Raw genomic sequence first — 72089 nt, 5'->3', positions numbered from 1 at the left:
TTGCCGGTCGGTGAGGTTACTGTGATATTGGAAGATGTCGCTCATATATTTGGCTTACCCATTGATGGAGAGCCTGTGAGCAGATAGACAGATAGTAGTAGCGACTTCCTACAGAGCCAGAGCATTGTAATATTCGGTCGCGAACCGGCTGTCAGTAGTTCTTCGAAATCTTATATAAAGTTGGGTTGTGTTCAGACTATTAAAGACGCAGAGCCATTGGACACCGAGGAGTCTATTAAGAGATATGTCAGATGCCAGAATTTTCGTTGTTGGGTTCGATCCTACTCACGGATAAGTCGACCGCATATGCCCACATGAAGTATCTACCATTGCTACGCAATTTCGAGCGAATCCATACTTATAGTTGGGGTCAACATGTCTCGCGCATCTTTACAGAGCACTATGTTGTGCATAACGGTATGATACTAAGGAGATTGATGACCCTCTCAATTTGTTTTTTGTTTGGGCATGGGAGCGACTGCCGTGTATTGCGCCCGTACCCAGACAGTCCCTTCCACCGGCTGAGATACCAGTTGACATGAGGTAAGAGTTTCTATTTTAGTCCTGCATTATATTGAGAATGCATATTTGATTGACGGGAGATGTTTTTTAATTTTTTTGATGAACCATGTTTCAGGTGGAGTCATTCATATCGGAGCAAAGCTTAGTTATCGAAGACCGTAGAGGTATTTAGGCAGGAGATAGACAACATGGACGAAGTAAATATTTATGGTTCGTATAATTATCGTATCCAAACATTAATATTAGAGTTTTAATATTCTAATATTATCTGGCAGTTTATATGGCGGCCGTACGAAGAATTGATCATACCCGACGAGTTACATGAACACCTTGAGGTGTGTGACATCATTGCTCCATTATTGTTGTTCGAGTGTGTCGAATGGCACCCTGGGAACCGAATGATGCGTCAGTTTGGGTATGCACAACCCCTCCCCCGGTAGTAGTAAGAGAAATTCCACTGAGAGAGCATTGCATCACTCTTTACTGAGTGCAGCTTTATGACTGGACAGCTTTACATGGGGATGGATAGAGGAATGGGGCAACCGCCGTAACACTCGGTTGCGGGATCTGCACCCCCTTCCGACTTTGGACTTTAGACCGTTGGTGGAGTACCGAGATTGGTACGTGGGTTCGTACGGACATCTGCTGAGATTGTCAGAGCACGTTCCTCAGCATCCATACCAGCCACCAGTCCACAGCCACCAGCACCATAGCCAGCACCTTAGGGACCACCTTAGTATGCAGTGTTTGAGCCGTTTCTTTATTGTATACCACAGCCACCAGACCACAGTCATGGTAGCCATGACAGTCACCACAGCCAGTACAACCACTATAGTAAGTCCAGCGACCATGGCGAGGCCAGTCATCACAGTCGGCATAGCCAGCATAGCGGGCACAGTCAGCACAGTCGACACTCTTAGTAGGGTCAGTCTAGTCGGCACTCTCAGCACAGCCAGTAGTGTCAGTCCAGCCGGCACTCTCAGCACAGCCAGCAGGATCAATCCAGCCGGCACTCTCATAACTTCTGATTGTAGTCGACTCTTCTAGAGATAGTGTAACTTCTGATTACTGCGACGACAGACTTTCTAGAACTATACTCCATTCCTATCATGAACTCTCCATCCTCAGGATCAGCAACACCTATAAAAAGCAGAAATCATCATTCATTTTAATCCATCCGAAATATAAATTTACAAAAATATATTATTCACTCATCACGTACCTATGTTTGGATATTCCGGAAATTTCGGTGCATTCATGGCGTCAAGATCCAAATTACACATAAAAGGTGGGACGTTCATCGATTGGCTGACTGCGGGGTGAACCACTTAGGGATGTCAACGGGACAGGACGGGGGCGAGGGATGCCTCCCTGGTCCCCATCCCCGCCCTCAGATTTGCTCCTCATCCCCGTCCCCATTTCCCGCCGTGGGGAATATTGCTCTCCATCACCATTCTCCACACTATTCCCCGCGGGGACCACATTCTCCATCTACATAATAGTTCTAACTAATTATTAATTTCCATATGAATAGAGTTGCAAGTATCTATCTTATACAAAAACTGCAAGATTTTATACAAAAAGTCTAAATGACACGATGGTGACTTCTTTCGAAATGACGCAATGGGGAATGCAACAACGAGACTACAAAAAAAGCAATATTTGTAACAAAAAAATTGTTACAAAAATTGAAATTTTGAAACAAAAAGATTTTGTAACAAAAAAAGGGGGCCGTTGCAGTATGTCCCGTTACAAAAAGTTTTTGTAATAAAAAACAGAACTGTTACAATTCAAAGTGATATTTTGTAACAAATTTTTCTGATACAAAAAACCAGAAGTCGTTACAAAAGTGGTAACAAATTTTGATATTCAAGCTATTTTTGGTGACAATCTATTTTTTCCTATCATAAAATTTTGTTACAAAATGTAACTTGATTTTGTAACATTTTTTTTTTAGTTACAAAAGTAAAATAATTATTTTGTAACAATTTTTTTAGAGTAAAGTATCGATTTTGTCCCCAACGTTTGGGGTAAGTCCTATTTGTGTCCCTAACGTTTAACTCGTCCTATTTGTATCCTTTACGTTTATAAAAGTGATTCAATGTTATCCTACTATGAATTATACTAACAAATCAGATTATATTTTTCAATTATTCTCACTTGGATGTATTCATTCTCAATCAGGTCTCACTTGGATGTGTTTGATTTTAATATTATATCCACTATTTGTGTTTAGATTCAATTATGTCCCTAAAAAAGTGAATTATGTAAATATTGTAGGAATTAGTTTCAACATTTGATGAGCTAGTTTTCGGAGTAGATCATCGATTTTATCCCAGACATTTGTATTCTAACTTCAAGAAGAGATTTTTAAAACTCAAACTAAAGCACTCATGATGTGTAATTGATGGCAGGATAACATTGAATCACTTTTACAAATGTTAGGGATACAAATAGGACGATTTAAACGTTAGGGACACAAATAGGATTTACCCCAAACGTTGGGAACAAAAAAGATACTTTACTCATTTTTTTAATTAACTAATATATTAACTATTTTACTAAACAAGTCTACATTTATATAATATGTAAAACATACATAATTCAAACATGCCTTATTTATCTAACATTGTTTTAAAACAAAATAACATTAGTGAGTACATTGATTAGTTCTACAAGTTAGATGTCTTGCACAAGTTCAACCAAAAGTTAAAAGTTCTAACATAGATTAGTGTCTCTATGAATCAAAATATTTTTGAGCCCTCAAGGTAGCATGTGGTCACCATTTCAGCACTCTTGTAAATAAGAAAAACCGAAACAAAAAGTTAGGTGCATAGTCAAAAGTTCCTTAAGTTCAAAAAGTTTCTAAATTTTCAAAACAAGCAAGTTTGTATTTACTTCTCAACAATTCAAAATGCCACAACAAGTGATACACATGTATGTGTAGAGCACATAATTAAGTAAATATCAATTACAAGTAAGTGGCATAAATTAAAACAATTTGGTATTGACTAAGTTAGAAACATAAAGAAACATGTAAGTCAAAGAACATTCAAACACCAAATTCCAATGAAGCATAAAAGTCACAAGGTTGAGACAAGACTTGAAAAATTCATGCCCTATATAACTTAAGGTAAGTTAGGCATGAATAAAATAAATCAAATTAGCCACATTGGTAGAAAGAAATCTTCAACCTTGTGAGAGCATGCAAAAGAGACTCTTTTTTTAAAAGAATTTTAAGTTCGTGGTCAATTTGAAAATTCACTTAAACTATTCAATGCATAGGAGTAATTTAGTATGAAAAAAATGGCAAAGAATGTTAAAGGCATGACCACAACTTGCAAAGAAATCAGAAATTATGTAGCAAACAAGGGTCTATTTTGACACAGAAATTCGTCAAATAGAACTTGTTTGCTCAAACAACACAATGCAGTTTAATTGATCAATCAAATAGGACAACAACCAAATAGTAAATAACAAAACTCGAAACTTCTAGCTTCCAACAACCAAAACAGTGAAGCACTTAGCCGGATAATCAATCAATTGAGCTTAGCAACAGTTGAAAACTAAAAGCAATTAAATATCAACTCAATCAATTAATTGAATCAAAGATGAATATTGAAAATAGATTAAGATAAATTCTGGCGGCATTTCAGCAGTAAATTTACCTATTTCACAATTTCAATCAATCAATTCAAATTTCATATGAATTCTTTGACAGTTAAAAACACAAAAAATCATAATGAATTCATAAGAAGCAAGTAAATAAGCAAATTCCAGCAAGAAAACATGAGGAAACAATTAAAATCAATCCAACCAGCAAGAAGCAGAGCAGCACTCAGCAGAACAGCAACCAATGGCCCATCATACAGCACCCAAAACAGTAAAATGAACAAAGGTAATGGATTCAGGCAACATTTTATTCATTGAAGTCAATAACCATTACACTTGCAAGCAGTAGGGACACAGCAGTTTATCCATTAATTCAACAAAAAATCAATCAAACCAAACTAAACGATTTCAGCAATAGATTTATCAATAAAACCAATCTCGGTTTAGCAACCATCATCTATTCCAACACAAACAACAATAACTCAGCAGCATTTTCTTTCTCATTGAATTTAAGAATCATTTAACAAGCAAACAATGAGGGGGGAAAATCAACAACAACCAACAGCAAGTATAGAGCAGCAATAACAACTTAATGTGAGAAATTATTCAACAACAAATGCACACACAATGCAATCACTATAAACACAAGTAACTATTCGAAAGGTATTTATGTCATTTCCAACAACATATTACACCAATTGAAACTATGATAACATTAAATGAATTCAACGACTGAAGCCATAAACAATTAACTTTAGAATCAGAAGTTCAGATCTTAACACCATAATCAAATTATTTACCCCAAAAACAGGCACTATTGAGAAGGATTTGCAGCTGTGTTTGACACAATCACATCTATATTTCCACACTTATGTAATGTTCAACAGCATATTCAACAGCATTTAAACAAATTTTAATAAAGGATAATGCACTCGATAAAAATGAATAGAAAAGGGTGCCCTGTGCGATTTTTTGAATCAAATTCTTTCTCTGTTGATCGTTGGAGACATGGCAAACAAGGGCCAAAACTTCAATTCCTTTAGCCCTAAGTTTCTCTGCAGCCTCTTCAACATTTTGCTGAAGAAACAAGGAAATTGAGTAACGAATATAATTAATTGGAGGCAAAGAGGAAGAGAAAGGGAAAAGGACCTGCTTGCGAGAAGATATGACGATGGAAGCACCTTCCAAGCCCAGCCTTTCAGCTATGGCGAAGCCGGTTCCAGAGGGCAGAGGCGATATGGAGCACTGGGGGGTTCAACCAGCAGCAGCGGTGGCTCCCCGTCTTCCCTTCTGTTCTCATTCCCTCACCCTCAGACCAGATCGGCGGTGACTGGGCTCATCAATGATGGCGGCAACGAAGGGAATCGGCGACAACGAAGATGGCCTGGACAACGGCAGCGACGCGACGCTTCTCCTCACGACGGCTTCCTCCTCGCGCGGTTCTGACAGCAGCTCGTGGACAGACCGAACGGCGGCAGCAACAGTACGGCCTTCTCCTCCTTCTCCTTCCTCGACTTGAACCTCTCTCTTCTCTGCGCGACACGACGGCGCGGCGGCAGTGACGTCCGTCGGCGCCGTCCTCACTCTCCCCTCCCCTTCTTCCTGTGAATCCCTCTCCTCTCTACCCTTTCTGTTTCTTGAGTTCGGTGCTGTTGTGTGTGAATGTTTCAAGCTTGATGAGTTTGCTGAAGGCGTTTAGGTTTGGGAGATGAGTGAGGGTAGATTAGGGTTTTGAGTAAAAATAGGTCTAGGGGTAGTTTTGTAATTTCAAATAAAAGTGGGGATAATATAGTAATTAAGAATAAATTTTACTCCAACAATAATAATGTATAAAAATACTATTTGTTCATCAATTTAACAAATTACTTTCAATAAAATATTCAAATCCAAAAATTAGAAATAAATAATTAATTTTTCTATTTTCCAAAGCAGTAATATTAATATTTTAAATATTAATTATTTAGTCCAAATCATATAAAATTCTTATTATTTTATAATTATCAACTTTATAATTTAAATATAGAAAATAATCCAATAATTATAAAATTGGATAATAATTCTAATTTATTTTAAATTCAATTAATCAAAACTTGCTCTAATTATCTTTAATAATATAATTTCTGAAATTAAGACTATAAATAACTATATGATTTGAGACTTGATCATAATAAGATTTTTCAAAAGTTCTGGGTCTTACAGATATGGTGGTGGTGATGGGGGCGGAGATGGAGGCAGCGACGGCTGCGAGCTTTAGGGTTGAAGCTAGCCTCTTGCACATTTTCACGAGATCTTTTCTCTCACACTGCAACAGCTGAGAGCTTTAAGATTTGTTTGGAGGGGGTTGAGAATTTTAATTATGTGTAATAGTGGGGTATTTTTAAAATTATGCAGGGAAGTTTTATAATTTGCCACAAATAAAATATTTTGTGTAAGTTTTTAAATATTTCCACTAGAAAATCTCCACTAATTATTAAAAAATTTGTAGTGTAAAAATCTAATTATTAATAAAAATTATATATTAATTATTTAGAAGAATATAAAATAATATTTATAATTTTTAAAAATTAATAAATACATACATTATATAAAAATTTTCATTTTTGAAATAAATTAGAATTATTTTGAAAAAAATATATACACAATTTTTTTACTCTTAAAGTGTTTAACATTTTGAAAAAAAATGTTATAAAATATGCTTATATTTTGTGACAAATAATTAACTTGTTACAAATAATATTGAATTTTGTGACAAATAAATTTTTTGTTACAAAACAACTGGAGTTTTTGAAACAAAAAGTGATTTTGTTACAAAACAATTGGAGTTTTTGAAACAAAAAAAAAATGTTACAAAATATTTTGAATTTTTACAACTTATTTTTTTTTGTTACAAAATATTACAATATTTTGTAACAAAATACTATATCGTCACAAAAACTAACATAATTTGTAACAATAAAAAATTATTATTACAAAATATTATTTTTTTGTAACAATTTTAAATTTGATACAAATTTTTTGTTATAAATGTTCCATTTTCTTGTAGCGAGCCAAAGGACAAAGCAGTGGACGAGGTGGAAACGCGGCAACGGCAGTGGACGAGGTGGGAGACGCGGCAATAGAGAGGAGAATGGATACGACGGCAGAGTTACGAAAAGGAACGCCGCAAATAGAAATTACGACACGGTAAGGGTGATGGCACGGTGAGGTGTGACGATGCGGTGAGAAGGGTGGCGAGGGGGTGGTTACAGAGGGGTTGGATGGAGTATGGACAACGTTAGGGATCTCTGAATTGAAAAAGGGTTATGCAAATAAAGATTAGGAGTTTTGAGTTTCTATATATATATGTGTGTGTGAGAAATGACTAAAAAATATATATGAGAAATAAACTATTAAGGATAATTCAGGAAATTCATAAATTTCGAGGAATAGCGGGGACGGGGCGAGGATCCCCGCTCGGGTCCCCGCGCCTGCTTCGGGGGAATTTTGTCCCCCATCCCCATCCCCGCGGAAAAAATTCCCCACAATCGGATCTCCATTCGGGGCAGTCCCCGCAGGGATTCTCACGTCTCGAGGAGTTTTGCCATCCCTAGAACCACTACATTTTCCGCTGTTGCTTCGACTCCCACATCACCATCCTTGTTTTCATCGCCAGCTTCATAAGTGGCTTCGAAGTAGGGATGGCAAAACTCTCCGAGACGTGGGGATCCTTGTGGGGACTACCCCGAATGGAGATCCGATTGTGGGGAATTTTCCCCGCGGGGATGGGGATGAGGGACAAAATTCCCCCGAAGCAGGCGCGGGGACCCGAGCGGGGATCCTCGCCCCGTCCCTGCTATTCCCCGAAATTTATGAATTTCCTGAATTATCCTTAATAGTTTATTTCTCATATATGTTTTTTAGTCATTTCTCACACACACATGTATATAGAAACTGAAAACTCCTAATCTTTATTTGCATAACCCTTCTTCAATTCAGAGATCCCTAACGTTGTCCATACTCCATCCAACCCCTCTGTAACCACCCCCTTGCCACCCTTCTCACCGCATCGTCACACCTCACCGTGCCACCACCCTTACCGTGTCGTAATTTCTATTTGAGGCGTTCCTTTTCGTAACTCTGTCGTCGTATCCATTCTCCTCTCTATTGCCACATCTCCCACCTCGTCCACTGCTGTTGCCGCGTTTCCCACCTCGTCCACTGCTTTGTCCTTTGGCTCGCTACAAGAAAATGGAAATTTGTAACAAAAAATTTGTATCAAATTTAAAATTGTTACAAAAAAATAATATTTTGTAATAATAATTTTTTATTGTTACAAAAGAATAATATTTTGTAACAACATTACAAGTTGTTACAAAACATGATAATATTTTGTAACAGCCTGTTTTATTTTGTTATAAATTATGTTAGTTTTTGTAACGATATAGTGTTTTGTTACAAAATATTGTAATATTTTGTAACAAAAAAAATAAGTTGTAAAAATTCAAAATATTTTGTAACAATTTTTTTTGTTTCAAAAACTCCAATTGTTTTGTAACAAAATAACTTTTGTTTCAAAAACTCCAGTTGTTTTGTAACAAAAAGTTAATTTGTCACAAAATTTAATATTGTTTGTAATAAGTTAATTATTTATCACAAAATATAAGCATATTTTATAACATTTTTTTTCAAAATGTTAAACACTTTAAGAGTAAAAAAAATTGTGTATATATTTTTTTCAAAATAATTCTATTTTATTTTAAAAAATTAAAATTTTTTATATAATGTATGTATTCATTAATTTTTAAAAATTATAAATATTATTTTATATTCTTCTAAATAATTAATATATAATTTTTATTAATAATTAGATTTTTACACTACAAATTTTTAATAATTAGTGGAGATTTTTTAGTAAAAATTTTTAAAAACTTACACAAAATATTTTATTTATGGCAAATTATAAAACTTACCTGCATAATTTTAAAAATTCCCTCACTATTACACATAATTAAAATTGTCAACCCCCTCCAAACAAATTCTAAAGCTCTCAGCTGTTGCAGTGTGAGAGAAAAGATCTCGTGGGAATATGCAAGAGACTAGCTTCAACCCTAAAACTCGTAGCCGTCGCTGCCTCCATCGCCGCCGCCATCACCACCACCATATCTGTAAGACCCGGAACTTTTGAAAAATCTTATTATGATCAAGTCTCAAATCATATAGTTATTTATAGTCTTAATTTCAGAAATTATTTTCTTAAAGATAATTAGAGCAAGTTTTGATTAATTGAATTTAAAATAAATTAGAATTATTATCCAATTTTACAATTATTGGATTATTTTCTATATTTAAATTATAAATTTGATAATTATGAAATAATAAGAATTTTATATGATTTGGACTAAATAATTAATATTTAAAATATTAATATTGCTGCTTTGGAAAATAGAAAAATTAATTATTTATTTTTAATTTTTGGATTTGAATATTTTATTGAAAGTAATTTGTTAAATTGATGAACAAATAGTATTTTTATACATTATTATTGTTGGAGTAAAGTTTATTCTTAATTACTATATTATCCCCACTTTTATTTGAAATTACAAAACTACCCCTGACCTATTTTTACTCCAAACCCTAATCCACCCTCACTCATCTCCCAAACTTAAACGCCCTCAACAAACTCATCAAGCTTGAAACATTCACACACAATAGCACCGAACTCAAGAAACAGAAAGGGTAGAGAGGAGAGGGATTCACAGGAAGAAGGGGAAGGGAGAGTGAGGACGGCGCCGGCGGGCGTCACTGCCGCCGCGCCGTCGTGTCGCGCAGAGAAGAGAGAGGTTCAAGCCAAGGAAGGAGAAGGAGGAGAAGGCCGCGCTGTTGCCGCCATCCCTGTGCCGCCGCCGTTCGGTCCGTCCACGAGCTGCTGTCAGAATCGCGCGAGGAGGAAGCCGTCGTGAGGAGAAGCGTCGCGTCACTGCCGCGGTCCGGGCCGTCTTCGTCATCGCCGATTCCCTTCGTTGACGCCGTCGTTGATGAACCCAGTCGCCGCCGATATGGTCTGAGGGTGAGGGAATGCGAACAGAGGGGAAGACGAGGAGCCACCGCCGCTGCTGGCTGAACCCCCCAGTGCTCCATATCGCCTCTGCCGTCTGGAACCGGCTTCGCCATAGCTGAAAGGCTGGGCTTGAAAGGTGCTTCCGTCGTCATCTCTTCTCGAAAGCAGGTCCTTTTCCCTTTCTCTTCCTCTTTGTCTCCAATTAATTATATTCATTACTCAATTTTCTTGTTTATACAGCAAAATGTTGAAGAGGCTGCAGAGAAACTTAGGGCTAAAGGAACTGAAGTTTTGGCCCTTATTTGCCATGTCTCCAACGATCAACAGAGAAAGGATTTGATTCAAAAAACCGCACAGGTCACCCTTTTTTATTCATTTTTATCGAATGCATTATCCTTTATTAAAATTTGTTTGAATGCTGTTGAATATGCTGTTGAACATTACATAAGTGTGGAAATATAGATGTGATTGTGTCAAACGCAGCTGCAAATCCTTCTCAATAGTGCCTGTTTTTAGGGTAAATAATTTAATTATGGTGTTAAGATCTGAACTTCTGATTCTAAAGTTAATTGTTTATGGCTTCAGTCCTTGAATTCATTTAATGTTATTATAGTTTCAATTGATGTAATATGTTGTTGGAAATGACATAAATACCTTTCGAATAGTTACTTGTGTTTATAGTGATTGCATTATGTGTGCATTTGTTGTTGAATAATTTCTCACATTAATTTGTTATTACTGCTCTATACTTGCTGTTGGTTGTTGTTGATTTTCTCCCCTCATTGTTTGCTTGTTAAATGATTCTTAAATTCAATGAGAAAGGAAATGTTGCTGAGTTATTGTTGTTTGTGTTGGAATAGATGATGGTTGCTGAATCGAGATTGGTTTTATTGATAAATCTGTTGCTGAAATCGTTTAGTTTGGCTTGATTGATTTTTTGTTGAATTAATGGATAAACTGCTGTGCCCCTGCTGCTTGCAAGTGTAATGGTTATTGACTTCAATGAATAGAATGTTGCCTGAATCCATTACCTTTGTTCATTTTAATGTTTTGGGTACTGTATGATGGGCCATTGATTGCTGTTCTGCTGAGTGCTGCTCTGCTTCTTGCTGGTTGGATTGGTTTTAATTGTTTCCTCATGTTTTCTTGCTGGAATTTGCTTATTTACTTGCTTCTTATGAATTCATTATGATTTTTTGTATTTTTAACTGTCAAAGAATTCATATGAAATTTGAATTGATTGATTGAAATTGGGAAATAGGTAAATTTACTGCTGAAATGCTGCCAAAATTTATTTTAATCTATTTTCAATATTCATCTTTGATTCAATTAATTGATTGAGTTGATATTTAATTGTTTTTAGTTTTCAACTGTTGCTAAGCTCAATTGATTGATTATCCGGCTAAGTGCTTCACTGTTTTGGTTGTTGGAAGCTAGAAGTTTCGAGTTTTGTTATTTACTATTTGGTTGTTGTCCTATTTGGTTGATCAATTAAACTGCATTGTGTTGTTTGAGCAAACAAGTTCTATTTGACGAATTTCTGTGTCAAAATAGACCCTTGTTTGCTACATAATTTCTGATTTCTTTGCAAGTTGTGGTCATGCCTTTAACATTTTTTTCATACTAAATTACTCCTATGCATTGAATAGTTTAAGTGAATTTTCAAATTGACCACGAACTTAAAATTCTTTTTAAAAAAGAGCCTCTTTTGCATGCTCTCACAAGGTTGAAGATTTCTTTCTACTAATGTGGCTAATTTGATTTATTTTATTCATGCCTAACTTACCTTAAGTTATATAGGGCATGAATTTTTCAAGTCTTGTCTCAACCTTATGGCTTTTATGCTTCATTGGAATTTGGTGTTTGAATGTTCTTTGGCTTACATGTTTCTTTATGTTTTTAACTTAGTCAACACCAAATTGTTTTAATTTATTCCATTTACTTGTGATTGATATTTACTTAGTTATGTGCTCTATACATACATGTGTATCACTTATTTTGGCATTTTGAATTGTTGAGAAGTAAATACAAACTTGCTTGTTTTAAAAATTTGGAAACTTTTTGAACTTAAGGAACTTTTGACTATGCACCTAACTTTTTGTTTCGGTTTTTCTTATTTATAAGAGTGCTGAAATGGTGACCATATGCTACCTTGAGGGCTTAAGAATATTTTGATTCATAGAGACACTAATCTACGTTAGAACTTTTAACTTTTGGTTGAACTTGTGCAAGACATATAACTTGTAGAACTAATCAATATACTCACTAATGTTATTTTGTTTTAAAACAATGTTAGATAAATAAGGCATGTTTGAATTATGTATGTTTTTACATATTATATAAATGTAGACTTGCTTAGTAAAATAGTTAATATATTAGTTAATTAAAAAAATAATTTAGTAAATTATGCATGCAATTTGTATTAAAAAAATTATTACAAAATAATTATTTTACTTTTGTAACTAAAGAAAAAAATGTTACAAAATCAAGTTACGTTTTGTAACAAAATTTTATGATAGGAAAAAATAGATTGTCACCAAAAATAGCTTGAATATCAAAATTTGTTACCACTTTTGTAACGACTTCTGGTTTTTTTGTATTAGAAAAATTTGTTACGAAATATCACTTTGAATTGTAACAGTTTCATTTTTTGTTACAAAAACTTTTTGTAACGGGACATACTGCAACGGCCCCCTTTTTTTGTTACAAAATCTTTTTGTTTCAAAATTTCGATTTTTTGTAACAATTTTTTTTGTTACAACTATTACTTTTTCTTGTAGTCTCGTCGTTGCGTCCCCCCATTGTGTCATTTCGAAAGAAGTCACCATCGTGTCATTTAGACTTTTTGTATAAAATCTTGCAGTTTTTGTATAAGATAGATACTTGCAACTCTATTCATATGAAAATTAATAATTAGTTAGAACTATTATGTAGATAGGGAATGGGGTCCCCGCGGAGAATGGAGCCCTGTGGGGAATGGGGATGGAGAGCAATATTCCCCCACAGCAGGGAATGGAGACAGGGATGGAGAGCAAATCTGAGGGCGGGGATGGGGAGCAGGGAGGCATCCCCCGCCGCCGCCCTGCCCCGTTGACATCCCTACTTCGAAGTCCTCTTCGATGTCACTGTTCATTCCTTCGTACACTGTAGCTCTATCATCCTCTATATCTAAATCATTTTGAATCTCATCTGTCTCTACGTCTTCAAACTCAACATACAGCTCAATCTGTGGCTGTCGCATTTGAGTCTGCCGGTGAATTTGGAATATATTCTGCATACTCTCTTCATCAATGATCGGCATGATATCAAACTGTATTAGACCACCAAAAATTATAATCGGATTCCGGTACAATATACTGCTCACTCTCATCAATATACTGTTCTCCATGCTTTGACAGAGACCGTTTTGAAGCTCGATGAACATCATGGTGCATGGAACCACAAACGAAAATGGATTCTGACACACAAACCTCACTCCTTCATGAGTATTTCGTATAATCTCGCCATTGCGATACACTATCACGTTTGCGGTACCCTCCATTACACTAGCAACACACTCAAAGAACACTCTTCCTCGCAATGAAAATGGTACCTGACTTTGCCTTATATAGATGAAGCACTCAGCACACCCACCCCCGTGTTGCATCACCAACCAACCAGCCTTCGACACGTATAACACGCCCTCCCCCCGTGCTGACTCAGCACGCCCCCATGTGTTGCAGACTCATGCAACCAGACTTCACGCCCACCCATATGCTAACTCAGCACGCCCCCTCATGTGTTGCAGTCTCGTGCAACCAGACTTCATCAAGTGGTATTCACGTCCACCCATGTGCTGACTCAGCACGCTCCCCATGTGTTGCAGTCTGCATGCAACACGTCCCCCGCATGTTGAAAGTGCATTCTGATACCCACCAATCTGTAAATACACACTGCACCCATTTTAAACTCAAACACTAAATTTAAACTCATAACCAAATTATTTTGCTTTTACAATTTTACATATATTTTGAACGAAAAAATAATATTATCAAATAAGTTTTTAAAATTGTAATAATAGAATTAATTATGTATAATATTACAACTTTCCATTGGTCTAAAAAATACAATATTTCAAATTTTTAGGAATTTATATGGCATCTTTTTTTCTTAGGATTTATATTTTAATTATAAATTTTTTTTAACAACTTAATACTATTTTTTCTTAAGACCCTATAAATCCGTAGTAAATTTTTTTAACTACTTGTCTTATTACTCTTGTGTCAATTCTCAACTACTTAGCGTTAAGTTTCAAATAAAAGTATGATTATGTAAGTTTCACTTAAATTAATCTATTATAAATTATTAATTTTACAATTAAAATGTCTCACATGTTATTTTTTATTACATTTGAAATTAATTTTTTTTCTCAAAATTAAAAAGTTCTCCCTTTTTTTTTTACCAAAGATAGGATACTCGAACCCGCAACCTCTTAAATGAGTATGGAGAGATTATGTCATTTGAGCTATAATTCATTGGCAAGATTCTCCCTTCTTTCCTTTTCCTTTTTCTATCTCTCTTATTCCTTCACCCACTCTATCGTTCGTAAATATCATTATCAATGAGTAATTATAAATTTGACCATCAAAATATATATTATGACGTTTTTTAATTACATTTAAATTAAATTAAAATATTAAAATTGAAATTAAAATATAACTATATTATATCTTATATATTACTAACTAATTTAATAAACAAAATGTGTTATATGACACTTTTTTATTAAAATTAAAAAAAATATTTTCCTCCACAATTAATAAACTCTCTTTTTACAGTCTTTTATCTACCTCTTTCTTTTTTCCTATTTCTCTCTACTCTTTCTACTCTATATATAATTTATAATTTATATTTTATATTAATAATTTGATAAACCAAAATGTGTCATTAGATATTTTTTATTACAATTAAAATAAAATTCTTCTTTCCAAAATTAACAAACTTCCTCTCTTATTCTTCTTATTTATCTTTCTCTTGCTTTTCTCTTATTCTCTATTTTCTCTATATTTCTGTTCTACAAAAAATAAAATTAATAAGATAATATAATTCAAATTAAAAATATTATTATTATATGTATATTTTATTTAGTTTTAAATTTTTACTACTTAGCTTTTTAATCTATATTTTCACTTCTCTTCTTTTAAATATTTATTACATATAATTTAAAAAGAATACTAATATTGTGATTAAAAGTTAGAATCAAGATTTAATTATTTTTAAAAAAATAATTTTTAAGTTAATTTTATAACTATCAATATAAATTTTTTTATGCTAATATCTAATTATATTTTTATATACATACAGAGAAAAAATATTATTTTTAAATAGCAAATATAAAAATTAATTATTTCTATTTATACAACAGACTTAACACTTAATCAAATGTAAAAATATACATATTAAATTCTTTTAAATTTTAGATAATGAATCTTAAAATTAATTATTAATAAAAAATCAAACTCTTTTACATAAAAATAATAACTTAAAATCTCATTATTTGATTTTTTTTTATCTATACGAAGACTCTGGTCTTCTTAACCGATGGAAACTTTTGTCCTTTACGATAAATTTTTGTAAAAATAATTTGATTTTATAAATTTTTTGTGCCATAATCTATAATGTCATGACAAAACTGACATAATTTAAAAGATCTATATTTTCGTAATGTTGTTACAGATAAAAATACTAATTTATCCGTAAAAAGGAAAAAAAAATACATAAGCCTCATTAATTAAAAAAAAAAAGATTCCTAACATTTTAATTCGAAAAAATATAAGTCTCTTATCATTAAAAATATAAAAATATCCTTAATTTTTTAAAATATAAGATATTTAAGTCTTTTTGTCCAAAATATATAAGAATAAATCGATTCTCCAAAAAAAACTTAAATATCTCGTGTTTTAAAAAATAAAAAATATTTTATATTTTTAATTAATCGAACACTTATTTGTATAAAGAATCAGAAGCTATTTAACGTTTACTCTAATATAAATGTTGATACTTTGTTCCTATGCTCCCAAGGAATTGGATTAGCAAGTTATTGAGGATTAGAGAAGCCACATAGTTGAAGAGTACAATATCCTTATTAATGAGTATACACGTGGAGTGAGGCAACGGTTATTACGGTTATAGTATAGTTGCCCTGTTTCTGTTTGAAGGCATAAGTAACAAGTAACAAGTAACAAAGCAGCCACCTTCACATTAAAATAGGCTTCGAATAAATATCAAACTTTTCAGATGACGATATCTGTGGCTCCTGCATAGGATCAAGATTCAAGTTGTTAACTACAAGAGAAAGGCATAAATAAATAGGTAGATGAGAGTTGATTATATTACATGAGCATATTGCAGGCGAGATTCCATGGCGGCATAATCTTGGTAGTTAGGACCAAACTGTCCTTCCTTAGCGTCACGGATGGTGGAGCGCATAGCATTCAGCAAGCGGCCATAAGTGAGTTTAGCTTCATCTTGCATGGCTTGAATGAAACTGTAAGTCAACGCTCCACTACTTTCCATGCCGCTAAATGCCTAATCAACTTCTCTTTTAGTTTTTAACGGTAATTAAAAAGTGAACAACTGTTAAAACTCGATAGTTTAATATGTTTGACTAAATTGTTATCTAACAATCTCTAAACTATCAACTTTATGTAAAGACAAAAACAACTGCATGTGACTATTTATCTTGTTTATTACATACTAACCGATGTATCTGCCGCACTTCCATCATCATCACAAGCCGAAATGCAAACAGCTACTCCTCCATTTGTGCCTTTGTATGCACCTCTCCGGCTTCTGTGATCTTCCCATCCATAATAACCTTTTCTGTTTAAATAATACAAATTAATCTCAACTTTCTGTTTTTTTTTTTTTTTTTTTTTTTTTATGCTGATGTAAAAGTGTAACTTACTAACTAACCGGTTCATCCTGCACATGAAGGGTAAATCAAGAACAGTGCCGCTAAAGCATGTATCAACAAGGGCGTGGAGCTTGGCGCCACGTGGCAGAGGGCGGACGATTGTTGCATTGATCTCATCATCAATTATCTTGCCCTCATGCTCATAATCAACAGGGCAGATTGCTTCATCATACCCATCAACCTCATCCATGTTACGGTCCACTACCCTCGATCCGTGTCCGGAGTAGTAGAACACCAATGAGTCCCCTGCCCGGCAGCCTTCCACCAACCACCTCATCGCCATTCTCATGTTGTGCATTGTTGGAATTCTTAGAGGGTTTCTCTCTTCTGGATCATCTGCACAACAGCACATGAATAATTATATCTCTAACAATAAATAAGCTTACTAAGTTCAAATCACCCTTCTTGTAAGTGTTTAGTAAATTAAGCTTGATCCCTAAAAAGCTAGGCTCAATTGTTAATAAGCCGATTTCACATCCAACCATATATCATGCTTATTGGATTTAGGCCTTATTTATATTGCCTAGTTTGAACTATAATCATCAAACCAGAGGACATAACATAAAACATGTAAAAATCATAACAAATTAACAAGATCAGCAGCAGCCTTTTAAGATATGAAACATTTGACATGTCTAAAGTGCATTTATCTAGTTTACAACAGTGGCATGCTATTATTGTAGTAGGTACCTGTGAGCATGCGAATGGAATCAGTAGGGAAACCCAACTTGTCAATGAGAAAGTACTTCATGCAGTGAGCATCATTCACAGCGCCTTTGATCCTGTTATTTTGCTTAGCATAGCTAATACCAAACAACACAGCTCTCTTGTTACCATATGCAGAAGCAGGAGAAGGCGGCAGCGGGTAAGGCCTCGAAAATCCAGGAGCAAAATTGATGAAGGAAGGAGTGCTGTTGAGTAAAGGGTAGTTGGGTTGGACTTGTGGATAGCCTTGGCAGCCAGAACACAGAATGTAAACATTATAGGCTTGCATTGGCACCACCACAGGCCTTCCACACTGCATGCATCTTGCTCTTCTACTTGCCATCGAGATGATAATGATTTTGAGATTTGCACAATGTTAAGAACTTGACAAGAAAGAAGACATACAATATGACCTCAAATTGGATGTGACATTGTTAAATTAAATGCAGTGTGGTGCTATATGTATTGCATTGTATTCCTTTTATGGGATGAGACATATCTAGAATCAGATTCTACTTTCAATTTTTTTTTAATCTCTAGTGGACTACGAATATATCAACACACCAACATATTAATAAATCCATAAAATGAAATCTATGGATATAATTTCAAGAATCAAGTCTAATTGCTTGTGTGGACTTTCCTTTGCACAACGATAAGTAAATGCGTAGGATATATATATTCCTTTTTGACCAAAGTCTCTGTGACAATGGACGGTCCAAAATGAAAATTCGATTTTGGGATTCAATGTATTTGCTCCACAGGAAAAAAGGAGCCTAATTTCACAGTCTAACATGAAGTGGTAACCAAATGACTGGAAGCTCTTGGTTGTTTATTTATGTTGATTCTATCATGTTCTCAATGAAGGCGATCATTGGAATTTTGGCTTAGCATCAACTTAAGTAATATATACAAGTTTAACATATCATCTTTTGGTTTACCCAGATTGTTAGTGAAATCTATAATAGATTAATAGTTAATGATATTTGAGTATCAATGCTTGGTACTTAGTTCCCCCAAGTTTGGAGTACGAGACTCTCGTAGCTTGGTTCCTCTGTTTAGAATGAGATATTATTGATCCACATTCATGGATAATTTAACAAGTGATTTCCTCAACAAATAGGAAGTTACAAGAATCATTAAAGAGGGATAAAACATTAATCTAAAATAATAAAATGTTAATATACAATAGTCATAATAACAAAATAAAAAGTTACATTAGTCACTAGTTATCTTTTGGTTTTTATATTTTGAAAGTATCTGCTTTTATTTCATACTTTAAAAATATTAAATAATTTTTTTTTCAATGTCACCATGATCTATATATATATATAATCATTCAGCTATTCGTCTCCTATTTGATTATATACACATCTACATAATTTTTAAACGGATATATATATATATATATATATATATATATATATATATATATATATATAGAGGATGGTAGCATGAATTTTAATGGTTAAGGGTGGTCAATTGTTAACCCACCAGTAAATGTATGACACCTGACAAATGAAGTTATGAATCATACAATACTTAATTAACGCTAAATATGTACAACTTGTGGTAAGTCATCCATTGTTATGTGAGAGCAAAATTGGAAAGTGACACCAAAAGATAAGTGATGATGGTTGGCCGGCCGCTGTTCCTATGGCGATCACACATCTCTATCTACGACAATGGTCAGTCGTTGCACCTCTTATTGACACGCGTTCTGCGCAGAGTCCCATCGTAATTGTTCTTCTCATTACAAAAAAAATGTTGAGTACTGTTGAATTTACTATTAGATTTATTCTGTCCGATGGTAATTATCGTCGGCAACCGACTACCAGCTCAAAAAATCAATTGGTTCCTAGCGAATTTTTTCGACGATAATGTTGGCGCCAAAACATGTTGTTTTGCACCATGTTATCGTTGGATTATTTCTACGATAATTCCGACAGTAATGTCAATTTTTTTTTGAATTTGAAATAAATAGTTAATTTTAATTTTAAATTTAAATTTTTTCACACGATTAGTTGATAATTCATAAATAATACAATGTGCAAATTAAATAAAAATCAAGTACACCAAATGAAGTGCAGCTACAACAAAGAAATTTTAAATTTAAGTAAACAAGATAGATGATATAAACTACCTAAAAAGGTTTAAAATAGAAACAATGAAACTAATTACCGCTCATTTCTCAAACCAGCGTTGCCTGGTCTCAGCGGGGATCTTCGTGTAGCTGGGCCAGGACTGGTCGTAGATCAACTTGATGACATCTCCTGAGTACACGCGTTCGAGTTCGACAAAAATCTAACAACAACCCACAAATAAGAATCAACCCTAATCATTAAATCTAGAAAACAGGAATGAGGAATCATAATTATGAAAACTAGAAAATAATAATCAGCAATCCAAATCAACCTAAATCTACAAAACAGAAATCAGGTTTCAGGAACTTTCAGCAATAACAGAAATCATAATCATGAAAACTAAAAAACAATAAATAACAATTAACACTTAAATTAACTAAACTAGAAACAACTCAGGCACTTTCAGCGATAACTATAAATAAAAAATACATGAGCATTGAACGTGTTACTTATCCTATGTCGTTATCTGGCCAAATGCGCAACCGTGTGGTGAAAAGAAGACAGAAGGTAGTTGACTTGCTTACTTGTTAGAGTAAGGAAGAAAGAAGGCTTACAGGCAGGGACTTAGAAGAGGGCTTCTTCCTTATTAGCTAGCTTCGCCGGACTGACTTCAGGTTATAAAGGAAGGGTTATGACTACCTTGAACTCACTCATTTGGGCGCAACTTTTACATTTATTTTGGGGAACAAAAGACTCCCCCATGATCTGCTCACCATACATAACTTTTCACTATAGAACCTATAGGCAGCCAAGAGTCATACCAGAGAGACCTGAAGTCTTCTTCCAGCGCTTCATAGTCTTTATCGTACATTAGTAGGGCTGCTCATCAAAAAGGTTTCCCAAGTCGTGTTGCAACCAGATGACTCCATCTCTCTCTTGTATTGTGTCTTGAATCCTCAGAATCGATGTCTGATGGTCTTCATCTCCGCTGGAATATTAACTTAACGTTTTTTTTTTTTTTTTTTGCTTCCTCCCTGGTACTGTATGGGCAGGTGATAGAGGGGAAACATCTGCCACCTCACTTCTGTGACTGGACTCCGAGGCCGCGACATTTGTTGCTCGAGTTGGCGTCACCATGGATGCAAGCTGCTGAGCGATCGGAGGCGGCGATGGACAGAGGCACGTAGTTGGGGTTAAGGACCATGATGAATGCCTGCTCCGCTAAACCCGTAACCTGTGGCGTCACCGGCGTGGTCGGAGTAGAGGGAGAGGATCCAGAAGTTCCGGGGGTACCCGAAGAAATCTTCTCTCTACCCCAATGTTAGACAAAATATAATTTTTATAGGAAAATTATAAAAAGAAATAATTAGTTGTTTGGTAATATTCCTATATATAATATTTATATCTATTTTAAATTAAGTTAGATCATTTGATAGTTGGTTATTTATTTAAATTTTGAAATTAACAGCAAGCAAGAAGTGCGGGAACAGCTACAAGAAATTCAAATTTCCTGCAAGTGGTGTACAAAGAGTAACTGCCCATTGAGATTAGGCTAGTCTATAAATAGAGCTTTAGGAACACGTTATAATGAGTTCAGTTCTTCTTGGAAAACACTTAGAGACCCAAAACGCTCTCAGCCCCTTGGCATCACAGAGTAAAATTGGGAATCTTAAGTAATTCCTCTAAACTCAAACACTTGTACTTTGCTTTTTTCCAGTTTTTATTAATAAAATTTCTTTACTTTTACGTCTTTTTCTCTGTTACGTTCATGTTTCTTCCTTTATCTTCTTTTTAATTTCCTATTTCTTTTAATTTCTGCATTTTACTTTGCCTCCGACACCTTGTATGTTTTCCTTTTTATCTTTAATCTTACTTTCGAAACTACAATTGAGACTTTGAGACACCCATAAAAGGAGTCGTTTCCGCTCCTTGAATTAAGATTGTGAAACAAAACTCGAAAATTGTTGATTTATTTGTTGTTAACAATGGAACAAAAATTTGAGTAAAACACCCAACTACGTCTATGACCACGACCAGCAACTTGATCCGCAGCATCTCTGCCTGTCGACATGTCTGCAAATAACAATCATCAACGCACAATTAACACAGTTAGACAATTTCAAACACTTCAACAATTCAAGACCTAATGTATTTAATTTAACCTAACTTAATCAACCCAAATCTATTAAGATTAGAAAACTAACACTGAACTGATTCAAAATTGAAAGTGAAATTTTAATCAAACTTAAACTAAATAGAACTAAAATTAAACAATTATCAAACAATCTCAACAACAATTTTTTAGCAAAACAGTCATCAACGCAGCAATTAACACAATTAGATAATTCCAAACACTTCAACAATTCAAGACCTAATGTATTGAATCTAATTTAACTTAATCAACCTAAATCCATTAAGATTAGAAAACTAATCCTAAACTAACTTTGAAACTGATTGAAAATTGAAATTGAAATTCTAACCAAACCTAAATTAAATTAAACTAAAAACAATTAGCAAACAATCTCAGCAACAATTTCTCAACAAAATAGTCATTAACGCAGGAAATAATAAAATTAATGAATTCCAAACACTTCAACAATTCAAAACGTAATGTATTGAATCTAATCTAAATTAATCAAACTAAATTATAAACTCTAAACAAATTCAAATTACAAATCCAAAAATCACAATAGCATGCTTAATTATCTATGAACCAAGAGAAATCTTAATAAAAAAATTTCTAATTTTACTCTAAATCAACCTAACAACAAAAAGTAGTTTAACTAAACCAAATTACTAACGAAAAATTAAAATCTAATTAAACCATAATAAATTTAAAATAGAGAAGATTAAATTGGAAATTAACAAAATCTCAAAACCAACCTCAGAGTAAGAAGAGTGGAGCAACGGTGGAAGTTGCGGCGGTGAAATGGCTCACTGGAGTGCGCCTCGGTGGGGAGAGTGACGAACGTTGCGGTGGTGGAGGCTTGGATTGCAGTGGAGGTTCTGCTTCCCCAAATCCACGTTGAGCGCAGCCGGCAGCAGAAGTTTTGGCTCGCTGAGAACAGTGGAGCGGCGGCGGAGGCAACGGGAGGCGGCAGAGAACCAGCAGCGAAGGTGGAGACAATAATGAGAGAGAGGGTGGTGATGAAAAAAGAGAAGGGAAAATTCAAAATGGGAGAGACAAAAGTTCGCGCTATCATCTAGAGCACGGTCACCGTCGATTCCGCATGTCCAAAATGCAATGTTTTACTAAATAATATTATCATTGGATTTATCCGCCAGTAAATTTGACAGTAGTGGGAGTACCATAATTTTTTTTCCGTCAAATATTATTGTCAGAACATCAATTTCAACAATAATATTTGACAGTTACGAGTTTATAGCCAAATCTTACGGTAAATTCGACGACAAACTCACCATTAACGATCGACGCTAAATTCAACTATACTCAACGTTTTACTTATAGTATCTCCAATTCTCCTCACCGAATCCCAACGATTCACTTCTTGCCCTCACTGACGCGCTGCACGCACACGCTCCGTGTAGAGCCCCACCGGCCACGACAAACGCTCTTTTCCTCGCTGAATTCCAACGATTCACTGCTTGCGGCGGCTTGCAGAACCCACCCTTCTAATAGTAGACACCCGTCACAGCTCGAACCCTAGTTCTTCATTCCCTCAACACAGAACTAAGCTTTCAACACATGGTTTGGAGATCTTTCAATTTTTTTCAAAGGCCGTTACCAAATTTTCCACCCAATTGCATTATGAAATTTTTGCACTTTACTTAATCTAATTTTGTGTACCAAATGATTTACGGCTCTTCATTAGTCGAGTTACATGTCATTAGCATAGTCAAACACTATTTCCATAGATTCAAAGGTCACACATGTCGTTCCTACATGAAACATTTTAGCCACCATAGCTACGGACAACACTTAGCCACCACAGACCGTACTATATATATAAGGGTTTTGCTTAAATTACAACTGCATTAGAAACTTCATCATAAAAAACTTGCTAGCTTATTGGTTAGCTAACACAGTGAGGCAACGGTTATTTCGGTTATGGTAATAATATAGTAGTTGCCCTGTTTCTTTTGTCACAGTAAAATGGGCTTTGAATAGATTTCAAACATGTGAGATGACGATAATTGTGGCTCCTGCATGCATGCATAAGGCATTTCAAAATTAGGATCAAGTTTCATGTTGTTATACTTATGAACAAGCTAAGAGGAAAATTACATGAGCATAGTGCAGGCGAGAGTCCATTCTGCCATAGCCATACTCTTCAGCTTGATGACCAAAATGTCCTTCCTTAGCATTGCGGATTGTGGACCTCATGGCATTCAGCAAGCGCCCATAAGTCATTTTAGCTTCACCTTGCATGGCTTGAATGAAATTGTAAGTCAAAGCTCCTGCACTTTCCATGCCGCTAAATGCCTAATCAACCAAAACATAATCCTCAGGCTTTTTGTTTTGTTAGAAATATAGTCATTCATGTTCCTTTTCTTATCAGCTTAATTTTGGAAAGAATTCGTTTTATAATTTGGTATCAGACTCATAAAAAAAAAATTACAGTTTTTGAAAAAAAAGTGGTTTCATGACTAACCGATGTATCTGCCGCACTTCCATCATCATCACAAGCTGAAATGCAAACAGCTACTCCTCCATTTGTGCCTTTGAATGCACCTCTCCGGGTTCTGTGATCTTCCCATCCATAATAACCTTTTCTGTTTAAATAATACAAATTAATCAACTTTTTTTTTTTTTGCTGATGTAAAAGTGTAACTAACTAACTAACCGGTTCATTCTGCACATGAAGGGTAAATCAAGAACAGTGCCGCTAAAGCATGTATCAACAAGGGCGTGGAGCTTGGCGCCACGTGGCAGAGGGCGGACGATGGTTGCGTTGATCTCATCATCAATTATCTTGCCCTCATGCTCATAATCAACAGGGCAGATTGCTTCGTCGTAGCCATCAAGCTCATCCATGTCATGGTCCACTTCTCTGGATCCGTGACCGGAGTAGTAGAACAGCAATGAATCCCCTGGCCGGCAACCTTCTACCAACCACCTCATCGCCATTCTCATGTTGTGCTTTGTTGGGATCCTTAGTGGGTTTCTCTCCTCCGGATCATCTCCACATGCACAACATTTCTTAGTATTATAAACATAGAAGCCACCAAATAAACGAGATCATTCCTTAATAACTACTTAAGTTAAACTTACTCAAGCTTCAACTTTAAAATTAGGCTCAATTGTTAATTGAGGAATTCTCAAGTCCCTACAGAAATTGTGCCCAAGTGGCCAAAATGTGAGTTGGTTAAAGTGGGACCCACCCCTTTCTATTTGATTTCAGCAAGTGAAATATAGGCCTTATTTCATTGCCTAATTTGAACTATAATCATCAAACCATAGGACATAACAATGAAACATGTAAATTATAACAAACTAACAAGAATAACAGCTTTTTAAGATATGAAACATTTGACATGTCTAAGGTGCATTTATCTAGTCTATAATATATATATATAAAATTGAGAAAGTCTAGGAGGCAGCAGTTTTATTGAAATTTGGGTAGCGCTTAACCATAAAAAAAATAAGTAATTCTACATCATTAGATGTCATCTCATTCCATTAAAAATATTGATGATGGCTAATTAATGGCTACACATCACAAATTCTGCTGCCCCTAACACTCCTCATATATAATTAGGTACCTGTGAGCAAGCGAATGGAATCGGTAGGGAAACCCAACTTGTCAATGAGAAAGTACTTCATGCAGTGAGCATCATTCACAGCACCTTTGATCTTGTTAACTCGCTTACCATAGCTAATACCAAACAACACAGCCCTCTTCTTACCATATGGAGAAGCAGGAGGTGGCGGTGGCCGGGGCGGGCAAGGCCTCGGAAAGCCAGGAGCCAAATCGATGTAGGGAGAAGTTCTATTTGGTAAAGGGTAGTTAGGTTGTGGTTGTGAATAGTCTTGGCAGCCATAACACAGAACGGAAACATAATAGGCTTGCACTGGCACCAACACAGGCCTTCCACATTGCATGCATCTTTCTCTTCTACATGCCAACATGATGATGATTTTGAGCTTTGAACAATGTTAAGAACTTGAGAAGGAAAACATTATTAAATTAAATTCAGTTTGTTGTTGTATATATTGTATTGTAATATTCTATTCCTTTCGGTTGGGATGAGACATATCTAGAATCAGATTCTGCTTGCCATTTTTTTCTCCAGTGGAATGCGAATGTATCAACACATCAATATGAATATAATTTGAAGAGAGAATCAAGTCTAATTGCTTGCGTGGACTTTCCTTTGCACAATGATAAGTAAATACATAGGATATATCTTTTCCTGTTTGATCAAAGTCTTTGTGACAATGGATGGCCCAAAATGAAAAATCCATTGGGAGGGTTCAATGGATTTGCACCACAGGAAAAGAAGCCTACTTTCAAATTGTGCTGTTTGAGCAGAATAATCCATGCACACTTATTAAGTTTTCATTTTATAATGATGACTAAGAAGGGAAACATTGCTACAGCCCAATTCACCAGTTTAATTTCAAATAGCATTCATATTAGAACAAGGAATTCTTTGTGTAGAGAGAGATACATCATTACCAACCCTGTACATGGACTTAGAGAACTTTTCTGGGACGTAACGATTATCATAGTCTTTTCATGAAGTTCTAACAAATTGACTACAAGCTCTCTCACATTGTAGTGGACCGTACATGCTTTGAAGAGTAGTTTTGTCTCTTCATTCATAGTTGAAGGAAAACCGTGGTTCATTTCACAAACACACATTGTTAGTTCGTTCCTTTCCCTATACCTTGTATTTGATCAACGAAGAATCGAGTAGCTTCAGTTTCAACCCAGAAAACGTGCTACTAATAATGCATCCCACGTGTCTATGACTATGCTTCTGTTTATTATTCTCGCAATAAATAATCAAGAAACGGATTCCATAGTCTTCTTTTTTAATAGCTGCCCAAAAGACGTAAATTCTACATTAGTTTTTCCTCCTACGGTATTATACAATTATGGTTGGTTTCATTACCTCAGTGATGTTTCACCGGGTGTAATTATCGGATACACCTAGTGATTAGCTATGTTAGGAAGTTCAAATTCACAGGCCTTAGTACTGTACTAAACATAACATAGACTGCAGCAGAAAATATTACAAGTTTACGACAGAGTATCATCAGTTCCCGAGTATATATATAGAGATATATACAGGACCATGTGTGATTACAAACAGGGATAAATTGATCATTGCCACAATTAACGATACCATCGGCACCAAATGTTGAAAAGTTTCTTCTGGGTCATCTTCTACTGATCTCTCATGGATCATAGCTTCCAAACTAAGAGGCTACTAGTTTGAAGTTAACAGGAAATTAAATACACTTCCCTACAACTGCAGCCATTACCGCAACTGTGAATCAGTAATTACCAGTCTAATATGGTTACCATTTGGTGATCAACTGTCCAACACATTAATTTGACCAGAGATTTTCGCCTTACAAGCTGGACACATGAATCCAACAGAATCAGGTTGTATTTCAGAATTAAGGGCATCATGGTTGAACTCTATTCCACACCAAACACACACAGTTGTAAGCTGCATAACTTCTTGTGATTCAACCTGAACTGAGGAGGGATATGTTGTTTCCATCACTGTTTTGTTTACCATATCAGTTTGCACATCAGGCAGTGAAAAGGAATCTTGAATACTTGTAGCATCATGCTCAGTAGTACTGATTTCATCCAATTCCTGGAACCGCTCCACATTTTTATACTCATGATCTTCAGTACAAGATTGTTTTCCTACCTGTCAAGAAGCAATGGAAACAATAATTTTCAAGGTTACACATCAGCACTACTGACTAGGGTGAGACATGTCATAGCAGGGGTGCACATGGTAGCTACTCCAAGACACACAAGGAGCTGGAAACATATGCTAGCTAGTAAAGGGCAAGAAGACATCATGCAAGCATATCTGCCCAATCAGTAAAGAATTTCTATTCCTGGGACATCCAAATGATCCAATAGAATCACAAACAATGGACTTGTTAATCAACCAGGAAAAAACAAAGGAAGTGTATTATTCCTTGTCCACTACAAAAGGCCTGCATGCTAAATCTCCAGAGGACTATGTACCATGTTTGGCCAAAAAAACCAATGGTTATGGATCCAGAAAAGCTATACTCAAAAGCTGTATATGAAATACAATGGTTCAATACAAAATAAACCTCAATAGAGAAAAACAGCTGGAGCTAACAATAATATCCCACATGCCATGCATGCATGTCATATGAAAGACCTCAAATCAATCACTTTCTAGGGTGACCTTGATCTAATAGGGTACTCCTTAGTTTTTCAACATATAAGATCCCCTACAGAAAAGGCATCCCACAGGTTATGCCTTATACCTTATCAGAGCTGAAAGCAGGAGAGCAATACAAAGATTGCATTTGGGATATAGGAGATTTAGAAACCCTAGAGTCGATCACATTTTCTTCAGAAGCTGGCATTAGCATCTCTTGAACATTGGTCCTAACAGGAACATCCTTGCAACCATCTGAACCAATTTCCAATTCATTCTTATTATTGTTATCTTCATTAAACTTAAACTTTTCTTTGATATTAGAGCAACAAAAATTTTCATTCTCCCCAGAATCTGATATTTTGTCCTTGCAAGATAAAATAAGCAAAGGGTCTTGAGAAGCTCCTCCCATATCAATCCCAGACTTATCAAACACTTCAACAGATGGATTACCATTTTTCTCATTTACACATAACAAACCCGTGTGATCTAGACAAGTAACCATCTTTGCATCAATAACTTGGCTATCATCATCAGTTTCCTCTTCTTCCACATCCATGTGTAACTCTGGACTATCCTGCTGATTTAAAACTTGAACAACATTTGTTCCATTTAAGCTATCTTCCATTTGCTGTTCTGACTCAAAGTTTATATCTTGATCCAAGCTACAAGCAGCAACTTTCGAAGCAGGCTCCATGTCACAATCCTCCATGATAGAGCTCTGAGCAATTTCAATAAGGGCATCCATCCTGGAGATTCTTGAAAGCAGCATGTCCTCCCTCACAGGAGACTTGTCTGTCCGTTGAACATTTTCCAGACCTGACGAATCTTCAGCCTGCCTCACATTACTCCTAACATGGATCCCCACATGAGAACTGTAGCGACGCCTTTCTGAAAACACCTTGTGACAGAACTGGCACTCAAACTTTCCATCTTTAATTATAACTCCATCTCCAAGAGAAGATCCAAGCCGATATCGTCTTGTTGTTCTCTGGTGAAATGACAATAAGTGCTGCAAGTATGAATCCTTCTCGTCAAAGGTCACATTGCATTTGTGACATTCAAATAGGTCATGTATTTCCACGTCTGCAAGATTTTCCAAACCCAACAAGGCCAATTCCATCCCACGTTCATTAGAAACAGAAAAACTAGGTACATCTGAGTTAGCTACAACAATCTGCCATTCACGTTGATCCTCATGGGCAACACCTGCAGACTGCATTATAATGGATAAATCACACGTCATAAAATCATAATAGATCAACAGCTGCAGCATGGATTACTTACGTGTTCAGTGATTGCTCTTTGTTCCTGCGGCAAATTCTCACTCCTATGACCGATTTGCAACGGTGCATCACTATGGCCAATAAGAGACTGCAAATAGGAAGCAACTTCTCTACAAGACATAAATTGCTGTCCACTAGGGCTGGAGAACATCACAGAAGAAAAAAATAGTAAACATAAGCCCTAGAAATTTAACAGTACTGAACATAGAAAATTTCTTAGCATCAACAAATCGCAAATTATGCATACCAAAGGACATAACTAATTTTCAATTTTATAGCAAAGAACAAAGTTAGGTGTGTCTTAACTCTTAACTATGTCAAGAATTTCGCAAGCTTATAACAGAAAATTCAAATTGCAAATGAAAATTAACATGTATGAAAAGGATTAACTTCATTGTATTGAACCTTATGTATCTGCGACAATAGATCCATGCGCGACCATCCTTTCTCTTCAACCCGAGAATAAGCTTCCAACCAAGCGGCAATGCGTCACCGAAATTGGCAGCGTCCACAATCCTCCTCTTCCTCCTCCTGCTTCCCCACTGTCCCTCTAAATCCCTCAGAAACCCTAACAGCTCCTCCTCTCCCTGCAGTCCGTCAGTCCGCCTCCTCAGCTCCTCCGCAAAAGGATCCTCCGCCTTCGCTAGATCCATCAGATTGATCACCACTCCGTTCTTGTTCACAATCTCCATCCCGCTGTAGGATTCCTCCAAGTTCACCTTCACCTTCGGCTTCCGCCCTCTCTTCCTTTTCCTCTCTCCGAATTTCACCATAGCGAGCTCTCCTCTCCCTTCGCCAGCACCACCTCCGTGGTAGGCGACCAGCGCGGAAGCGGATGAAGGCGGAGCGAACACGACTTGGTCGAATTTGGGATCTTCCCTGATAAACTGTTTCAGATAATCGATTATTACACGGTTCTCGGCATTTCCAAGGTCATCGGAAGGGAGAGAAGGTAGCTTAGCGGCGGGGAGGAGGCCGGCAACACGGCGTCGGCGGCCGGTGGGAGAGGACTCGGGGCGGCGAGGACGGGAGTATGTCTGGCGGCGAGATCCGGCGCTCTCGTTGAAGAGAGACGGATCGATTTTGGGAGTAACGAGGTGGCGACGAGTGGAGTGGAGATCGAAGGCGGAGAGGGAGGAGAGAGACAGGGCATGGAGCTCCGACTGTGAGAGAGTTGTAGTGTCTATCCGAGCCAGGGATTCTAAGTTGAGAAATTGCTGCTGCGGTGGCGGCGCCGGCAGCTGCGAGGTAGCTGCAGTGGCGGTGGCCATTTTACGGCACGGCGGCGATGAGATCCGCTTTTGTTTTGTTAGCTGAGCGAGGCTGAAGAGTGAAGATTTGACTTCGAACTTGGAAGTTTGACTAGCTGTAGCTGTCTTATTTAATTTTGGTTGGTCTTAAATTTTCATCCAAACCACGTTTAATGGATCATGTTAGAATTATGTTAACACAAGTATGGAAAAAGGATAGGAAGCTGTTCACGTATACCACCGTACTTTATTAGAATATTTTTGTTCCCATCGTTTCGACCATTAAGATTTATAATAAAATTATATAGAAGGATAAGATGAAAGTGAAAATTTTGTATGTGAAATATTTTGTCTAGAGAGCATGGTGAAGCTGCAACTAATTCTTTCTTTCACCCATAAAGTGAAAGATAAAATTACAGTCTAGTCCTATAACAATGTGCAGCTTCAACCAGCTTATATTGGGAAGAGCTAACGATTGTGATAGACTAGCATATGCCATGAATAAGTTCCTTTTGAACAAGCATTAATTTTACGATAAAATAATTATTATTTTAGTAATATTATTTAATAATTATTCAAAAAAATGTTATATATATACATGCTTTAATATTTAAACTTTATTAATGTTACGGCCTGGCCCAAAACTCACACGGGTCAACCCGACCCGAGTTCCCGCCGGCCCAATGGTGCACCCTCCGCCCGACCCGGACACGCGTCCCGTACGGCTTGCACACAGCCGTGGGACAACACCTTTGAGAATATGGGCCTGCCCACTGGAAGGGCCCACAACTGACATGTATATAAGGGGAGACTGGCTCTCCCCCCAAGGTACGTCACATTGACACATCATTCCCTCTCCGCCTGCACATATTCTGACAAGGGCGTCGGAGTGTCTTTGCAGGTGGCACCCCCCTTCTCCATCAGAAGTGCTCGGGACCTCGCCCACCCGGAACCAGGAAACCACAACCAGACGAGCTTCTCCACCATCCGAAGCGTTGACCTCAGGATCCTAACCCGAACCGTCCGGTACCCGATTTACCGAACATTGGCGCCGTCTGTGGGGAACGTTCATGGATTTCGTGCTGGTCCAGACCGGGACTGGTTCCGAGGTAGCGCCTCCCATACTCGGGGGAGGCGCCGTCGCGACGGAATCCCGGCAGCAGCAACGGTCCCCCCCGAGGGATGCGACGCAGACTCACGAGAGACGCCCCTTCGAGGGGACGGGTGACAACCACGCCAGGATAATGCAAGAACTACGCCACAGAATGCAGGACTTAGAGCGCAGGCTAGCAGAAAGAGAGCGCGACCGACGCTCCCCAGAGCGGAGCCCCACCCGTTCCCGTTCGAGAAGCCGCTCGAGGCGCACGCCGAGCCCCCAATGGGAGTCGGAGAGCACTGGGGAACGGATACGCCCCAGAAGAAGAAGTCGCGACCCCATTATCTACGCCCGACACGAAAGACGGCGCGCGTCGAACAGAGGCAACGAGGAAGCCCACCGCGAGAACAATGAGTCGAGAAGAACTGCCCGAGGACCCGTCATAATAGGAGCGACCCTTTTCCACCGCTCTGTACTCGAGGTCCGATTACCAAAACATTTCGACAAGCCGATAGACATGAAGTATGACGGAACACAAGACCCCCTGGAACACTTGACGGCCTTCGAGGCCAGGATGAACCTAGAAGGGGTGGGAGACGAGGTCAGATGTCGCGCTTTCCCGGTCACCTTAGCGGGCCCGGCAATACGGTGGTTTAACAACCTCCCGCAAGGCTCGGTGACCCAATTTACCGACATCAGCCGCGCCTTCTTGGCTCAGTTCACAACCAAGATTATCAAAGCCAAACACCCAATCAATTTGCTGGGGGTGACGCAGAGACCCGGAGAGCCGACCAGGAAGTACCTGGACCGTTTTAACGACGAGTGCTTGGAAATTGACGGTCTGACGGACTCAGTGGCAAGTTTGTGCTTAACGAACGGGCTGTCGAATGAGGATTTCAGGAAACACCTCACCACGAAGCCCGTCTGGACGATGCAAGAGATCCAGTGCGTGGCCAAAGAATACATTAATGACGAGGAAGTCAGCCGGGTCGTGGCTGCCAATAAACGGCAGCCCGCCTACAACCAACCCCGTCACTTCGAAACCAGAGAAAGACCAAAGGAACACGCCAAGGACGGCGGTCCGAGTAAACCATCCAAACCGTTCCCCCGAGTCGGGAAGTTCACCAACTACACCCCCCTCACGGCATCGATCACTGAAGTTTACCAACAGATAGCAGAAAAGGGGATACTGTCGAGGCCCCGACCGCTTAAGGACAGGACGGGAGGAAACAAGAACCTCTACTGCGAGTACCACAAGGGTTACGGGCACAAGACCCAAGACTGCTTTGACCTAAAGGATGCCCTCGAGCAAGCTATCAGGGACGGCAAACTCGCTGACTTCTCCCACCTCATAAGGGAACCAAGGAGACGCAACCGGGACAACGACAACGAGGACAGATCCCGACCAACAAGACGACGACAGGAGCCGGAGGGTGACGACCACGGTCTCACGGTGATAAACGTGGTGACGGCCAGGAATACCGCCCCGAGGTCGAAATCGGCGCAGAAGAAAGATGCCAAGGTCTTAGCGGTCTCCACCCCACCTGTTAGAGGTCTTAAGGGTCTCCCACCTATCTCTTTCGGCCCGGAGGACCAATGGTTTGACGAAGTGCCGGAAAGTCCGCCCATGGTCATCACGGCTAGGATCGGAACTGGCCTCATCAAACGAATCCTGATAGACACGGGGGCAGACTCAAACATCATGTTCCGAAACGTTTTCGATGCCCTGGGATTAAGAGATTCCGACCTAACAACCCACCAGCACGGTGTGGTAGGGTTAGGAGACCACTTCATCAAGCCAGACGGAATCATCACACTCCCGACCTCTGTGGGACAAGGGCAAAGACGAAGGACAATCATGGCAGACTTTGTAATATTACGAGATTCGACGGCCTATAACATCATCTTGGGGAGAAAGACCATTAACGACCTGGGGGCAGCCATCAGCACGAAACTACTGGTGATGAAGTTCATCACCGATGACGGATCCGTGGGATCCCTCCGGGGCGACTTGGAAACGGCGGTCGCTTGCGACCATGCCAGCCTTTCTCTCAGGAAAAAATCCAAGGAGGCGTCAGGGGTTTTCCTGGCCGACCTGGACGCCAGGGTAGACGACAAACCCAGACCAGAGCCAGAAGGAGATTTGGAAAAGTTCAGAGTCGGCGAGGAGCACGATAAGTTCACATTCATAAACAGAAACCTCCCACACGAAATAAAGGAGTCTTTGATGGAAATGATCAGGGCTAACGCCGACCTATTCGCCTGGACGCCTGCCGACATGCCAGGGATAGACCCCCAGCTCATGTCGCATCACCTGGCCGTAAAGGCAGGAGCCAAACCGGTGGCCCAGAGAAGGAGGAAAATGTCGCAGGAAAGGGCAGACAAGGTAGCCAAGCAAACGGCCAGCCTCTTAGAAGCGGGATTCATCCGGGAATTGGATTACTTGACTTGGTTGTCGAATGTGGTTCTGGTTAAAAAACACAACGGGAGGTGGAGAATGTGCGTAGACTACTCTGACCTCAACAAGGCTTGTCCCAAGGACTGCTACCCCCTACCTAATATTGATGCGCTTGTCGACGCGGCGGCAGGATACAGATACCTGAGCTTCATGGATGCCTACTCAGGGTACAACCAGATACCGATGCACCGACCCGACGAGAAAAAAACGGCGTTCATAACGCCAGGGGGCATCTATTATTACAAGGTAATGCCATTTGGCCTAAAAAACGCAGGAGCCACATACCAAAGGTTGATGAATAAGATATTCAGTGAACTCCTGGGCAAAACAGTGGAAGTCTATGTAGATGACATACTCGCAAAGACCGCCCGACCTGACGATCTCCTGAGTGACCTTAACGACGTTTTCTCGTCCCTACGACAACACGGCATGAGGCTTAATCCACTCAAATGCGCGTTCGCCATGGAGGCCGGAAAATTCCTAGGCTTCATGATCACTCAAAGAGGAGTGGAAGCCAATCCCGAAAAATGCCAAGCGGTCCTTCAAATGAAGAGTCCGAGTTGCATCAAAGACGTCCAGAGACTTGCTGGGAGATTAACAGCTTTGTCCCGTTTCCTCGGCGCATCGGCGGCAAGGGCCATACCTTTCTTCAACTTAATGAGAAAGGGAATGGCGTTCGAATGGACACCAGCGTGCGAAGAAGCGTTCAACCACTTCAAGCAAATCTTGGCGGCACCACCAGTCCTCGGGAAACCCAAAGCCGGAGAACCGCTCTACCTCTATCTATCAGTAACCGAGGAAGCGCTTGCCGCGGTCCTCGTTACAGAAGAAGCAAGGACGCAACAGCCTGTCTACTTCGTGAGCAGGGCACTCCAGGGACCAGAGCTGAGGTACAGTAAACTGGAAAGACTGGCGCTGGCGCTCCTAGTATCCTCCCGAAGGTTAAGACAATACTTCCAGAGTCACCGTATAGTTGTGAGGACAGATCAGGCGATTCGGCAAATACTGCAAAAACCTGATTTAGCTGGTAGGATGATGACCTGGGCCATCGAGCTCTCACAATATGACCTACAGTATGAGCCTCGACACGCAATCAAGGCCCAGGCAATGGCAGACTTCTTGGTGGAGGTAACGGGCGATCCTCCCGAGGAAACGGGCACACGGTGGAGGCTTCATGTGGACGGAGCCTCCAACCAAACGTCCGGAGGAGCAGGGGTTATCTTGGAAAGCCCAGCAGGGGTCATCTATGAGCAATCGACCAAGTTCGAGTTCCCAGTGTCGAACAACCAAGCAGAATATGAGGCTCTCCTAGGCGGACTAATGCTGGCTCGGGAAGTCGGGGCGACAAGGGTCGAAGTATGCAGCGACTCCCAAGTCGTCACATCGCAGATAAACGGAAGCTACCAAGCCCGGGACCCCCTCCTCCAAAAGTACTTGGAAAAGGTTAAGCAAATGACAAGCCAGTTCCAGGAGGTCATTATCCAGCACGTTCCGAGAGAAAAGAACACACGAGCAGACCTTTTGTCGAAGCTTGCGAGCACAAAGCCAGGATCGGGTAACCGGTCGCTCATCCAGGGCATGGTGAAGGAACCAACGGTCGCCCTCCACCTGACGGAGTCGAGCCCCTCATGGCTAGACCCCATTACCAACTTCTTGGAACTCGGCAAGTTGCCCGAGGATGAGAAGGCAGCCAAAGCTTTAAGAAGGGAGGCGGCCAGATACGCAATCATACAAGGACAACTATTCAAAAAGGGACTCAGCCAGCCCCTATTGAAGTGCTTACACCCTGACCAAACGGACTACGTGCTCAGAGAAGTCCACGAAGGGTGTTGCGGACACCACATCGGGGGCAAAGCCCTAGCAAGGAAGCTCATCCGAGCAGGATATTACTGGCCAACAATGATGAAGGACTCGAAGGAATTTGTCAGAAAATGCACGAAGTGTCAACAAAACGCCAACTTCCACAAAGCACCAGCCTCCGAGCTAAGCTCGCTAACGACTACACGACCTTTTGCACAATGGGGAGTCGACCTCTTGGGACCCTTCCCGGTCGGCCCAGGACAAGTCAAATATCTCATTGTAGCCATTGACTACTATACAAAATGGGTAGAGGCTGAACCGCTAGCCACGATATCGTCCTCCAACTGCCGGAAGTTCATGTGGAAGCAGGTGATAACCCGTTTCGGCATCCCGGAGGTCGTTATCTCGGACAATGGGACCCAGTTTACCGACAAGAAGTTCATGGAATTCCTCTCCGGCTTGGGAATAAAACAAAAGTTCTCCTCAATAGAACACCCTCAAACAAACGGGCAGGTAGAAGCCGCAAACAAAGTCATTCTTCTTGGTCTAAAGAAGCGCCTAGACAGTAAGAAGGGAAACTGGGCCAACGAACTCCCCTCCGTCTTATGGTCGTACAGGACAACCGAGCAAAGCGCCACGGGGGAAACCCCCTTTCGCCTAACGTACGGGGTCGACGCGGTAATACCAGTTGAAATCGGCGAACCAAGCCCCCGACTACTACTCGCGGTAGGGATGTCAATGGGGCAGGGCGGGGGCGGGGGATGCCTCCCTGCTCCCCATCCCCGCCCTCAGATTTGCTCCCCATCCCCGCCCCATTCCCTGCCGTGGGGGAATATTGCTCCCCATCCCCATTCCCCACGGGGCCCCATTCCCCGCGGGGACCCCATTCCCCATGTACATAATAGTTCTAACTAATTATTAATTTTCATATGAATAGAGCTGCAAGTATCTATCTTATACAAAAATTGCAAGATTTTATACAAAAAGTCTAAATGACACAATGGTGACTTCTTTCGAAATAACGCAATGGGGACGCAACGACGAGCCAAAGGACAAAGTAGTAGACGAGGTGGGAGACGTGGCAACAGAGAGGAGAATGGACACGATGGCAGAGTTACGAAAAGGAACGCCGCAAAAAGAAATTACGACGCGGTAAGGGTGATGGCACGGTGAGGTGTGACGATGCGGTGAGAAGGGTGACGAGGGGGTGGCTGCAGAGAGGTTGGATGAAGTATGGACTGCCTTAGGAATCTCTGAATTGAAGAAGAGTTATGCAAATAAAGATTAGGAGTTTTGGGTTTCTATATATATGTGTGTGTGAGAAAAGTCTAAAAAACATATATGAGAAATAAACTATTAAGGATAATTCAAGGAATTCATAAATTTCGGGGAATAGCGGGGACGGGGCGGGGATCCCCGCTCGGGTCCCCGCGCCTGCTTCGGGGGAATTTTGTCCCCCATCCCCATCCCCACGGGGAAAATTCCCCACAATCGGATCCCCATTCGGGGCAGTCCCCGCAGGGATCCCCGCGTCTCGGGGAATTTTGCCATCCCTAACTCGCGGGCATGAGCGAAGGGGTCGAGAAAGACCTGATCGAAGAAACAAGGGAGATCGCTCACCTAACAGAAACGGCGCTGAAGCAAAGAATAGCCCTGCGTTACAACGCAAGAGTCCTCAAACGAGACTTCGAAGAAAGGGACCTCGTCCTGCGACGCAACGATATCGGCGTCTCGACCCCAGGGGAAGGCAAGCTGGCGGCAAACTGGGAAGGTCCCTACAGGGTTAGGGAGGTACTCGGTAAGGGCGCTTACAAACTCGAAAAACTTGACGGCAAGGAAGTACCCAGAACATGGAACGCAGGTAACCTAAAGAGGTTCTACTCCTGATCCACCGGCTCACCGACCAGGGAGTCTAGCCAAATAGTTAATATTTGCCCTGTCCACATAGTTAATTCATCTTGTTTGCTTACTTTGTCAAATACTTGCCCAACTGACGAATAGTTTTCACTTGTTCAAATTTCTTAATTGTTAAAACTTTTTTACTCCACGTCTGTTTCTCACGACCAAAACTTAAAACGGCACCCCGGGACTGATCACCCCGGGAGCCAGACGGCTCATACGCCTTAACCAACTCGACGACTACGCGACCGAAACGGTCCGAATTACTGCCAAATGCGAAAACGGCAAGACGGGCACAAGAAATAAGCCCGGCCAGAGTAAACGGTAACACGGTAACGGCAACACGACAAAATAATGAGACTAGCAAGAATCATAACAATCAAACGACGATAACTCATAAAGCGTCAACATACGGAACGGACAAGTAAATTGTTCAAGACAAATAAAACGACAAAATGTCAACAGGGCGCTCAGCAAATGCGCTACAAAATATCCTAAGTTACGAAACTTCATTTCCTCGGCATATCAACAATTTTTCCGTCCTGGATAGTTTTGAAAACACCAATTGACGACGTCTCGAAATCAGGAGCAGCAATCTTCAGCTGAGCTTTCAGGGCGTCCTCGGTCATCAAGATGGCATTCTTCCCTTGTTCCTTGGCCACCTTAAGCTTCTTTTTAAGCTCAACGGCCTCTGCCTTAGCGGCCTTCGCCTCCGAGATAGCCTGCTCCCGTTCCCTCTCCAACGCGACAACCCGACCCTGAGCGGCGTTCAGTTGACCCTCCAATGTCATCTCACGCTCAAGAAGCCGGGCCACGGTCTCGTCGGACGCCTTCAACCTCTCCGCAACAAACGAGGACTTCTCTTCAGCAGCAGTAAGCTTCCCCCCCATTTCGGACAGTTGACCCTGGAGGAGTTCAACTTGAGCCTTAAAATCATTGTTCGCCTTAACAGAAGACTCAAGCTTCCTCCGAAGCGCCTCCATACCGGATAACTCAAACTCGGCCTTCCGAGCTATCACGGCCCCACGAAGCAAGGTGCGATACATCCACCTCGCCTGCCCAGACAGCTCGGTTGCATGAAAATGCTCTTCTGTCCCCGGTATCAGTTGGGAATCAATGAACTTAGAAGCATCAAAATTCCTCTCCATTACGGTAAGGACCCCTTCCGGGCTAGAAGACATCTTTCGCTTCTTAGGAGTGTGGATAAGCTCCACGTCACTATCCGGTTGAGGGGTGTGAGTCGCCTGCCCGTCAGCAGGTCCCTCCTCATGAAAAGGGGAAGCCTGACCCCCCGAGCCCTGCTTTCCCGACGCTTCGGTATCATGAGCAGGGGAAGCTTGGCCCGTCTTTTCCCCTGATTGGCCCTCCGACTTGCCGGCGTCCTTCTCTCCGGCATTCTCATCATCACTAGCATCAAAAAAGGTCTTCATCAGGTTCTCAAGACCAGTCACGGTAGCAGACATTTCCACTGCGATAAACAACAAGAACGTTAGCCGTCAAACCGACAAACATAAAAAGCAAGAAACATATGCAAACAAGAAAAGGAACTCACGAATATAGCTCCGGCCGGCCTCCCGTTCACCCATGAGAAGGTGGGGGTTCACGGGATTCTTTTCAAAGATAGCTAGAAGAACGTCCACTATCTGTTTATCTACAGCCGACAACCTCTTGTACGACACTTTCACAAAAGGATTCGACCCCGCGCCAAAGCTCCAGTAAGTCTGGATAAGGCGCTCCCCCTCTAACGACAACCAGAAGGGATGGCGACCCTTGACGGGACGAACCTTGAAATACTTATCTTTGAAACCATGGTAAGAATCCTCAAAAAGGCTAAAAATCTTCCTACCCTGGGCAGCACGGAAAGAAAGAAACCCTTTTCTTGCTTTCCCCTATTTGGAGGGGTTGGTAAGGTTGAAATAAAAGAGAAAAACGTCCACCGACGCCGGTAGCTCCAAGTACTCGCAGACCATCTCGAAGCAGCGGATCGAAGCCCAGCTGTTCGGATGAAGCTGAGACGGACAGACGGATATCCGGTTCAGCAGCGCCATTTGAAAATCGGAGAACGGTATCCGAACACCGACTTGTGTGAACATGGACTTGTAAAACCAAATCCAATCGGGGACGCGAGGAGAATGAAAATTGAGCTCATAAATACGCTCACGAGGAAGCGGGACAATGGCCTCGTAGTTGGCCTTCTCGTCAGTACCCCCACACAGGTAACCGGCTTGCCGGAACTCCGTCAATTCCTCCAAGTCCATCTGGTTGGGAGAACTCCTTATATCGTCTGTCACCCAAGCATACGGGTCGTAAGCCGCAGCGGATCCGGAAGACCGGGAGACAACGCGAGGCATACCTACAGCGGGGTACCACTCCGTTAGTCTATGAGGTCGGGAGCCCGAAAAAACTCAGAACCACGCCTTTTCAACTCAATCATGACCAGATACGGCTAAAAACTACGCCTACCTCACAAACCACCCAAAAAAGCCTATCCTGGAATGGTACCCCTTTCCTAACCCACCTATCCCAACACTGGAAAAACCTCTTGACAAAAATAAAACCAGCCATGCAGTAGATGCAAACAACAAATCACACAATAACAGAGCATAACCCAGATACCAGAAGAAAGAAACCAGAAGATTACCTGGAGCGATGAAGGAAATCTGGGCTGGAAGTTGAAGCAGGAAGGAGTTCACGCAGGAAGCTTTGGATGTTAGGGAGAGAAGAAGTTAGAAATGATAAGAGTGGGAGGTGGATAGGGAGAAAACTGTTTAAAAACCACCCCCAAAAAAGCGCGAAAGGAAGCAGGGGTAAGATAGTCTTTGCACACGGGTTTTTTCGAATCATTATGAGCATTAAATACCCAGCGCGGAGAACGAAACGGCAAACAGATACCACAGCAGATCAAGAGACACGCGCACAAGAGACGCGTCCCTCCCACGATCCGCCGACCCAATGACAACGCACGAAGGTAAACGTCACGCGCCACCCATGGCCCCCACGACCATCGCTGACGCGTCGGGGGCACTGTTACGGCCTGGCCCAAAACTCACACGGGTCAACCCGACCCGAGTTCCCGCCGGCCCAATGGTGCACCCTCCGCCCGACCCGGACACGCGTCCCGTACGGCTTGCACACAGCCGTGGGACAACACCTTTGAGAATATGGGCCTGCCCATTGGAAGGGCCCACAACTGACATGTATATAAGGGGAGACTGGCTCTCCCCCCAAGGTACGTCACATTGACACATCATTCCCTCTCCGCCTGCACATATTCTGACAAGGGCGTCGGAGTGTCTTTGCAGGTGACACCCCCCTTCTCCATCAGAAGTGCTCGGGACCTCGCCCACCCGGAACCAGAAAACCACAACCAGACGAGCTTCTCCACCATCCGAAGCGTTGACCTCAGGATCCTAACCCGAACCGTCCGGTACCCGATTTACCGAACAATTAATATTTACTCAACTTATTTTTATATATTACTTAATTATTATACAATCTATTCATAATATATACATACATATTTAATAATTTAGTAATTTGTTATATCTTTATATTTTAAAGTATTTTTTTATAAGTTTATTTTATAATATTCATTTTAATATGAACCTTTAGATTTATTATCTAATAATCTCAATGGATTATATCTACAAAAATATTAATATTTAAATTTTTTATCGAAACATTTTAGATACAACCATAAAAATATATATTTTTGTTATTATTGAAAATGATGGTGTATATAAATTATATAATAAAATATTTTCAGACAATAGTTCAAATGACATAATGTTTTTATAATTGAAAGTTCTAATTATTCTCATAATACTTAAAAAAATAATAAATTCAAATATATGTGTTTTTTAAAGAATACAAAAGATAAACAATTCAAAACTTATTTTATTTAAAAAATAGGAAGATAACTAAAAAGATGAGTTAGAATTTTTAATTATTTTTCTTTTAACACACTAGAATTAATAATATTTTATTAGAATAATTAAATTAATAATTAATTTTTAACAAAGTAATCTTTATTTAGTATTTTTAATAATTAATTTTTTAGTAATTAATTTTGGACTTAATTAATTATTTGTGTTGAGTACTTGAGTTAGTGCTTACCTGCTTATTAGCAATTTCATGTTAATTAAAAAAGTAGAGAAGTGAATTATACTTATTGAATTTTTTACATTATTAAATTACATGCAAATTATTATACCCTCAGAAAGTTTATGTATTTTAGGAAATAGGAATTGCATGTAAACCACTATGTCTTCCTAATAAGATTTATGTGTTATAGAAATTATTTTTTCTATATTTACCTCTATGCTTCAAGATTTATGTGTTGTTTCTATTGTATGTAAATTTTACTATTTTCTTTAGGTTAAAATTTTTTTACTAGTAAATTATGCTAATCTCTTGTATTTTATGTGTATTTTTTGAAATCAATAGAGTCTCCCACAATTTATATAGAATTAGTTTAAAACCAAAATGTAACTATTTTCAAAAAATTATAATTAGATAATTTTAAGAAAAATTTATTTTATATATATAAATTATTGACAACAATATATACCTCCTTATAAATTATTGTTTCCATGTAATTTTTAAACCTGTATTAATAATCATGAATAAACTATACAATTATACTATATACATATTTAAAATTAGTCACTAAATTAACTCTATTCAAAACATATATTAAAAATATATAAAATAATATATATATTTATACATAAATATATAATAACTAATTTTTTATATACATATAATATTTTTATAATATATATTAATGTGTTTTGCACTTATATTAAGTATTAATAATATTAATAATTATAAATTAGTAAATATATTATCTACATTAAGAGAAATACATAAAAGAAAAAAGATTAGGGAGTTTTCTTGCAAATGTTACTGACATTATTGTAAATATGATTTTTTTTTATTTTTTTACCAATCATTTTAATTTGTTCATCTTTTAAAATAAATTAATTGATATATTTATCAAATTATAAATTAATAGTTGACTTGAAGTATTAAAAATTAATATTCAAAGTCTGTATATGTTTTTACTTTTTACCTCTTTAGCATGTACTAGCGAATAAAAGTATTTCAACGAATAAGAATTATTTTTTTATGAGATTTCTTAAACAATATGATATATAATAAAAAAAATATTTTTTTTAAGTTATAAAATTAATAAAGTAAAAAATTAATCACTATTAAATTTATAATTTCTATAAAATATATCTTACTATTTTAATTTAAGAGTGATTAATTCTTTAGTTGGTCACTTTATCAATTTTTTCATTTTAAAAAGTTTTCATCCTAAAAAAATATTTTTACACCTAATCCATTCACTAAAAAAAATGATCCATTAATATCTTATGAAGCATGATAGTTGCTAACATTTTTATTATAAAAGAATTAGCTAAAATTAATTTTAAAATAAGATAAAAATAATGTTAACTACTAAAATTTTTTGTACAGTATTTTTCTTTAATTATCCAATGTATATATATATATATATAAACACCTATCAAACGGCTTTTCATCAAGCTCGCTTGCTTGTTTGGTATGTCCTTTCATGTCAACAATTACTGAGCGCCATTTCTAAAGTTAGCCAATCTTATCTTTTTCTTTCTTACTAAAGGGTTGTATTCGTCATTTGATAAGGGACTACAAGACAAAAATTTTATTAACAACTTGATCGTACAAGGAACATTAAAGTTCCAAAAAAATACATGGCATGCCTGATAATTTCCTAATAACGTAATTTCAGAAACTTTTATAGTACAATTAAGATTTTAGACTTTTTCGATGCAAGTGTCCAATCTCAGAAACCATTTTGGCATATAACTCTAATCTAGAAGGTTATTTAGTTGAAAATGCTATCTTATTTTTTCTTGGTGTCGTATATCCCATGATGTTTCAATTTTCTCTTTAATTTGCTATGCATCTTTTGAATGACATCATCAACAACAATGATATTGATATATATATATGAATAAATATGCAGGCTTATTGACAGGAATCTGAAAATAAATAAGCATGCAGGCATAGCTCTTCATCATCATCATTATCATCAACCTTACAAGAAAAGTTTCTTAGTCTTTAATTAGGAAAATGAATTCCATCATTGAAAGTAATAGAAAACCGCATGCAGTGCTAACACCTTATCCACTTCAAGGCCATATCAATGCAGTGTTCAAACTAGCAAAGCTTCTTCACCTAAGAGGCTTTCATATAACCTTTGTCCACACTGAATACAACTACAAACGCTTCCTCAAATCAATGGCTATGTCTCCCAACAACAACAACCACCTTATTCATTCCATTCCGCACTTTTGTTTTGAAACCATCCCTGATGGTCTTCCCCATCCTGATGATAATGGCAATAATCATAATCAAGATCTTCATGCTCTTTTGGACTCAGTCAGGAACAAATTCCTCGCCCCGTTTCGAAGCCTTCTTGCTAAACTTATAGAGTTGGCCTCAGCTGGTGCTGTCCCTCCAGTTACTTGTCTTGTTTCTGATGGAACCATGCCTTTTACTATACAAGCTGCTCAAGATCTTGGACTCCCTATCCTTCTCCTTTTTCCATCTGCTGCTTCTTCATTCTTGTCTGCTATGCACTTTCGCACTCTCATTCATAAAGGTCTCATACCACTCAAAGGTAAGTACCTTCACTACTATCCTTCATGTCCAATATTCATAATAGTTCATAAAATGTGAGTATGTGACACTGAACATACTCCTAAAGTCATGTAATTTATCTATGTGATATATATGCAGATGAGAGTTGTCTGACAAATGGATATTTGGAGACAAAAGTTGATTGGATTCCAGGAATGAAAAATTTTAGACTCAAGGACCTGCCTGACTTTATAAGGACAACAGATCCAAATGATCCCATGTTGCAATTTCTCATGGAATTGACAGATAAAGCTCACAATGCTAATGGTGTTGTTTTGAATACTTTTGATGAACTCGAGGGTGAGGTAGTCAATGCTCTCTCCTCTATGTTACCTGCTGTTTACACCATTGGCCCTTTCCCTTCATTTTCCTATCACAATCCAGAGGATCAACAACTGGAAATTTTGGGTTCTAATCTTTGGAAAGAAGATACTGTGTGTCTTGAATGGCTCGACTCCAAGGAGCCGAGATCTGTTATTTATGTGAATTTCGGCAGCATAACAGTTATTTCGCCCGAGAAACTATCAGAGTTTGCGTGGGGTTTGGCCAACAGCAAGAAGCCGTTCTTATGGATCATTAGGCCTGACCTTGTTATTGGTGGCTCGGTGGTTCTGTCCCCGGAGTTTGTTGATGAGACTCGAGGTAGAGGCCTAATAGCTAGTTGGTGCAACCAAGAGCAGGTGCTGAACCACCCTTCAGTTGGTGGATTCTTGACTCACTGTGGATGGAACTCGACCACTGAAAGCGTGTGTGCCGGAGTGCCAATGTTGTGTTGGCCGTTTTTCGCAGACCAACCAACAAACTGTAGAAATATATGTAATGAATGGGGCATTGGGATTGAAATTAATAACGATGTGAAGAGAAAGGATCTGGAGAATCTTGTCAATGAATTGATGGTGGGAGAGAAGGGAAAGAAGATGAGACAAAAGGTCACGGAGCTCAAGAAGAAGGCAGAGGAGGTGACTAGACCCGGTGGTTCTTCATACATGAACTTGGACAAAGTGATTAAGGAGGTCTTACTGAAAGAAAACTAGATTAAATTACTGCCATATTTTTTCTTTCTTAATAATGAAATGCAGTATTGTGATCATTCAATTTTATCTTTCTCCTGTTGAATATGCAGCCTTGTGTAGTAAAGAAATGGTGGCATCTGTTTGTGCTCCATGTAGTGGAATGTGAAGTCCTCATCAAGCTGTGTGATTTTTTAATGATTAAGATTAATTGTTTGCCGGCTAGTTTAGGAATTGATGATTAGTTTATGTTACTAATAACTACAAGTTGAATGCATAAGTTCCAGAGAGTAAAGACAATTTATTCCATTAAAAAATAATATATGCTTCTGCATTTTGAGTAAGAAGTCTTCAATTCATAAAATAATGATTAAAGAAGTGTTGTTAAACTTATTGATACTAGTTTTTCCTTTCTCCCTGTGATGCTAATGCATAATAACTACTAAGTAACTGTGAATATAGTTCTTTTGACTTTTTGTTCAATCTATCTTTTAGTAATATGAAAATGTTAAATGTCACTAAGATGAAGCATAATGAAAACCAAATTTAAACCCTTTAAAATACATGACCATATGATGTAACACAAAGTAATACCCCTGAACCTTTCTCTCTATTGATATCTCCACCCTGTACTTATTTGTCTATATACAAATTTCATTCTTTGTTTGCAAGATTGGCTAAATTGAGAACAAATTTAATAGAGGTAACAAGGTATTATGGTAGGGTATCCAATGTTTAAGCCAACCCTTAACTGAGCAAGCTAATTGAAGTGCTGCTTAATCAGAATCTGAGCACCTTCAACTAGCCTCTTCACAACTTCACCAGCAGGTAGAATTTCCTTGATGAGACCGACGCCTTGGCCGGCATACATAGCCATGCTCTCAATATCTCCTGTGGTTGTCATGTTTGGGACAGTACCTGCGAAACGGCGAATCTCTCTATCCTGTTGGATAGAAAACACAAAAGTTTCAAGTGGTCTGCAATAGCATACAAAGATCAAAGACAGACACAATGAAGATTTGAAACTTTACCATGCCATGGATTGTTGAATGGCCAATGAGTGGCTGGTTGGTTTCATTCTCATGGGATGGAAGTGATCTCCAATCCTTGTAGAAGGGTGTCTTGAGAACACGCTGCGGCGCGCCGGGCCACCTTGCCCTCCCAAATACATCTGTGTACTCGGTTTCATCCATTTCAATCAACTTCCTCTTGTATGTTGGATGAGCATAGCTTTCCTCAGTTGCCACAAACCTGCAAAATTGGTAGATTATGTTAATAGAGAACACTTTGACCAGGGTAAAAACTCGCGTGCAGATGTCTTCACTTAAAAGTTGATAGATAGAAACTGTTAGATACCAATTTAGTTAGCCACTATGCTACGTGTACACCAAAATCAGCTACCAAAGTCAGCCACTATATTTATACACAAATACATTGGTGGTGTAAGAATAGCATTTTTATTTAGCTAAATATATCAAATTATCTCACGGTTCTTGGCTATGAAATTCATCACATGAAAAATAAAAACATGTTGATACCTTGTCCCTAGACATACACCCTGAGCACCAAGAGCCAGAGCAGCAACATAACCTCGAGCATCGACGATTCCACCGGCTGCAATAACCGGAATGTTCCGATTACCAACAAGATCAACCACCGTTGGCACTAACGATATCAGACCATCCTAAACGAAATTCATCAAGTGAGTAACTGAATTTGGAATAGTACATAAGAAAAGTGAAGGCAGCATGGATAATGAATACCTGACCAATGACATGACCACCGGCTTCGCGTCCTTGAACAATGATTCCATCAACACCAGCATTGATTGCCTGTTTCGCACCTCTCAAATCCCCAACTTGCGGAACAATCTTGACACCAGCTGAATGAGCCATGGCAACTAAATCAGGGGTACAATCTCCCCAGTAGACCTGCAAGATTGCAACTTTCTCGTCCAAAATGACCTTCAGATTCTGTTGATGAGGAAAAGCAAGGACTACACCGATCCCGAAGGGTTTATCGGTTAAGGACCTGGTCTTGTTTATGAGGCCCCTCACATAATCAGGGCATTCCCAGTCGGGGGCCCGGAGAAGACCAAGACCGCCGGCATTGGCAACAGCAGCAACAAGCTCAGGGCCAGAGATATCAGGGCCTAATGGCGCCTGAACTATGCCATATTCAAAACCAAGTAACCCTCTCCAACCCATAACCAATCTTCATCATTTCTCTCATCACTTTCTTATTTTATATGGCCTCTCAAGATGTTAAAGGGCTAGTTTGGAAACTTCAAAAATAACTTTTTTTTTTTTTTGAGTTTTTGACTTATGAAAAATAATAGTATTAATGTCTAGATTTTTAAAATTAAATTACAATTTTTTTAAAAGTTATTTAAGAATTTTTAAAAAAGTTAAAAAAATAATTTCTTTATAATATTACTATTTTTTATCATATTTTTATAAAATAAATATTTTTAGAATTAAAAATTCAAAGACAAAATAACTTATTTATAAGCTACTTTTAATATAGTTGTTTATTATTTAAACTATTTTTTTAAAAGGAGTTTAATTAAACTATTTACCCAAACTGAACCTAAATCTAGGTTAAAATTAATTACTAAAATTAGTATAAAATACATATTAAAATATAAATATATATAAAAAATAAATTTAAATATATATATTTATACATAAATATATTAATAATTAATTTTAATATATAAATAATATTTTTTAATTTGCCTCTCACACTTAAAAAAAAAATACATACAAAATAATGCTAAGTGTGAGAATATAAAATAATTAATAAAAATTTATTAAATTATTTATTTTAATATACTAATTAAATTTTATTTTTGGTTGCTTAGGTATTTTTTTTATTAAACAAATCAAGAATTAATTTATTATAAAAATAATTTTTATTTAAAAATTTATTGTTAATTATTAAATTATTACATATATAAAATTAGGTTTTAATTCTTAACACTTGTTTGACGGCTAACTCAAATTGGTTTAATTTAAATTTTTTAAAGATAATTTTATAACTTTAACATGCATTGGCAGAGGAGAAATCAAATAAGTAATAACTCTTGTTTGTGAATGTGGCTAAGCTGAACTCTTGAATAAATATGACAATATCATTTAGGTAATATGACCTCATTTCACTTTTTTTTTTGTGATGAGAAGTTGTAAGATACTTGAGTTTGTGCTCACATAATGGCAAAGTCCTGCACGGAATACCACCGGTCCTTTTGTTTATTATTCAAAACTATATTATAGTCCTAATCAGTATACTAGTTGAAATTGAACACTTCTCACTTTATATTATTATATTATTCTTTATTTTTTGAGATATTTAGAACGTTCTGTTTTTTTTTGGGCCACGAGGAACCATTTCAGAGTAGTCCTAAGTCCTAACACACATTTATTCTGGGCTCAGGTCCTTTTTAGGATGGGCTCATATTTCTTAAATGAAATTTAGCCCGTTATTAATTGAATCAGTGTCGGAAAAGTGTTTCACTCATGGCAAAAAAGAAACTATAATTTGGAACGATCCAAGAGAGAGAGTGTGTATCACCCCAAAAAAAAAAAAGGGAGTGAGTGTGTGTAAAAAGAAAAAAGGAGACACAGCCACTTTATTTTTGGTATTTAAATTTGTTTTATCCAATTTGATCTCCAATTTAATATTTATAACTCATGTTAGTTCATAATCTTGGTATACTAACTACTATTACATTAAACTCTTTAACATATACATTATTAAATATATTAGGTACTTTTAAATTAAAAATTAAAAACTTCTACTAATCATAAATTTAAAATATACTCTAAAAAGAAATATTAGGTAAACCAGAAAAAACAAACTTTAGGAAGCAGCAGAAAGATAGGAAAGGAGCTATAGCTAGCTGTGTCCCACTACAGTATATTGAAATTAGAGCAACTAATAAGCTAACCTAAAATTAAAATCAGAATGGTTCTTAAAGATAAGGATGTGGTATATATATATGTATTCTACTAATAGCACCTATATAGTATTAATAAGGGGTTGCTTTAATTATAGCTGGGTCTGGTGGTCGTTCATCCATCATAATCAACAATTTCAAAAACATTATTATTTGATTTCTTTAACTAATTTAATTAACCCCCCAAACCTAAACCATTCATGTACATCTTTTTATATCTTAGACCTAAGTCATGTATGTTACCTTAGTACAAAGCGATTAAGAAGAAAAAAAGAAGAATAATTTAAAAAAAAATATCATATTCATCCCTTTTTTTATTATAAAATTTTTACTAATATATAGATTAAGAGAACGCCAATAAGTACACTAATTATAGAATAATATCCTAATAAATTATATTAATTTTTTATTTTCTTTAATATTTTTCTAACTTTGCTTCTTAATTATGATATTCTAATATTCCCTTCAAGATGAGTAGTGGGATCACCAATATTCAACTTAGTTAGAACTTTAGCAAGCACTTGTCTTAAAACTGCTTTACTAAGAATTTCAGCCAATTGATCTTTTGATCTCACAAATGGAAGCTCAATAGTACCATTCTCAATTTTTTCTTTGATAAAGTATCGATCCACTTCAACATGTTTTATTCTATCATGTTGTACGGGATTCTCTGAAATGTCAATTGCGGCGTTGTTGTCACATTTTAACTGACTTGGCAATTGTGGTGGAAATCCAATCTCAGTCATCAATTTTCTTATCCACAATACTTCAGTTATGCCTTTAACAATCCCTCAAAATTTTGCTTCTGCACTTGAAATTGCTACAATTTTTTACTTCTTGCTTTTCCAAGTTACCAGGTTCCTTCCAACAAGTGTAAAGTAACCAGCTGTTGATCTTCTATAGTTTGGGTTGTCTGCCCAATCTGCATCAGTGTATGCCTCAACCTTCAAATGGCCATTCCTTTTGAATATGATTCCACTTCCTAGAGCTCCCTTCAAATATCGAACTATCCTCATAGCGGCTTCCATATGTTCTTCTTATGGCTTATGCATAAACGGACTTACTATTCCCACAGCATAAGCTATGTCAGGCCGAGTATGTGATAAGTTAATTAGTTTCCCAAGTCGATGGTACCTTTCCTTATCTGCTAGGGTGGCACCTTCTACTATCTTCAACTTGTGATTAACTTGCATGGGCGTATCTATTGGTTTGCAATCGACCATTCCTGTTTTTGCCAGAAGGTCCAAAATGTACTTTCTTTAGGAGATAAAGATTCATTTGCTGGATCGTAGAACCTTTATTTCTAAGAAATATTTTAGTCTTTCCAAATACTTTATTTCAAAGTCTGTAAATAGGTTCCTTCTCAATTTTGCAATTTCTTCAGCATCACTTCCCATTGTGATCATATTATCCACATAGATTATTAGGCAAGTGATTAAATCTCTCCGTTTTTTCAAAAAAATTGTATGATTAGAATTGCTTTGCTTGTACCCATACATTTTCATGGCCACTATGAATCCTCCAAACCAGGCATGTAGAGATTATTTAAGCCCATAACGAGCCTTCTTTAACCGAAAAACTTCATATTTTCTAAATTCCGTTAAGAAACCTGGAGAAGCATCCATGTACACTTCTTCTTTCAACTCTCCATGCAAGAAAGCGTTCTTGATGTCAAATTGATGGAGTGGCCAATCTTCATTTACTGCTATTGAAAACAACACCCTGATAGTGTTAATCTTTGCAACCGGTAAAAAAGTTTCAGTGTAGTCAATACCATAGGTCTCAGTATAACCTTTGGCCACCAACCTCGCCTTGTACCGTTCGATGGTGCCATCTGCCTTGTGTTTAATGGTAAAAATTCATTTGCACTCTACTAGCTTTTTTTTCTATCGGTAGGATACACTTCTCCCAAGTTCCGTTCTTCTCTAGAGCTTCCATTTCTGTATGCATGGCTTTTTGCCATTCAGCTTTCTCATTGGCTTCTCGGACAGTTCTTGGAATGTCTTCTGTTAAGAGTGTGGTGGAAAAAGCCATTGCAACATTTGCTATTCCTTCTCTAACCACCCTTATCGGGTATCTTGAGTTACGGGGAACATGTTCTGGTGAGTACCGATTAGGAGGCATTTCTCTATTTCTTCTTGGAGGAAGAATAAAGGTATTGGACTCTGATTCTTCATGTTCCAGTGTTATACTGTTATTGTTAGTGGCCTCATTAAAAATAGAGAGTAAATTACCAGATTGGCAATTATTTACCTCTTGTTTGACATTCTCAAAAGGACTTTCACTAGTTGTATGTACTGAGTTCTTTCCTACGTTCAGTGAAGCATGCTCGGTGGCTCCATCTACTTGCTCTGTTTGAACAGTTTATGTGTAACACCCTAATTACCCTAAGCCTTACCTCATGTCATAAAGCAAATGTTAATAAAAAGTTACGACAATTTTAAGGCTTGTACAATAATATATAGAAAGAAATAGTAATTCTAGAAGCCCGATGAAGGAATAAGCTCAAAAACAGAGTTATAAAAGCGCGAAATGTTCACACGAAGCTACAAACTTAAGGCACAAGATATAGATACAAGATAAGAAAGCATAAATAGATATATGAGTATAATAGTCATAAGGAACAAATCTCAGCCCGCGGAATTTAGGCCAACTAGTTATATATAGACATACAGAGTTTTGAAAGTAAAACCAGCATATACAATATACCTCTCCCAAAGTAAGCCTATAAGGCAAATATAAATACAAAAGTGAGAGTACTAAACAAAATATCTAAAAGACTCCAAAATATGATAAGGATCCTCCGTTCTGTCACCATCACGTAACTCACCGAGGTGGGTTATGACCTGCATCTGAAAAATAACAACAGAATATGATATGAGAACCGAGGGTTCTCAATATGGTAATAGTACCCAATAATGTAAGATATAAGACTCCGGGACGCCAGAGGCAATCCTAGAGCTTCATATCAATCATGAGATTCAACTTAAAGTATAACTAAATTTAAAACCATCACTTTAAAACCATAATGAAATAAGGGAATCTAACTTAGGGATTTTCTACTCTAACATTTAATCCGCTGTCCCACAGCCTTTGCAGCCTAAACTCCATGCGATCCCATCGCTACCGCCTTCCGAACCTCCTCAATCCCAATAAAAAACACAAGTAATAGCAATGCAAGTAAGACACAAGTATAATCATGTATATCAAGTAATTCAAGAAGCAATTAAGCATGTCATACAATTAGGCAAACAATGCAAGTCGGAAAAGCAAGCAAACATATAGAATATGCACATGATGAATACCTGACCTATTTGGCTGTGATATCACATTATCGGTTCAACTGCCAATCCGACACATTCCCATGGGAATGTCGCCTTTCGGTCATGAATAAAAGTGGGATCCCTCCACAGATATAGTGCCGGGCACACTACCCACGGATATAGTGTTGGGCATACTCTTGTGATCCGAAAGGATGCGAGCGGCATCCTCTGCCACATACCTCAATCTCAACGTAAGCGGGATTAACCACCGTCCTAACGCCGCCGCCGCGGCCTCGACAAGCGGGATTAACTACGTCCTTGCCAGACGCATAGCGTCTCAACAATCTCAGTATAAAATAGTGTATCAGTGGTTTTTCAGAAATCATTTTCAGTACTCAGTCCACTCCGAGTCCTAGACTCATCTCAACATCATTAATCCGAAATACACAAATTCATTCTTTCAATCGTCATTACAGTACTCCGCCATCTCACTCAACTAATCCATCCTCAATACTCCAGAAACCTAAGGATCCGTTTTCTAAAATTTTTACCAGAAAATATCTAATTGAACTCACTTATAGCACTCTCTGTGTTTAAAGCCTAAAAACAAGTTAAGAAAACCTAGATAAGCATTACGGAAGTTTACAAGCTTGCCGGAAAGGTAAAATGGTTAAAAACGAGGCTTTTATTGAAAAATAGGACAATGTACGTGTTCATACCCTGGGTCGAACTACCCGACCTGGGATGATTGGTGACAAAGCGACCGACCTCTTCAGGTCAGGCTACCCAACCTCTTCTCAAAAAGGTCGGCCAAATCAACAGGAGAGCCCAATAAAGGGCCCAAATAGAGGAACACGACCCAAATCCAAAGGCAATCCAAGCATATAGAGATAAAGGCGGTTCCATTGAAGATAAGCTGACCTCACCAGAAGATAAGATAAGATAAGATAACCAACTTATCTTATCTAGAAAGGTCACTCTACAACCACTATAAATACACTGGAGCACCCAGGTATAACTCATACTCTGATTCTACATAAAACCTGCTTAATACCCATGCTAACTTAAGCATCGGAGTCTCTTGCAGGTACCCCCCACCCTCTGGTGACCAAGCATCAGCAGTACAGCCAGTCCAACAAGTCGGACACAACAGCTCCGGCCGCCACCAGCCAGCCGGACACGTCATCTCCGACCAGTACAGAAGATCTCGTCCGAGATCGACCTCCAGTTTCAGGTATCCCTCGGAACATTGGCGCCGTTGCCGGAGAACCTGGAAGTCATCCCATAACCATGGCGGACGACCATGACAATGACCACGGTTCAGATCTAGAAGATAGAACGCCGCACAAAAACGCAGACACTACACTGAAAGATACCCCGAAATCCAACGGGGACAAAAACTCACCAAATCCAGGAGCAATAGAAGTGCTTCAAGATCGCTTAAAGCAACTTGAAAAAGAAACCCAACAACAACGAGAGATCGGAAAGGATCTACAAAGAGAGGTACGGCGACGTCAAGAATTGGAAGAAAAACTACAGCAATTAGAAGCCGATATCAAATCAAAAGCTCCTCGGACCACCCCAGACAAATACTCACGCAAAGAGCAAGACCCATTCACCAGGGAAATTATGAAAACCAAAATTCCAAAAGACTTCAAACTCCCGGATATGACTTTGTATGATGGCACCACAGATCCCAACCACCATCTCAGCAATTTCAGAAGCAGAATGTACCTCACCGACGCCTCAGATGCCATTCGCTGTAAAGCCTTTCCAACAACTCTCACGAAGACAGCGATCAGATGGTTCGACAACCTACCTCCAAAGTCCATCTCAAACTTTAACGACCTGGCCAAAAAATTCCTATCCAGATTCTCCATCCAGAAAGATAAGGCCAAGCACGCCCCCAGTTTACTAGGGATCAAGCAAGGAGATCGGGAGAGCCTCCGCAACTACATGGAAAGATTCAACAAAATATGCATGGACATACAAAGCTTACCAACAGAGGCTGCCATCATGGGACTCATCAATGGCCTACGAGAGGGACCTTTTAGCCAATCTATATCAAAGAAGTACCCTACCTCCCTAAACGAAGTACAGGAGCGAGCAGAAAAATACATCAACATTGAAGAAATGCTCGGTTGGGAGAAACCTCAAAATCTGGGGCCCCTTACCGAGATAAAGACAAGGAATCCAAAAGGAAAGAAGATCGACAAGGGGAGAAAATAAAAAAACACCATAATTACACTCCTCTCAGGGCATCCCTGGTCGACGTATACAAAGAAGTCTGTCATACAGAGAAAATCCCCCAGCGTGGCCACTCAAAGGCAAAAGGGGAAGAGGAAACCGGAATGAATACTGTGAATACCATCGAGTCCGAGGGCACTCCACCAACGAGTGCTTTGACTTAAAAAACATCATAGAAAAATTGGTGAGAGAAGGAAAATTAGATCGATTTCTGGCCACCCGAGATGAGGACCAAAGAAAGAGACGAAGGGACGAAGATGCCGGACGAACTGAATGATCACCTCAGACACCAGAAAGACACGTCCACATGATACACGGGAGATTCGAAGGAGGTGGGATCTCCAAATCATCTCGCAAAAGACATCTCAAAGAAGTATATCATGTCAAGGGAAAGGAGGAAGCACCCGACATCCCTGCAATAACATTCACTAAAGAGGACGCATCCGGCATCATCTCGGGACACGACGATCCCATGGTCATCACTATCATACTGGCAAACGCCAATCTACACTGGACATTAATAGACCAAGGGTGTTCTGCCGACATCTTATTCAAAACAGCCTTCGACAAACTTGGCTTAGAAGAAAAGGAACTTAGAGCATACCCAAACAGTCTGTTCGGACTAGGAGATACCCCGGTACAACCACTGGGATACGTATCGCTACACACAACCTTCGGGAAAGGGAATCAATCCAGGACCCTCAAAATAGACTACATTGTGGTCGACGTAAGTTCAGCCTACAATGCTCTAATAGGTCGGACAACTCTCAATCAACTCGACGCAATAGTCTCGACTCCACATCTATGCATGAAATTCCCAACTACAGAGGGGATAGCCGCGATAAAAGCAGATCAAAAGATGGTACGCCGCTGTTATAACAAAAGTCTAAACCTCAGAGGCAGAGGAGAAGAGTTTCATACAATTGAGCTTGGCGGAGTTCAGCGACGAGAAGAACTCCGTCCACAGCCAGCAGGCGAGATAGAGAAGGTTCAGATCGGAGACACCCCGGACAAAACAACTAACATCGGAATGATCCTAAGAGGAGACTCAAAAGAATTACTGATACAATTCTTACGAGATAATGTCGATCTCTTCGCATGGAAAGCCGTAGACATGCCAGGCATAGACCCCAAGCTAATGTGCCACAAGTTGGCAGTCTATCCAGGATCTCGGCCGGTGCAGCAGAGACGAAGAAAACTTGGGCCAGAACGATCCCAAGTTGTGGAAGAACAGGTGCAAGCACTACTAGAGGCAGGATTCATAAGAGAAGTCAAGTACCCACTATGGCTAGCCAACGTCGTCTTGGTGAGAAAATCAAATGGGAAGTGGCGAATGTGCACCGATTACACTGATCTCAACAAAGCCTGCCCAAAAAATCCTTACCCACTCCCAAGTATCGACGCTCTAGTAGATGCTTCCTCCAGATATAGATACCTCTCGTTTATGGACGCATACTCGGGATACAACCAAATTCCCATGTATCCACCAGATCAATAAAATACCTCATTTTTAACGCCGAAAGTAAATTACTGCTACATCGTGATGCCTTTCAGTCTCAAGAACGCAGGAGCTACTTATCAAAGGCTAATGAATAAAGTCTTCTCAGATCACATCGGAAAAATCATGGAAGTCTATGTGGACGACATGTTGATAAAATACAAAGCGAAGATACATTATTGTCCAACCTAGCTCAAGTGTTCGACACTATAAGGAAGCACGACATGCGACTCAATCCCGCAAAATGCACCTTTGCAGTAGAAGCAGGAAAATTCCTAGGTTTCATGCTCACACAAAGAGGAATTGAAGCAAACCCGGATAAATGTCAATCCATACTCAACATGAAGAGCCCCACCTGTGTCAAAGAAGTACAGCAACTCAAAAGGAGATTGGCCGCCCTATCCAGATTCTTAGCAGGGGCAGCGATAAGATCTCTCCCCTTCTATGCTACTTTAAGGAAGGGAAAGCAGTTCGAATGGACGACAGAATGTGAACAAGCCTTCCAAGACTTCAAAGAATTCTTAGGACGGCCGCCTATCTTATCTCGACCACGAGAAGGAGAACCGCTCATATTATATCTCGCAGTAGGAAGCCGGGCAATAGCCTCAGCACTAGTCAGAGAAGACGAAAAGGGGCAACAACCCGTCTACTTCATTATCAAAGCGCTACAGGGATCCGAGCTGAACTTCCAGAAAATAGAAAAATTTGCTTATACTCTCATCCTAACATCTCGACGACTTCGCCCGTACTTCCAGGCTCACACCATTAAGGTTCGAACTAACCAGCCCATAAAAGGAATACTACAGAAAACAGATTTAACAGGCAGAATTTTACAATGGGCAGTTGAGTTATCAGAGTTTGACCTCCAATATGAAGCTCGGACGGCCATCAAATCACAGTATCTGGCCGACTTTATCGCAGAATTCACAGATGCCCTGGAAAACCCCACAGAATGGAATCTCTATGTGGACGGTTCTTCAAATAAAACTGGAAGCGGTGCAGGTGTGATAATAGAAAGCAACCAAGGAACCCAGGTTGAGCTCTCCCTCAAGTTCGGGTTCCCGGCCTCAAACAACCAGGCGGAATACGAAGCGTTATTAGCTGGTTTGAAGCTGGCTAAAGAGGTTGGAGCTCAAAAACTCAACATTTACAGCGACTCACAAGTAGTCACCTCACAAATAACAGGGAGCTATCAAGCCAAAGATCCCACCATGAAAACATATTTGGACAAAACCAAGGGACAGCTCGGACAACTCGGGGAATATAAGATCTGCCACATACCCCGCAAACAAAATGCCCGAGCTGACGCACTCTCGAAACTAGCCAGCACCAAACCAGGGGGTAACAATAGAAGCCTCATCCAGGAAATGCTACAAAACCCGTCAATCTCAGAAGAGGAAAAAGTCCTAGCCATAACAAGTCAGGACTAAGGATGGATGACCCCCAAAATCAACTACCTCAAAGCAGGAACACTCCCCACAGAAGAAAATGAGGCAAAGAGATTAAAAAGGGAGGCACAGTACTACACCATCATAAACAACATCCTGTACAAAAGAGGGATCTCAATACCATTACTAAAATGCGTGCCGACCTCCAACACAAGGGAAGTGCTAGAAGAAGTACACGGCGGCATTTGTGGTAATCATCTCGGAGCACGATCTCTCGCCAAAAAAGTACTCCGGGGGGGATTTTATTGGCCAACTCTGCAGAAAGAAGCTACAGATTTGTAAAGACATGTCCACCATGTCAGAAACATGCCAACTTTCACATCGCCCCACCAGAAGAGCTCATCAGCGTGACTTCGCCTTGGCCGTTTGCAAAATGGGGACTCGATCTTCTCGGTCCCTTCCCCCAGGGGTCAGGACAAGTTAAATTTCTCATAGTACGGGTAGACTACTTCACAAAGTGAATCGAGGCAGAGCCCCTAGCCAACGCCACCGCCCAAAGAAGCCGGAAATTCTTATATAGAAATATTGTCACAAGGTTTGGGATTCCATATTCAATAACCACAGACAATGGCACTCAATTCACAGATGCAGGCTTCAGAAAACTAGTAGCCGACTTAAATATAAACCACCAGTACACCTCCGTTGAACACCCACAAGCCAATGGACAGGCCGAAGCCGCCAACAAAGTTATATTGGCTGGGTTAAAATGGAGATTACAAGATACAAAAGGAGCTTGGGCAGAAGAGCTTCCACAAGTCCTATGGGCGTATCGAACGACGCCACATTCCACCACGAAGGAATCCCCCTTCCGGTTAGCATATGGAATATAAGCAATGATCCTAGTGGAGATCGAGGAAGGATCGCCTAGAGTGGTTCATTACAATGAGGGAGCAAACTCCCAACTTCAGAGGGAAGAGCTCGACCTACTACCCAAAATCCAAGAAAGAGCTCGGATCAGGGAAGAAGCACTAAAGCGTCGAATGGCTTCCAGATATAATCAAAGGGTAGTGCCGAGAAGTTTCGCGGAGAATGATCTCATTCTAATCCGAAATGATATTGGAACAACTCGACCAGGAGAAGGAAAGTTGGCAACTAACTGGAAAGGACCCTACCGAGTTGTAGAAGTACTTGGGAAGGGCTACTACAGACTGTCCGGACTCGATGGACGAGAGCTTCCCAGATCATGGCACGCCTGCAACCTAAGAAGGTACTACAGTTAGAAAAAGTAAAAGACCTCATTATTGGATGCACTCTTTTTCCTAAAAAGGTTTTTTAACGAGGCACCAAGTTGAGACTCAGACACTATCTGACTTAAAGGGATGAAAAATTTCCACATGTATATATTTGCACTTTCCTTTGAATAAAATATATTTTAGATATTCTACAAGATTTCAAGACGCATTAATCTGAATCATTCATCGTCCGATTATAAAGCAACAGATTGGCAGAAAGTGAAAAACAATTTCACTGCACGATCACGATAAAGATAACCGTCCGATAAAGGTGAAAACGCAATTCACCCAAAAGACGATCTAAAGATAACAACCACTTTCTACAAATCGGCAAAGATGAACACAGAATAATGTAAGAAGTTATCGAAAGCAATCCGGAAAAGAACCTGACGAGGTCTTATGAATTGCTAAATAATAACTTAAAGACTGGCCGACGTTAAGAAGTCGGACCAAGTCAACTCAAGTTATAAGTAAACCCTGGAAAGAGGTCTGGCCAATCCTATTAAAGAGGATTACTTTAACTTAGAAGGGTCCGACATGACAAAGTCAGCCCAAAATGAAAAAGTTATAAAAGTAATCCCTGAAAGAGACCTGACAAAGGTCCAAGAAAGAGGATTACAAAAAAATAACTTAGAAGAGATCGACCTAACGAAGTCGGTCTCCTACAACAAAAAAGTTATAAAAGTAATCCCTGAAAGAGACCTGACAAAGGTCCAAGAAAGAGGATTACAAAAAATAACTTAGAAGAGATCGACCTAACAAAGTCGGTCTCCTACAACAAAAAGTTATAGAAGTAATCCCTGAAAGAGACCTGACAAAGGTCCAAGAAAGAGGATTACAAAAATAACTTAGAAGAGATCGACCTAACGAAGTCGGCCTCCTACAAAAACCAAGTTATAAAAGTAATCCCTGAAAGAGACCTGACAAAGGTCTAAGAAAGAGGATTACAGAAATAACTGGAAAGAGGACCAACGTAAAGAAATCGGTTATGAAGTGCTAAAAATACAAGCAAGAGCGAGAAAACCGAAAAAGCAAGTTGGACCCACAACCTCAAAGGATCCAAGCTACAAACAATAAAGTACAAAGCAATCCAAAGAGGTCGAGCCGCAAGGTTCCAACACTCTTAGAGAACAGAAGAGATACCAAGTCAAGCGCAAAAAGCATGATATAATCTACAAAGTTATAAAGCTTCAGAGGCCACCAAAATTTACCTCAAAAGGCTAGCAAGCTACTTTTGTTTTTCAAAGAAAAAGTTGCTAAGCAAGAAACTAGAAAATGTCAGCAATTAACAAAACAAAGTTTAAAAGCCCACAAGCTGGGCCAGCTGCATAAATATCCAGAGAGAGATCAGCAAACATCAGGAGCCTTCTTGGCAGCATCAGGACAAGGAGAAGGAGGGCGAGTCTAAATAGGCACAGCATCCACAGTTCCATCCTCCCGGTTCAGAATCTGGCAATCCAGATCGGCTACAACCGGAGGAGCTGAAGAAGTCGACACTTTGACAGAGGACACAGGGGGAGGTTCAACGTCATCATCCTCGTCATCAGGGACAATTTTGCCATCCCTGACAACGTTATCCAGGCTGAAGAGGGTAAGGTCGGCCTCGGGAGCAATAACCCGAACTTGTTCCTTCAGGTTCTCGTAAACATCAGTTACGCTGCCAATAAGATGACCTTGAAGCTCGGAGTAATCAGCTCGAGCATTCTCCAACTCCTCCTTTAGGCGCACAACCTTCCGATAAGATGTCACATAACTGTCCTTATGTCTCATAGCCGTATCCTCGGCCAGCCTCACCGAAGCCGCCAGAGAGAGGGAACTCGCCTTCTCATTCTCCAGATCCTTCTCCAACTTGGTTACCTTTACCTCAAGCTCTTCCTTCAGGCCCTTCATTCGGTCGAACTCCTGTTTAGCCTCTTCCATAAATTCCTTAGTGGCATGGAGAGGAAGATTCTGAGCAGTTCGGTACAGAGCAGCCCTCATATACGCCATCTTAACGCTGTTTCGGGTCATAAATTCCAAATGATGAAGGATGGACACATCGTCCATGGAAAGGGCACCATAGGGACCGATTTGCTGATCCACAAATTCAATTGCATTAAAGTCGGGAGCATCAAGGTTGAAAGGCTCAGCTGTTTTTTGTTTCTTATTGGGAGGAGCGCCAGAAGGAGCGCCAGAAGTTGGGTGAGAGTCAGCCAGACGAACTCGGGGAGTGGGGATCACCTTCCTCGCCCCAGGAGAACTCGGCATGGACGGCTTCACACGCACTTGGGAATATCCCTCCCCGGCCGCCTTGGCCGAGATGTTTTTAGCAGAGTCGCCTGCTGTGCTCTTTTAAAAGCCTTCATGGATCCATTATTCTTCATTGCCTCTGCAAATAAAACACAACAGTAAGAAATTAAGCTGCAAGTTGGAAAGGCATTTACGAGCAATATAAACAGATAATAAAGGGAAAATCAGGAACGCAAAATACCCAGCTCAGTTTGAAGAAGAGAGGGATTGGTTAAAAATTTCTTTGTATCAAGATGGGGAGGTTGACCCCAGTGTTCTTCCAAGACAGTCACGAAAGCCTGCTCAGCTTCATCCAACATTTTCCATGTGTATCTGGACACTCTCACATCTTTTTGCCATTCCAAAGGAAAGGCGGGCTCATCATTTTCATCCAGAAAAAAGGGCCGAGCTCCTTCAATAGCTCAGACCTTGAAAAAGTAGTTTTTAAAATCACGAAACGATTCGTCAAACATGGAAAAGACCTTCTTTCCCTGGGAAGATCGAAAGGAGACCCAAGCCGCCTTCTTTTTTACTACTCCAGGCTTCGTCAAGACAAATAGATAGAAAAAGAGAGATTGCGAGGCGGGAATACCAAATCCATGACACAACAATTGGAAAATTTTTATGAAACCCCATGAATTAGGGTGAAGTTGAGAGGGAGCAACATTACAGGACCATAACAGGTTGGTCTCAAATTCAGTGAAAGGAAGGGTGATACCCAGCTGACCAAAGAAGAAGTCATAAGCGTAGAAAAAAGGGCGATCTCTAACAACCCGAGTAGAGAAACAAACTCTCTCTTCAGAAGAGGGAGGGACAAGTTCATAATTCTTCTCATCACCAGCATTACTAAAGACCCTATGAAACTGCCTAAGCTGCGCACAAAACTCGGAATCAACCAAAGAGACACACATAAGAACCATTGAGTCCACCCAATCGGCCATGCCCTCGGGAACCTGGGAAGACATCTCTACAACGTTATTGCGAGAAGACATGAGACCAACTAATCCTACAATAAGAAAAGAAGACGGGATTACCAAAAACATCTCAGACGAGGGGCAAAACAACTCGACCAATATGATACAGGCGAACAAACAGAAAAGAAAAACCCCAAGACTCAAACCAAAGTCCTGGGGCATCCTTTGGAGGCAGTAACAAAGCAAGGTTTCAGGAAATTTCTACAGCTTACGTCCCGGCACTCATCAAACAAGAAAATAAGGTTTCAAATGAAACAAAGGAAGTAAAAACACAAAGTCATCTAAGTCACTACCTTTCTACAGTCTATCAGCAAAAAGCATTGTCAAACATAAAAAATGCCAAGCAGAAAATTATCAAAGACGCAACCTTTTTCAGAATCAAGCAAAAACCATCATCGAAGGCGCAAGCAGAAACGGCGACAACATGCAAAAGCCCTAAAAAAGATTCAAGCAACAAGAGAAGCAAAAAGATTCGCACAAAAAACGAAGAAATTCCAGAACACGCAACAATCAGGCACAGTAAAAGCAGAAAGATCCAAACTTTCTCTGAGCAAAAATCAAACTTTCTAAAAACAGACATATAAAGAAATAGAGGAAGAAAAATCGAACCTGGAGAATAGAAGAAAACCTCGAAAGAAAGCTGAAGAGCAGAAGCAACAAAGCCACCCCTCAAAGCGGAAAACTGCGAAGATGGAAGGAGAAATCTGGAAATCACCCCTCTTCCACAGAAAGTAGTAGCATAACAAACGTCGCGGGAAGAAACTACGAACTCCAGGCAAGAAACAGAAAATGAGTGAGTAAAGGGAGAAGTTACGAAGAAGAGCGAAGAAGAGAAACTGTTTTTGATTGAGAAATTCAAAATAAAAAGCCAAGAGAAAACGGGGCAATTAATACCAATTAATGAAGGTATTAAATCCTCTCACGTTCCCAAGAACAAAGCACTGATATAAAAGCGCGCGTTTTTTGAGAAAAACGTTCTACATTCAAAAGATTCTACAAAAGGAAGAAGTCGACAAAATGCTTGAGTTCGGCTTCGTCAGAGAAGGACCGAAGTCAAAGACTCGACCTCAACAAAAAGACCGAGCTCAAGCAGGGGCACTGTTCATACCCTGGGTCGAGCTACCCAACCTGGGATTATTGGCGACAAAGCGACCAACCTCTTCAGGTCAGGCTACCCGACCTCTTCTCAAAAAGGTCGGCCAAATCAACAGGAGAGCCCAATAAAGGGCCCAAATAGAGGAACACGACCCAAATCCAAAGGCAATCCAAGCCTATAGAGATAAAGGCGGTTCCATTGAAGATAAGCTGACCTCACCAGAAGATAAGATAAGATAAGATAACCAACTTATCTTATCTAGAAAGGTCACTCTACAACCACTATAAATACACTAGAGCACCCAGGTATAACTCATACTCTGATTCTACATAAAACCTGCTTAATACCCATGCTAACTTAAGCATCGGAGTCTCTTGCACGTACCCCACACCCTCCGGTGACCAAGGATCAGCAGTACAGCCAGTTCAACAAGTCGGACACAACAGCTCCGGCCGCCACCAGCCAGCCGGACACGTCATCTCCGACCAGTACAGAAGATCTCGTCTGAGATCGACCTCCAGTTTCAGGTAACCCTCGGAACAGTACGTATGCATAGGGTTGTGCGTATGCACTCCCAGAAGAGTTTTCTCAAAGTGTGCGTACGCATAGAGGTGTGCGTATGCACACAAAGTAAAATTTTTCATTTTGTGTGCACGCATGGATACGTGCGAACGCCCTCAACAGAATGTACTTCCCAACGTGTGCGTACACATGATGATGTGCGTACACACCCAACAGTAGTCATATCCCTATGTGTACGTGCGCACTAGAGTGTGCGTATGCACGTTTTCAAAAATTTACAGGGTGTGCGTGTGCACAAAGGTATGCGTGCACACAAGTGAAAACATGGCCCCTGTTCAGAGCACGCGCACAACAGTGTGTGTGGGCACACATACCAGAAATCACAAATTCTGCAACATCACAGAATTTTAGATTTTCGATACCAACTTCCAACGATCATATCTTTTTCTACAAAATTTTGATTTCTACAAAATCTATACTGTTTTAAAACTCTTTGAATTATCCTTAATTTGATACAAAATCAATCAATTCCAAAATTGTAGTTCAAGATATGATCTGCCAAAGTTGACCTAAAATTCATTTTTATCAAAAACCTCAAAACTCAAATTTCTCTAAAACTCTCAATTCAAAGCCAATTGCTCTACATCCAAACCAGTTCTAATTTATCTAAATTATATTCATATATATTTCAATTCACTCCACATCCTATGATACACATTTTCATCCTTTCCACACCCAATCATCATTCAATCTATAACTCTTTCAAACAATATACAACAACATCACACATCAACGATTTCTCATACATAAATTCATCACTTACCACCCCTCATTATCATAATAGTCATCCACCACCAATCATAGCTCAACATCAATAATTCATCATCATACAACATTAACTCAAAATCAACACCATTTATAAACAACAACCTCATTTCAACATTTATCACAATCAATTCAATCCTATCCTAAGGTTCACTAGCCTAAGTATCCAGAAATATACATATTACATATAAAAAATCAAAACTATACTTTGGCCGATTCTCAATATGCACAAAACACCAAGATGAGTCCAATTCAAGCCTCCAATCACCAATCAACTCCAACAAGCATCAACAATCAAATTTTTCCAATCTATGCACATTAATTTACCATAAATCAATACCTAGGGTTTCTAAATACACAAATTCACAAGGAATAAGAGCAAGCTTACCTTATCAACAGTTTTGAGAGCAAAACTCAATAGCAACCAAGTGCTAGAGTGTACCTAAACACCCAAAATCACAAAAATATCTCAAAAATCAAACCTAAAATTTCAAAATTCTTATAACAGCAGAATAGGGAGTGAAATTCGAAATATTACCTACACAAGTTAGATAGGACTAACGGACTCGGCAAAAGCTTCGGGTAGCCGCTGACAGCACGCGAATCGAAGTACCGTAGCTCAAGTTATGAGCAAAAAAATGAGGAAGTGAATAGTGTTCTTCCTCTCTTCTCTCTCAACTCATGCAGCTGTGATTTTTGAGTTATGAAGGGTGAAGTGATTAAAACGGCCTTTAATGAGAGTATTTATATGTTGAGTTTGGGTCCAACTTAGGTCTGGTCTAACCCGTTAGCGTTTTTGGCCCGTTTGGCCTAACTTTGGGCCAAACCTTTAAATTAGCGCCCGGTTTAGAAGTCTAATTGTTTTCTTAAGCTTTTCTACTGTTTTCATTATTCTCGCACAGTACCAGACAAATTTAAGCCGGTACTGCCAGTTAATTTATCAGTACACGTTTTTACGTAATTTTTTGCAGAAAATTACATTTTCTAACTCAGAAAAATCTATTGAGTCCAAACATCATATTTAAATTTTCTAATTCACATTCTAAATTTTTTTTATCCTATTTTAGACAATTAATTTAATTTAATTAAGCTGTCAATTAGTCGCAATTCTTACATTCTGGGCAACAAAGGTTATTTAGTCAACTTGGTGGTTCATTATTGTTCTCCCCCTAAATGCCATGTTGGTGGCTGAAGTAAAATTTAGATTCTAAAAAATCACAATGAATGGTCACATGAACACAACGAGTGATTGAATTGTAGCACCTATACCCCTTTTGGTGTGTAGCATACCTAACGAAAACACATTTTTCTGCAGAAGGATCAAGTTTGGTTCTATTGACTTTAGGGGTATAGACAAAGACGGAACATCCAAATACTTGAGGTGGTAAGGTTAGAATAGGCGAGATTGCGGTCTGAGTAGGCAAGACTTGTAAGAGTGTTTTGCGGTAGAGAACTTGGGTAGGTAGGTGATTCAGTAAGTAGGCAGAGGTCGCTATAGCTTCAGACCAAAAAATTTTTGGAACTTGTGCATAAAAAAGCCTGGCTCGAGTCATCTCAAGTAATTTACGATTTCGCCGCTCAGTCACACCATTTTATTGGGGTGTATTTGGGTAGGAAGTTTGATGGATAAGGTCATTTTGCATAAAAAAATTACGCATTAATTAGTTTATAAATTTTTCACCATTATCTGAGCGAAGTATTTGGATTTTCGTGTTGAATTAAGTTTGAATCATTTAGAAGAAAGCAAAGAATTTATCAGGTACTTCATATTTGTGTTTTAAAAAATATACCCAAGTCATGCGAGAGAAATCGTCTACAAATAACACAATATTGAAAATTATTATGGGAAATAGGAGATGGGCCCCCACACATCAGAGTGTATTAGAGAAAAAATAGAATTGACTCTAGTGTTGGTGGGAGGAAAAGAAACTCTATGATTTTTTGCACGAATACAAGTTTCGCATTTGAGGGGTCTAGTGCTACTTGTAAAAAGACTAGGAAATAAAAATTTGAGGTACCCAAATGAAGAATTACCTAGTAACCGTGTTCTGTGAGCAAGCATGGCATGACCCTGGTGTGCTACTTCATCAACGTAGTAAAGGCCTTCTCGCTCAGTATCACGCCTAATGATCTCCTTCATAAGAATGTCCTGTAAAAGATAAAAGGTAGAGTATATCAGTACCACACAATTTAGTTCCTTTGTTACTTGACTAACAGATAATAATTTTGATGATAGTGCAACGACATAGAGGCAATTTTTTAATTTTAATTTTTTTGAAAAAGTAATAGAGCCTCTTCCTTTAATATCAATTAATTCTCCACTAGCTGTTTCAATATGGGCTTTTGAGAGTATAGTCAAGTTGTTGAAATCATGGAGGTCATGAGTCATAGTATCGGTAGCCCCATAATCGAAAATCCATTCATTTATTTTTTTTTTAATTGGATTCTAATTTTGGGTCTCCCTTTTTTCCTCCTTTCCTTCTGGCACAGTTTCAGCCCTTACCGCCGCTACTACCTTGCCATTGCGACTTGCTTCCTCTCTTCTGGCTTCGCTGCCACTACTGCTGGTGACCTCTGGAATGCTCACAGCAGCGGCTCCTTTGCTCTGATTTTTCGGTGACTTGGAATTTTTTTCACCAATCTGGGTAATCAATTCACCAATCTGGTAGGTTTCAAGATCTGAAGTCGGGCTGCCTCCCTACGGATAGTGGTGTAGGCGAATTCGACTGAAGGAGATGTCTCTTGCTTCAATAAATTTCTTCTGATTGTTTCGAATTTTTCATCAATTCCAGTAAGCAACTGATACAACCTCTGTTCTTGTTTTAATTGGTTGAAAATCATAATATCTTTAGGGCATTTCATGGGATTTGGTTGTTTTCTGTCGATGGCCATCCATATTGCTTGCAATTTGTTCCAAAATTTTTCTTAGGTATCCTGCCATTGTTTCTGAGTGTTGGCTCGTTGATGTAGGTCATAGATCTGCATCGGATTGGTACTGCTTCCATAAGTGGTTGACAGACTGTCCCATAGTGCCTTTGCAGTTGGAAATTGAGACACGTTGTTCATTAGGTTTGCTTCGATATTCTGGATAATCCAGGTAAACACTGTTTGATCTGCTTGTTCCCGTTGATCATATGCTGGTTCTGTCTCTGCCGGTGCTGGAGGTATCCTTGTTAGGTGAGCCTTCTTTCCTCTTCCACCAATTGCTTTTTTCACCAGAGTTGCTTATAATGGATAATTATCTCCATTTAATTTAAAACCAATTGACAAATTGTCAGAATTAGTTTGTAATAATTACATTCCAAGACTATTGCGTAGCATATTCACAATTTGTAATGTCAATTCGTCAAAAATGGTTGATTTGGATTGATAGTGCTGCTGGTTTCTTCAGATACAGACATGTTGGGTTTTGGTAGTATTGCTGGGACGGTGATGATACTTTTGAGTTTCCAAAATCTAATTCTGCTCGGATACCATATTACGTCGCTACAAAGAATTTAGAAAAAAAAAAAGGATAATTTAAAAAAATATCATATTCATTCTTTCTTTTGATTACAATATTTTTACCAATATATAAATCAAGAGTACATTACTACGTACGCTAATTATAGAATAATATCCTAATAAATTACATTAATTTTTTTTTATTCTCTTTAATATTTTCCTAATTTTGTTCCTAACGATGATGTTCTAATAAGTCAAACCTACGTATCATTTACAAGTATATCTAGGCAAAATTAGTAGTACATTTGAAAGAAGAAAAAATAGGTAAAACTAGAGTAGGAAATCAATTACTTACTTGTACACATACTTTTTAAAGAATAATAAATAAATAAATAAATAAATAATTAACTAGTTCTATTTGTTCAGTATGTTGGTGCTTGAAATTTTCTCCTTTAGATTTAGGGTAGAAAACAAAAGGTCAAGTCAATTTTTATTCTTAATAAATCAAACTTGTAATATATTTAACTGATCTAAATTTAGTTAATAATTTATTATAGGCTTTATTTTAAATATTGAACCTGACATAATCTGTAACCTAATAAAAAGTTTTATATATATAATTTTTTATCAAAATATTTTTTTTAATTTAAAAAATATATATTTATATATAATATACTAAATTCAATCTTTATAATAATATCTAAACTTTTAAAATATAAAAATATTTATCATAAAGTATAATAAATTTAAAACTTTTTAATAATATTTTAATTATAAAAAATTATTTTTATATTTATTTATATTTTAATTAGTCCAGACAATTCTAACAGGTCTAATAAATTATTTTGTGAGTCTAAATTTGACCTATTAACAGAATTAAACATTTAAATTAAGTTAGAGTTAAAATTATTTTATGACAAGCCAGAGACTATACCTTATCGTGTTTTTTCTTCACAAAAAAGTCATGGAAGAATGGAAAGATTTATGGCTTTTCCTGAAGAAAGGATTAAAAAGAAAAAAGGTGCCCCCTTTTGAAGACTTTGATTTAAATTATTTCTCATGAAAATGGCAAGAAGCCAAATTGGAAGTCAAATGGGTCCTAAATAATTCATTTGAGTTTGAAATTACCCTCAAATTTGTAAGGCCTGAAAGCTGTTTTGTGGAAAAACCAATATTGTTTTTGTTCATGATATCGATCTTCAAAATCACTATTTTATCTAATAATCAAAGTCATTAATCAGTACACTAAACAAAAAAGTCATTAATCAATTGGGAGTAGTATTTGGGTGCTGAAAGAATACTACATATATACAAATTAAAAAAATAATTGTGCATTTTTATATGTTAAAGTACATTTTACATTTTACCAGGTTTAGAAATATATAGATATATATGATTAGTCTTAAATAAATTAAATAATGTGATTAATTATGCTAATGTCTGCTTTTGAGCTGACAAAATATCTTGTAGCATCCATCAAGAGAGGCCGGTGGTGGTAGTAATTAAGACCTAAGAAAAGGGAATGCGTCAAAATCGGTGTTCAATCTTTTAATGATAAAGAATTATCAGTGTATATATATATAATTATATATATAATGAACTAGAAACTCTAATATAAGAAGCAAGCAATGCAAGTTTGATAAGTGTTTGCTTTGATTTGGGGTCTCCACCCTTTTAAAGTATGAATAATAATGTTTGCTTAACTAATTAAGATTATTGCTGTTGAGGGGTCATTAGTTAAATTAAAATTTTGGTATGACTAGGACAAGTATGACATTGGTCATGAACCATGTATCTCATAGCTAACCAAGTTGGGTTGGTCTAGTGGTTAGCTCACTAGTCCGCTTAAGTAAGTGTCGGGGGTTCGAATCCCGCCTTGTGCATGCAGCAACCCATTGGCCAGCGGCAAACCCTTAAATGGAGCTCAGTACCGCGACGGATTAGTCTTTGACCTGTCGGGTTGGGGGATACCGTGGGAAACCAAAAAAAAAAAAAAATGTATCTCATAGCTAGAAAAAGAATATAATAATATGCACCGTACCTCCTCATATACAGGGGTGGCAATAGGGTGGGTGGGACAGATTTTTTTTTCTACTCGATTATGCTCTATCTTATAATAACTTGTATTGAATTCGTTTAGTTGTTATTTACGAATAATAAAAAGTTAAATTCTAATCCATTTTTGTATGTATTCGTTATCTCTATTCACTCTTATAATTATTAAAATTTAATAAATAAAATTTAAATTTAAATTTATATAATTATTATTACATACATAATATAAATTAAAATAAAAATTTAAATATGATTAATATTTTATATATATATATATATATATAGCAGGTAAAAGTGAGTTTAACCTATATCCTGTATTTACCTCGCTCAAGAACCCACACTAGTACGGAAGCAAATAATTATCCATTCTGAGCAAGTAAAAATAGAATGAATACCTACAAATTTAAATAGTGTTGTCACCCTATTCATGTATATGTCATTTTAACATATATTATATCAATGTGGGGCAATTAAAACTTAAGTGGGATATGTTGAATGAATAAATACATATTTTGTAATTAAATTTTAATTCAGTTTTTAAAAGGTTAAGCTTTTTAAACTATTAGTTTCTTTTAATAAAAAAAAAAAACAGAATATTTATGAATCTAATTTCTTATAATAAATATATAAATTTTGTATATTTTTATTTTTTTCTATGCTTTTCTTTTGTTTTAAGAATAAATTATTATTTTTACTCACAAATATTTTGAATGTTAACAAATTTATCTACTAAAAATAAAAAATAATTTGATACCTATAAAAAATTTGTTTTTCGGCTGATAAAAATACCTAAATTTTAAAAGATTATTTAAATTTTTTTAAACTACCTACTTAACTTAACAAGGTATCCTATCTCTAATTCTTAACATTTTTTGCTACCAAAATTCATTTTTCATAAATACAAAATTATTTTCATTTTTTCGTGAATAAAACTAATTGTATTTGGTTTTGGTGTCCAACACAATCTCATTTTAATCACATTTTCTTTTTTTTGTCTCTCTCCCTTTTTTTCTCTCTCTTTCTCTCTCTCTATTTTATCTGAATACGAGTTGAGTATCCCATATATTAACACGGATGATGAATTAGAGCTCATCATGTAACATATTTGTAAACAAAATTATTTTCAATTTCAAATTGAATCCGTTCGAACAATAATAATCATGTTATATATATATATATATATATATATATATATATATATATATATATATATATATATATATATATATATATATTAAAAAATATATATCTAAAAACTGAAAAACGTAGTTTCTAATTGAGGCTAGACATATACAAGAGCAGCACCAAACACGTCCCAATGAAATGGTGGTGGGGCTACTTGAGTTGCTTGAATATCAGAATCATAAGTCGCCATCCCAATATTACTACTATCCATTTAGAAATGAATTAGTCAAAGATTTAGGCCATGCTTGGGGTTATGGCATCGCAATACTCATAATTTGAAAAGTTCCGTGGCCGAATTATATTGGTATCTAATATTTCAAT

General features: G+C 38.4%; 6 protein-coding genes across 7 annotated transcripts; 2 read left to right on the top strand and 4 right to left on the bottom strand.

Moving 5' to 3' along the window:
• Positions 1–16271: 16271 nt before the first annotated feature.
• On the bottom strand, positions 16272–18480 carry LOC112783651 (metacaspase-1). Its single transcript, XM_025826685.3, has 5 exons — positions 17817–18480; positions 17126–17462; positions 16912–17032; positions 16547–16738; positions 16272–16466 (listed from the first exon to the last, which is right to left on the bottom strand). The coding sequence occupies exons 1-5, from the start codon at positions 18172–18174 to the stop codon at positions 16407–16409; spliced, it is 1068 nt and encodes a 355-aa protein (XP_025682470.1). The 5' UTR covers positions 18175–18480; the 3' UTR covers positions 16272–16406.
• A 5283-nt stretch (positions 18481–23763) lies between these two features.
• On the bottom strand, positions 23764–26176 carry LOC112783650 (metacaspase-1). 2 transcript variants are annotated; one of them, XR_003193504.2, is made up of 5 exons: positions 25640–26176; positions 24721–25057; positions 24529–24649; positions 24162–24351; positions 23764–24079 (listed from the first exon to the last, which is right to left on the bottom strand). XR_003193504.2 is itself a non-coding variant. In XM_025826684.2 (5 exons), exons 1-5 carry the CDS (start codon positions 26004–26006, stop codon positions 24020–24022), a joined length of 1083 nt encoding a protein of 360 aa, XP_025682469.1. In that variant the 5' UTR covers positions 26007–26068; the 3' UTR covers positions 23764–24019. The 2 variants fall into 2 exon arrangements, 1 of the variants encoding a protein (XP_025682469.1); XM_025826684.2 differs by having other exon boundaries at positions 24162–24359; positions 25640–26068.
• Positions 26177–27080: 904 nt separating this feature from the next.
• Positions 27081–31046, bottom strand: LOC112782419 (uncharacterized). The gene is made up of 4 exons (XM_025824780.3): positions 29956–31046; positions 29552–29690; positions 28371–29480; positions 27081–27769 (listed from the first exon to the last, which is right to left on the bottom strand). The coding sequence occupies exons 1-4, from the start codon at positions 30819–30821 to the stop codon at positions 27419–27421; spliced, it is 2466 nt and encodes an 821-aa protein (XP_025680565.1). The 5' UTR covers positions 30822–31046; the 3' UTR covers positions 27081–27418.
• An 824-nt stretch (positions 31047–31870) lies between these two features.
• On the top strand, positions 31871–36723 carry LOC140182936 (uncharacterized). Its single transcript, XM_072230911.1, has 6 exons — positions 31871–33055; positions 33194–33662; positions 33762–34282; positions 34658–35482; positions 35825–36203; positions 36524–36723. The coding sequence occupies exons 1-6, from the start codon at positions 31871–31873 to the stop codon at positions 36721–36723; spliced, it is 3579 nt and encodes a 1192-aa protein (XP_072087012.1).
• Positions 36724–44057: 7334 nt separating this feature from the next.
• Positions 44058–45978, top strand: LOC112783036 (7-deoxyloganetin glucosyltransferase). Its single transcript, XM_025825772.2, has 2 exons — positions 44058–44723; positions 44843–45978. Exons 1-2 carry the CDS (start codon positions 44174–44176, stop codon positions 45775–45777), a joined length of 1485 nt encoding a protein of 494 aa, XP_025681557.1. The 5' UTR covers positions 44058–44173; the 3' UTR covers positions 45778–45978.
• Positions 45979–46225: 247 nt separating this feature from the next.
• On the bottom strand, positions 46226–48223 carry LOC112783037 (uncharacterized). Its single transcript, XM_025825773.2, has 4 exons — positions 47517–48223; positions 47292–47437; positions 46785–47004; positions 46226–46696 (listed from the first exon to the last, which is right to left on the bottom strand). Exons 1-4 carry the CDS (start codon positions 47958–47960, stop codon positions 46514–46516), a joined length of 993 nt encoding a protein of 330 aa, XP_025681558.1. The 5' UTR covers positions 47961–48223; the 3' UTR covers positions 46226–46513.
• Positions 48224–72089: the final 23866 nt, after the last annotated feature.

Source organism: Arachis hypogaea, chromosome 20, assembly GCF_003086295.3.
Source record: "Arachis hypogaea cultivar Tifrunner chromosome 20, arahy.Tifrunner.gnm2.J5K5, whole genome shotgun sequence".
NCBI classification, from domain to species: domain Eukaryota; kingdom Viridiplantae; phylum Streptophyta; class Magnoliopsida; order Fabales; family Fabaceae; genus Arachis; species Arachis hypogaea.
Note: the sequence above shows the minus strand (reverse complement) of the source record. Positions and strands in the feature narration are given on the sequence as shown.

Bases quoted from the DNA above. Each gene is read 5' to 3' on its own strand.
- LOC112783651 (XM_025826685.3), bottom strand. From the start codon at position 18,174: ATGGCAAGTAGAAGAGCAAGATGCATGCAGTGTGGAAGGCCTGTGGTG. The intron at 17,463-17,816 runs GTACCTACTACA...GCTGTTGTGCAG, and splicing joins TTCCATTCGCATGCTCACAG to ATGATCCAGAAGAGAGAAAC. The intron at 16,739-16,911 runs GTTAGTATGTAA...GAAGTTGATTAG, and splicing joins GAAGTGCGGCAGATACATCG to GCATTTAGCGGCATGGAAAG.
- LOC112783650 (XM_025826684.2), bottom strand. From the start codon at position 26,006: ATGTTGGCATGTAGAAGAGAAAGATGCATGCAATGTGGAAGGCCTGTG. The intron at 25,058-25,639 runs GTACCTAATTAT...GTGCATGTGGAG, and splicing joins TTCCATTCGCTTGCTCACAG to ATGATCCGGAGGAGAGAAAC. The intron at 24,080-24,161 runs GTAATTTTCCTC...GCATGCATGCAG, and splicing joins CTCGCCTGCACTATGCTCAT to GAGCCACAATTATCGTCATC.
- LOC112782419 (XM_025824780.3), bottom strand. From the start codon at position 30,821: ATGGCCACCGCCACTGCAGCTACCTCGCAGCTGCCGGCGCCGCCACCG. The intron at 29,691-29,955 runs GTTCAATACAAT...GATGTTCTCCAG, and splicing joins TATTGTCGCAGATACATAAG to CCCTAGTGGACAGCAATTTA. The intron at 27,770-28,370 runs GTATAAGGCATA...GCTTCTTGACAG, and splicing joins CTGCTTTCAGCTCTGATAAG to GTAGGAAAACAATCTTGTAC.
- LOC140182936 (XM_072230911.1), top strand. From the start codon at position 31,871: ATGGATTTCGTGCTGGTCCAGACCGGGACTGGTTCCGAGGTAGCGCCT. The intron at 33,663-33,761 runs GTGTGGTAGGGT...CAATCATGGCAG, and splicing joins CCTAACAACCCACCAGCACG to ACTTTGTAATATTACGAGAT. The intron at 34,283-34,657 runs GTAGCCAAGCAA...TTGATGAATAAG, and splicing joins CGCAGGAAAGGGCAGACAAG to ATATTCAGTGAACTCCTGGG.
- LOC112783036 (XM_025825772.2), top strand. From the start codon at position 44,174: ATGAATTCCATCATTGAAAGTAATAGAAAACCGCATGCAGTGCTAACA. The intron at 44,724-44,842 runs GTAAGTACCTTC...ATATATATGCAG, and splicing joins AGGTCTCATACCACTCAAAG to ATGAGAGTTGTCTGACAAAT.
- LOC112783037 (XM_025825773.2), bottom strand. From the start codon at position 47,960: ATGGGTTGGAGAGGGTTACTTGGTTTTGAATATGGCATAGTTCAGGCG. The intron at 47,005-47,291 runs GTATCAACATGT...CCAATTTTGCAG, and splicing joins GGTGTATGTCTAGGGACAAG to GTTTGTGGCAACTGAGGAAA. The intron at 46,697-46,784 runs GTAAAGTTTCAA...TCTATCCAACAG, and splicing joins ATTCAACAATCCATGGCATG to GATAGAGAGATTCGCCGTTT.